This window comes from Mesocricetus auratus, unplaced genomic scaffold, assembly GCF_017639785.1.
Source record: "Mesocricetus auratus isolate SY011 unplaced genomic scaffold, BCM_Maur_2.0 Super-Scaffold_100007, whole genome shotgun sequence".
Lineage (NCBI taxonomy): Eukaryota > Metazoa > Chordata > Mammalia > Rodentia > Cricetidae > Mesocricetus > Mesocricetus auratus.
The window spans coordinates 35,984,240-36,056,328 of record NW_024429191.1 but is presented as its reverse complement, the minus strand read 5'-3'; the positions used below and the strand labels follow the sequence as shown (position 1 = coordinate 36,056,328).

Genomic DNA, 72,089 nt, shown 5'->3' with positions numbered 1-72,089 from the left:
TGATCCTAGTTGTCTTCTCTGCTAGGTCTCCACTGTCCATATTTCTCTGAGCCTTGTTTTAAAGTGAGACAGAGGCAAGTGTGGCTGCCTAAATCTTCCTATAAATTGGTGGAGAAAGGGTGATGTTCTCAGTATTTCTGACATGTTTTAAACTACTTGATAAGATAAAAAAAACTGAACTTGATCTCTCCCTTGCATATTCTACACCCCTCTGATGTTCTATTTTATAGCCCAGGCTATCTGGCCTTGAGCTCACTATATAGCCGAGGGTAGACTTAAACACTTGATCCTTTTGTCTCTACCTTGCAAGTAATGGGATTTATGGGATTGCGGATGTGAGCCACCATGCCCAGCTCCATCTCTATTTCTGGTTATATGTAAATGACATTTTCAGATGGATCATATCTAAATGTCAGAGTCAATTCAAAAGAACTTTTATAAACCATGGAGAGAAATGTATTCATATTTTTGTCTTTGCTACATTTTTTATTAAAAAGGCCAACAGTACATACTATTCCAAAGAAAAAGCCTGAAATTTGATTGCATAAAATTTAGGACATTCTATGCATCATATGAGAACATTAAGAGCATGTAAAGGCTCTTCTAAACATGGGAACTGGTGAAGGACTTTCCAGAGACAGGAGTGATCCTAGCTATATGCAGCAAAAGAGTACAAACCCCAACAGAAAATGACAAGGGCCTTGAACAGATGTGACAACTATGCATGAGCATAGTAAGGCACACCTACCCTCAGCAGTAGTCTGGGAAATGAAAATGAAAAGCATAATGGAATTCCAGCAACTTCTGCTGAATCCTTTCAAATGAATGGTTCTGACCATATCAGGTGTTGCTTGGAACACAGATCACTGAGGACACTTCTCTACTTTTGGACAGGGAATGAGCCAGATAAAATGCTGGGGAGTGACTTTAATGATCTTTCAAGACCCACATGAGTGCCTATAGTCTTTTTGGCTCTATTAGCGATTTTATTGTTGTGTTTTGTCACCTGACAAACCACCAAGGAAGGGTTTATTCTGGCTCACAGTTTATCATGGCAAGACTGACCGTATGGTGGATGTGCTGTGAATCAGCTGGTCATATTATATTCACAGTCAGGGAAAAGGGAGAGGTGAGTGGGACTTGTCAGTTCACATTCTCCTGTGTGTGTTGGTCATGACCCCAGCTGTGAGATGGTGCCACCTACATTTAAGGGTAAGTCTTTCCACCTCATTTAACCTCATCTAGATACTCTCCCAAAAGCTTCCTCAGAGGCTCACATCCTGTGCAATGTGATAGTCAGCATTAACTCTCATATTAGCCATATGAGAGCAGATAACATGTACAGTGATCTTAAACTTAGGAAAGTGATCTGGAAATTTCAGATACTTCCCTGAAATCATCCACTGAGGAAGTAGCCCAGGAGCCATTGAGGATCACAGGTCTTCAGAGCCCACCTCCCTCTCAACCTCTGCCTTCTCTGTGAGTAACAATTTGTCTACTTTAAAAAAAGTAGATAATTCTTTATTTATCTTATAATATACTTGCTTTTAATGAAGTGTGTGTGAGTGTCTGTGTGTGTGTGTACGCACACTGTGTATGCATGTCCACATACACTGCTGGAACCACGAGAGACCAAGCTTCTAGCCTCAATAGCCCCAGAAGTTAACACCCTGTGTGTGACACAGGGATGTAAAGTGCAGCCTTCCCACCAGCCTGGGTCCAGAGCTGTATCAGTCCCAAATGAACACACAGGAGGCTATATTAATTATGGAGCTGTTGGCCGTTTGCTTGGTTTCTTACTGGCTATCTCTGACTTAAGTATTTACCCCATAATTGTAAATCTAAGTATTTCTCTTACTGGAGAAAGGATCCAGATCTCTTACTTCGATGGCAGTTACATGATGTCTGCCTGTGGCTCTCTTTCCCAGAATCCTCCTCAACTCCTAGTCCCACCTATCTTGCTTCCCTGTTGGCCAACAGTGCTTTATTGACATATACACAGGACTTCCCCATCACATGGACTTTAGTTCCAGTGGTCTCAATGGTCAGGGTGAGACTAATGTTTGACTTCAGAGGTCCCAGTTGCTACTCTGAGCCTTGTATTTCTAAACACTCTCCTAGCAAGTGCTCAGAATGCTCAGGATTTTATGGGCCTGGCATTTGGAAACCCACCTTCAGTGGTTTCATTGGATCCAAAAAATTACCAGAGTCTTGACTTCATCTGGTTGCTTTAGTCTGTAGTGTGCAAACCCATCCCAAGTCCACTTGATTCTGTTTGATTACCCAATCAGGTCCTGTGAGACCCCACATCTGAACCTCATGTGACAGTCTAACATTGTGGACCATTTGTTTCCCACCTGCTTAAACCTCCAAACTGCTGAAATTCTTTGTTTGCCATTTTATAGCATTTTGAATCCATTATCTGCTGGCTTTCTGGGGTCATGATGCCATACATTCGATTTATGTATCCAGCCTTTGGCATCCGAGGAGGCCAATGCTGTCAGATAGGGACCAACAGTGTGATGGCCTATGTGAGCACGTCTTTGCTTCCTTTGAGTCCCTAAGCACATGTTAAAGGTCCTTTAGTGCATTCAGAACAGGTGAGCAAGGAAAGCCCCTTCCAAGTTTTTAATTAAGCAAATGTTGACCTTCAAAACTCTAAGTGCTCTTGAAAGTGAACTTATTGCTTAATTAAAACAGGATGAGATATGAGACCTCGATTCTGAAAAAAAAATGTGGGAAGTTGTGGTTATTTCTGTGTTATTATGAAAGTCTCTCCATTGTCTGGAAGAGGCAGGCTGAGCCAATCCTGGAATCACATCCCATCTTGGGGAGGAAGGATCCAGCAAGCACCAACCTAGGCTGAGTCATTATCCTTGAGACATCTCAAGCTTGGGAAATTGTCAGGCAGGGAGAGGAAAACAGAATGAAGTCATTTTGCTGAATTATGTCAGAAGAAGAAACAATAAAAAATTAAGAATGATGGCATTTCTGTGAGCAACTGAATAGAAATAATTATTTTTCCCATTGAAAAACAAATACAAAATGATACCAATTTTCTTTCTTTATATGCTTTTTTTCTCCTTGGCTTTTTAAGTGCCTCTGCGTCTGCAGGGAAAAGGATCTGAGGGGGCCTTTTTCTTGACAAAGTCATTGAGTGTTTTCAATGATAATGTATTTTTTGAAAGGCCAATGTATTTTCTTCTCTCCATTTTTTTTTCAGAAAGAGCCTTGTAAAATAGAAATTATGGTAACAGGAAAAGCAAACAGAGAATGAATATGGAAGTTGGAAAAGGCTCACTGCATAAGCATGAGGACTAAGCAAAGTCTACCAATATCCATGTAAAGGCTGGGCATGGCAGCACACACCTATCACTCCTGGCCTTGGAGGAGGTGGAGATAGGCGGCTCCCTAGTGCTCACTAACCAGCCAATCTAGGTGACTCAGAAAGATTCAGGTTTAGTTAGAGACCCTATCTCTAAAACTAAGGTGGAATTGCCATTGAGGAAGATTCAACATTGACCTCTGGCCTGCATTGACATCTGTACACATGTGCACACATATAATCCCCCCAACACAGCCCCCATGCTAAAAATTACATGTGGTTTAAATGAGAAATGTCTCCCATGAGCTCATGTGTTTGGACCCGTACTCCCCTAGTTGTTGGTGCTATTTGGAGAAGTTATATTACTTTTGGTTAGGTGGAACCTTGTTGGGGGAAGTATATTGTTGACAGTGTGGAGCTTGAGGCTTTTGGCCTGACTCTACTTCCTGTTATCTCTCCTTAATTCTTGTGTGCAGTGAAATATAATCTCTCTGCTTTCTGATGGCCAGACTAGCTTCATGTTCTTGGTACAAGGCCTGCCTTTCTCACCATGATTGAGTATATCTCTTGGAAATGTAAGCCAAATTAAACCCTCTCTTCCAGAACAATTTCCCCCATGTCATTTTATCACAACAGGAAAGTAACTAATACTGACAATTTCTTTAGACTATTCTTCTAATTTGGAAAGTATTTAGTGTACACACATCACATCACTATGTCATCTATACCTGGGTGACTTATCTAGGGAACATCACTAAACCCCAATATGCTAATTTATCAGTATCTCAGTCCTACCTCTGAGATGACTCGGCTTGAACATGTCAGTGGAAAGGGGGATCAGAAAGCATTGGTCCAAAGAGTTCTGTTCAGAGGCATTGAAGCTGACACCTGGGAACGACACAGCTAGAACAACTGTGGCAAGGGGTTGGGACCAGATCAGCCCAGCCCTGCTGGCTCCCTACCAAGGAGACATGTTCTCCAGTGCCCACTATTGTTTCCTCCACAACAGAAAGAGAAAAATAAGACCAAGTTGTTCCTGGAAGATTAACACATGTATTTAAGATGCCTTCATTTTTTGGGTTATAGCCTTTCCTTTTAAAATACATTTACTTATTCTTCAGATAATATCTGTGCCTCTTTTATGGAGCACATTATGGAAATTTAATACATGCACGCAATACATAATATTTAAATCAGGATAACAAGTCTTTTGTTTAATCAGTAACAAATCTCTTTATGTTGGGGGAAATTTTTATTGTTTAGTCATTTTGAAATATATCATAGGCAATTTTGACCAATATTGTGCTAAAGGCGAAATGGAACCTTTTTCTGTGTTTTAGCTGGTTCAGCTGCCCCTTGCTGGACTTCTGTCCTGACTTCTCCCTGCTTCCAGTCCCTAATGATAACTGCTGCAGTCTGTTATTCCCCAAGGTTGACTTAGTTTCCAGGAAGGACTGAGGACTGAAGTGCAGAGGACTCTTGTGAATCCTGCTACAATGAACATGAACATATATGAATCTTTTTGGAGGTCATTTCATTCCTTCACAATGCCCCCTTTCCTCCTTTGTATTTCTTTTGTAATGTGATGCTCTCCTGAACTGACTGGAGCCATGTGATTGTCCCTCTTTTACATTTGCAAAACTAAAATCAGTCAAGAGTATAATCTATTAGGGCATTTGGCTCTGGCAGATCAAGGCCACTCCCTCTGTTGTGGTGATGACATCAAGTTGGGTATCAATGAGGATCTTATGGACAGGCTATAGTACATGTTCAGATGCTCTGTGGCACTAAAGGTCTGCCTACTCTGCATCTCAGTGCTTGCTTTGCATTCAGGTTATTTATCAATCATGCTCTTTGATTATAGATCCATGAACACACTCTAAAGCATATTGGGTACAACCCCAGGTTGAACCTTTGTTTCTCCCAGAAATGGTTTTAAACTATAGGCAGTTCAAATCTATGATGCCAGAATTGGATTCCAGACCTGTTAAAAATTTTATGAGAGAAATAAAAAGTATTCTACTATTTGGTTATTTGTTTTGAGTGCCTTTTTTCCTTAAGCTTAAAGGAATCTTATTACATAAAAATGATCCATTTGTTTGTTTTCTGAGTTTCTTCTTGTCTCTTTATAGCCTCTTCAAATATCACCAAATGCCTTTGGAGAGATAGCATGTAAATTTCTGTTTTCCTTTTAATCTTTTCATCTATTCTCATCCTCAGTGTACTCACTAGTTACAGAAGCATCACCTTTTTCCCCCTATTTTGATAACACTTTGATACCACTTCTCTGTATCCATCAGCAATGAGGAACAGGGAGGCTGACTACCATCTGTTTGAAAACATAAATGGCACTCTTTGGGACAGTTTGAAAGACCCAAGATACTGTAGTTGAACATTGGTCGAGCCACCAGCATTGAACTTGTCTGTGAAATATTTTGCATAAAAGTTTACCAGTTTAGCTTTTGCCATTTTGATCATTTTTTCCAGAGAAATCTTTTTAATTTCTCTCTACATTTATTTATTGATGATTCATGCCCACTGGGCAAACATGTGGAAGCCAAAGACAACTTGTTAATGATTGGTTCTCTCCTTTCCTTACATGGGTGATAGAAACTGAACAAAGATCATCAGGCTTGGGAGCAATCAAACTTATTCCCAAGTCACATGCCCTCGGAGAATACTTAATAAGGCAATGGTTGTCCACTGAGGACAGCGGTGGGGAATATTTCTATCAACATATGTTGTGGACTCAACTTCCTTCTCCGTCACAGAGCCATGTTAGGATGGTCAGCATCGACCCCAGCATCAGAGACACTTAACACAATAGATGCTCTGCTTTGGCTTTAGAGACCTTTCTTATCCAATAGGGTTTTCTTGTGAGGTTCCATGACTTCAAGTTATACAGGTCATGCTTTCCTTCATTCAACTTTGTTCCACGGGAACCTCCCAGTATGAAGAATCTTGGCAAAAAGGGAATGCTTTGTGTATTCAGGCAGTTAACTGATCACGAAGGAACACTCTCAGTGGGTTCTATAGTTCAGGTCAAAGATAGAAGGAGAAATTACAGGAACTATCAGGCCACAGCTGTGAGTAGCTGTGGGTACCAGATGCAGAAGGTTCAGAAAGCGTGACTCTCATAAACGCTAAATGAAGCAGAAATAACTGTGTTTCATTTTTTACTGTTTTCATTAACACTGGTGAATTGTGCATTTGGTGGGTTTCCTTCTGATTTCTCCATACACAGACAAATGTGTGCTGCTCGTTTTCACCCTTGTTCACCCTGCTCATAGGCCCTCTGCCTCTCACATCCCTCTGAGATAACATAGTTTCCTTTGATAGGTTTGGGGGTCTGAGCAGAAGTGGCCAACAGAAAAAGCAGGGGCTGGATTGATATTTCGTATCTATTCCATCAAAGCAGTTTAGAGCTTATGAAATTGATCTATTTCAAGATAAATTGTTCACGCCTAATAGCATTATTTGGTGAGTCCCTAATAATTGCTATTCTGCATCCAGGTAAACATTTTCCATAGTTCCTATAAGAGAAACTATCTGACCAATCTTTTCGTGTCTGGCTTATTTCACAGAAGACAACCAACTTAATTCCACCTATTTTCCTGTAAATGACAAAATTTCAGTGTTCTTCTTGGCTCAATAACACTTCCATGTGTATGCATGATATTTTCTTGGCTTGTCTATCCATTTATGGGCACCCTGCATTATTCTACAGCTAATGTGATTGTTGTAAATAGCACTCTGATAAACATGGTTATGCGGGGTTCTCTATTGTGAATCCACTTTGATTCCATTATGTACACACATAAGAAGGGTATTGCTGGATCATACAGTAGTTCTATTTCTACTTTTGTGACTAAACTAATTTATCTTTCTACCAATGGTATTCTTATTCTCCAACATCTCGGCCAGTGCTTGTTATTGTTTGTTTCCTTGATGTCAGCTACAACTTTTAACTGTCAATGTAACACATTCTAGAATCACCTGGTAATGGGCCTTTGGGAAAAGCTGTGGAAAATCACCTTGATTAAGTTAATTAGGATGGGAAACCCCACCCTGAACTTGCATCACTATCCCTTCACTGGATATGGACAGGATGAATGGAGAAATCAAGCCAAGAACTATGATCCACTGCACTCTGTTCCTGATTATAGATGCCATGTGACTGCCTGCCACCCTGACTTCCCAAACAAGATGGCATATATCCTGAACCATGAAGCAGAACAACACTCCCCCTCTTGAGTTACTTTGTTCAGGGCATTTTATCACAGTAACAGAAAAGTGACTAAGACATTAGCTCTTCTGCCTGAAGTGAGATGGAATTTTGACATAAGTTTAACTTGTATTTCTCTGGTGGCTAAAAACAGTGCTTGTTGGCCATTTGTATTTCTTATTTTGAAAAAAATTAGTCTATTTTCTCATTTATAAACTATGGTAGTTTGTATGAAAATGACTTTCATATCATAGACTCATACTTGATAACTGGGTCTCTAACTGGCCTCCCCAAATGTTAGAAGGCCCAGTTACTGAACCAGCTATGAATGATGATGTAAACATGTTGTCTTTGCCTTGCGGATCCATGATAGCTTGCCTATCATTGATAGACAAGGAAAGCATTGGAAGTCATCATGTTGGGCAATGTAAGAAACTTGGGGTATCAGTGAGGAGGCCTAGGTAATCTATTGAGCCTTGGCCAGTAGATCAGTATTTATCCCGAGTATACAAATGGACTTTCGACTCCCGTCCAACAATGTGAGATACACTCTCCCCCTGAACTCTTGGGGGAGGGTCTATGCCCTGCCCTGGATGAAATAACAGACTATGGACACCCCCAAGGAGGGCCTCACCCTCCCTGGGGAAATGAGGGGATATTAGGGGGCTAGGGGGAGGGCATGGGAGGAGGAGAAGGAAATGGAGAGGGACCTGGAACTGACTTGTGAAGCAACCTTGTTTCTAATTTAAATTTAAATTTAAAAATAAATAAGAACAAAAAAGAAACTTGGGAAGATGAGTGCCTTGTTTTTGTCCTCTTAGATGTAGAGTATAGAAAAAAACATGTGGGAGTAAAAGGGAGCTGCAAGGTAGGTAAAAACCTATTATGAGGAGAGGGTCTGTGATAAGAGAGGTCACAGAGGTGGACATGATCAAAAACCATGACATATGTATATGAGAACATTAAAATGAAATCTGTTTCTCTGTCCAATTAACATATGCTAATTAAAATGTTAAAAATGATAAAGTAACAGGAGATATGCAAATCAACAAATATACAATGTTTCTCCTGTAAATATGTCATCTTCCAGTAAATATAATAAGATCAGATTGTGTTCTGTGATTGGTAAGTATGAAATGCTATTTTTCAGATAAATTTTACAAAATACATGGTGTGTTTTTTGAAAATTATTATCTTAAATAGGTTACTGGCTAAGATAGGCATGTTAATCTGCATCCTTGGGGAAGTCAGCACCAAGATGGAGCATATATTGCCCAAATAATTTTATTTGGAAAAATTTCCATGAAAAAGGAAAGGAGGAGGGATTTGTGCTATGAACATCAGGATACAGTGAGTCATTCTGAAAGAAACATGGAGAAGTTACAGAGGACTCTTTAATACTGATTACCTATAGACAGTTCAGCAAAATCACCAAATAGCCTCAGAAGTGTCAGAACAGTCTGTGTCTCCCATGACAGCTGTGTCTTATGTGGCCAGTGGCTGGCAGTCAGAAAGGGCACTCTCTATACATGCCTGCAGCTGGGTCCCAAGATGCATAAGTACATGCTCATGGGGGCATGGTGTTTCTGGCTTCAGGCTGTCAGCACAGAGTATTTTCATGATGGTGGTCCCAAGTACACACAAATATATTCCAGATCCTGCTTTAGAAACACAATGGCATTGTGTTACCATGTCACAGAAACAGAGAAATGGGTCCCATACTCATTTTATGACAGGGACTGAGGATGTCAGAGAGTGTGCTATCTTTCTAGTTCTCAAAGAGACGTTTTCTCAAAGTTGAGCCTGCTTCTCAACTTCTAGAATAGGCTTTAAGAATTGTTTCATATTGTTTTACTGTGACCCACTGGAGGTCACAATGGGGCCTGAGAACAACAGAGCTGTATTCCTAGTATAGTCTTAGGAAATACTGGGTGATGGGGGAAAGGAAATTTGAGAACCACTGCAGCATTTCTGTGGCCTTTCAATTGTGTGTGTGTGTGTGTGTGTGTGTGTGTGTGTGTGTGTATGTGAGTGTGTACAATTAGACAATGGCAGGGAGAGGGAGAGGGAGAAAAATATCTTCCTTATCTTATAATCTCCTTCCAATACCCCAAGCACTAAGCCTGAATCATGTTAGGTACATAATAAATAGATTAAAAATTCAATTTGTTTTACTCTGGGAAAAATTTATGAAATATTCAACATAGTTAAAATGGGTCTGTATTTCTGAAGGACAAACACCGAAGTCATCTCCCATTCTTGCCAGAAAGGATCTCTGCAGAAAAATTGCTTTTATCTGTCTGCCTTAGCTCTGGCATTTAACATGTCTTCTATTCCAACCACATCACTCACTCACCAAAGTCAGGGAATGGATGAGAGCAGGGATTAGATGGCAGATCCAGTGTGATTCCATTTGGAGATTCTGTGACTTTTAAATCTGTTCTCATTGTTTGGATTTGGGCAACAAACACAAAAGGAATGTGCTGGCTGCTGGTTTTCACGTCTTATGGTAACTCAGAGAGTTCACTTACTGCAAACAGGCTGTGGCTTTTGTTTTTGTGTGTAATCAGAGGAGTTAAAAGGTATCTAAAGACTTCATCTTGGCCACATACTGGGGAAACAATCACAGAGTCCAGTCTGTAGCAACCACTACAGGATATCAAAGTGGACCTGATGTTGAGCCAAAAGCTCAACATTTTACTTCATGCTCACAAGAGCCATATGACATTGATTTTTTTAGTTGTATTTCAGTGATAGAAGGAATCAACAAGTGACATGAAATAGCTTGGCTGATTTATGTAATTATATTTAACCATGATATCTTTATTGTCAAAACACAAGTCATTTGAAAACTGTATGCACAAAGGTGCCAGGCTGTGGAGCTGAGTTGTGTAATCTACCTGCCATGTGCAGCAAAGAGACAAAGGAAACCAAAAGAAGGCAAGTGCTTCTCCCAATGTCATTCCGGGTTAATAATGGAGCCAAAGTTGGGATGTGTGTTTACAAGTATGAGAGTATTTTTGCCTTCAGAGGCCAAAAGAAGTCATGAGATTTTCCTGGATCTAGAATCACAGGCAATTGTGAGCTGCCCAACATAGGATCTGGGAACCCAACTTGGGCCCTCTGCAAGATCAATCTGTGATTTTAACTGCTGAGTCATCTCTCCAGTCCCTATGTTATTTTATTTAAACATCTTTATCACACTTTCTATTCTTTTTGATTGCAGAAGATTCTCTTCTAGCCATCCCTCTATCAACTCAGTGAGAGCATTTGGATTCTACTCCTGTTTCCTTATTCTCCCACTCTACTGACATTATTCCTCTTGGACATTAGGTCTGATTCTGAAAAAAAACATCAAAAAGGTATAAATCAACAGATCTGTATTTCCTATCTTACAGTTAAGGCAGGAGTGCTATGGGAATCATGATATTTAATCATTTATCTTCCCTGTAAATAATTATCAAAGACTTTCCCAGATGAGTGTACCAGGATTTCTATTGCATGACCAAACAAATACCAATTTGAGTGAGATACTGCTACCACAGAACAGAACATACAGGTATTGTGCTAGCTATTTTTTTATGTCAACTTGACATAGGCTAGCGTCATTTGGGATTGGACTGTGAGCAAGCCCGTGGGGAATTTTCTTGATTAATTATTGATGTGGGTGGGCACATCCCAAGAAGTGTGCTGTCAATTCTGAGTGGATTGTCCTGAATTGCATAAGAAACAAGGCTGAGAAAATAATAGGGAAGCAAACCAGCAAGCAGCATTCCTCCATGAATTCCACATCAAGTTTTGACTCTAGGTTCCTGCCCTTCTCTCAGTGATGGAATGTGTGATAAAAATCTATAAGCTGAAATAAAGCCTTTCTTCCCCCCAAGTTACTTTTGGTCATGGTCATTTATCACAAAAACAAAAACCCTGAGATAGTAGTCTTGGATATACCTGCATCAAACCCGAACAAGTAGGTCCAGAAAGTTTTACTGTCATGTCTTTGAAAACAAAGAAACTATTGATGGGATTTCAATGCTATAGCCCATTGTAAACATTGTAACATTCCTTTCTACAGTATTACACAGTATTAGCATGCTGTTCCTATTCTGGATTACTAAGGAAAGTACTGCAAATATTATGATGTTGATAGCCAGTGATTTCTTGAGTGCTTTGGTCAATACATATGGAATGAATTTCATGTCAGGGTGATGGTTTTATAAAAACTCACTTTTTAAAAAATCTCATCTCCCTTTATACTCTTTTGTTTAAATATTAGAAAATTATTTCTATGAACATTGACCCTTACTTTTTCACAATAATTTTTATTTATTTGTTTGTTTGTTTATTCATTTTGAGACAGGTTTCCCTAGCTCTTTCAGAACTCACCTTGGTGAACAGGCTGGCACTAAACTCTTAGATATCCACATGCCTCTGTCTCCTGAGTGCTGGGATTAAAGTTGTGCACCACCATGCCCAGTGCAATCACTTACTTTTTTTCAGTTCATTGAGAATTTTTATAATGTATTTTGATCATATCCATCTCTCACCCATCCACCCCTTCCCTGTCCACCAACCTAACGTCTTCTTTTCTTAATATATCAACTACAGTCTGTGCTGCCCATATACTCTTGGATGTTGGTAGTGAACAAGAGCACAATGGACCCACCAATGGCCACAATTCTTAAAGAGAACTGATTCTTCCTCTCCTAGAAGCTGTCAATTGCCAGTAGCTCCTCAACTAGGGGTGGGACTTCATGACCACCTCCTCTGTCCATGATAGCATTTTGTCCAGCGTGAGCTTGCATGGTCATGTGTATGACATCACAGCTGTTGTGAGCTGACATATGCAGTTTTCCTGTTGTGTGTGTAAGACACTCTTCCCATGTAGTCATCCAGCCTCTGTTACTTAAAATCTTTCCTCCGCATAATCACCAAGTCTTGAGAGGAGAGGTGAGATAATATTTTTATTTGTGGGGAGCACTTGCTACAGTACATGTGCGGAAGTCAATGGACAACTTTCAGGGTCCTTTTCTCTTCATAGTGGACACGAAAGTCTTGGATGTTACACTCAGGCCATCCCTCTGGGTGGCAAGTGCTTTTACATGCTGAGCCATCTCCCAGCCTTCCTTTTTATTCTATAATCATAATTAGAGGTTGATCATGTAGCCATTGCACTTTTTACTAAGCATTATGGCTTCTGAAATAATTTTTAAGTTATTTGAGAACTTGTCTTGAGCTCCCTATTGGCAAGGCGTCAGTGAGCTGGTGATGCCCACAGTTCTGACCTCCTGCCTTGGTACTGAGACTCATTGCCTTTGGGTAGAAATAAGGAGTACCTGACCCATCACAACTAATGATCATGATGTCACACATGAGATGAGACAAGGAAAAGAGTCACATAGACTGGCATGCAAATCAAGTAAAAACATGTCATCTACCCAGTCCCAGAGAGGGCCGGTCATTGATTCACAACACACTGGTCTCTTCATGAAGAGAACAGAGAACATGTTTCACCTTAGGCTTGAGTTCCATGAGTAAGTCTTAGATGATTGTTCATGCTCACTTGGCAACCATCCACAAAACAAACGACCTAGGAAGCTAAATGTTTTCTGTCTGTCATGGAACACATGGCAATAAAAGAAAGGAATACAGTTTTATAGGTAAACCACAAATAAACCATCTGCAGATAAGCACTGAATGAAACAAGCTTTAATGAAGATTCAATGAAAATTACACAAGACTTGTTTAAAATATTATAATTTATTTTATCTGGGCATTTTCTGTAGATATCTAACAAGAAGGTACAAACCTCTCTTTAGCTATTTTGTTATGCTTTTTGCTGTTTTCAACTTTAACTTATTAATAATTTTTTATAAAATGCTAATTAGTAATGAAGTGGAAATCTCTTTTTTACACTAATTGGCCACATGACTTACTATGCAAAAACTGACCTGATGATTCTTCTGACATATGATTCTACAATTATATTTGTTTTGTATCAGATTTTGATTGTCATTTTTACATAATATTGTCTTATTTCTTCTGAAAAAAGTGGTATTTGCTGTATGTTAAACAGTAGTAAAATATGGAAAGTTTCTTCTCTGTCTGCATTTAAAAAAGATTTATTTTATGTGTGTTTGTGAGTGCAGTGCCTATGGAGGCCAGAAGAGGGCATTGAATCTCCTGGAGCTGGAGTTACAGTCACTCATGAGCCACAGATGTGGGTGCTGGGAACCAAACTCAGTTCCTCTGCAAGAGCAGTATATGCCTTTGACTGCTAAACCATCAGCCATACCTCCCCTTTTGCTTTTATATGTTTTTATGAGTTTATGTGCCGGTATGTACTGATACTGTAATTTAAAATTACATAAGGAAATAGAGCCCCAATTGTATAAAAAACAAACAAACATGTTCTTATACATACGGCCTCATTCTCCATCACTTCATATCAATCGGGGTAATCAAAATAAATAAAACATGATTAAATTTGGAGATATTTAACTGAAAATTTTTATTATTGATATAATTGGTATGAATATAGCCTTGAATATTGGCATGAGATGGATAATTGAGAAGGAGCCAGCATGGAAAGTTGGTTTCTTCTGTCATGCCCATACGCCAACAGGGTGGGGAGTGGGTGATCTGGGCCTGGCAGCTCAGAGGAAACATACTTGGTACCACTGTTCTCATCAGACACTTGGCTGTGAGCCCTTGGATGTCACTTGCTTTCCTCCTACTGAAAGATGTCAGCTGAGGAGAGCCTGTTCTTAATAATGAGAAGAAAGAGGCAACAGAGGGAGGAGTGATGCTTCTAAAAGTGCCTCCGTGCTTCGGTTTCTCTCCCTGCAGTGGCTTCAAGACAAGCAGTCATCCAGCCAGGCTGATGTCATCTGGGGGACATAGCACCCCAGGCCAACTCTGCTTACCAGGGAGCATGAAAGGAGAATGACAGAATCCCCATGGATCAAATAACTTCAGTGCAGCCCCACCCCCTGTTTACTTTGTTCTCTGGTTTTGTTGGAGGACTGGTATGGTTTTATAGCCACACTGAAATGCATGTGTGCCTGTGTGCCTGTGTATGTGTGTGCGCATGTACCCACCAGTGAATGCTCACGAGTATGTGTATGCATGTCTATGTATCTTTGTGGGTATACTTGCATGCTTCTCTGTGTGTGTGCATGCCTCAGTGTGTGTATGTGCATACCTCAGTGTGTGTTTTTGTATGTGTACTTGTATACAAATAAATGTTCATGTGTGTGATTGTGCATGTCTCTGTATCCATGTGTGTACATTTGCATGCCTGTGTGTGTGCATGCCCCTGTGTGTGCATATGTGTGTGTGCATACTTCTGTGGGTGCTTGTGTGTGTGTGTGTGTGTATACATGTCTTTTTGTGTGTGCATGAATGTGTGTTGGTGGCTAACCTTAGGAAATTTGTCCAAAGAAGGCAAGGCCAGGGTAAGCATCACTGGGGACTTAAGGTTGGGACTTTAAAAAGTGTTCCATTTACCTCCTAACATATCTGCACAACCCATTCCCATTATAAGGTCCTTTTACATTGTTCTCTATAGTGTATCCTCACTATATAAAGTTGCTAAGGTGGGACAAATTATTTCCCATTTTAAAACAAGATAGCTGACAAGTGATGAAGCACCACTTGCTTGGATGCCCTAGCTGTTAGACAGCACTGCCAGTCAGCAGAGTGAACTCTTAACTACAAGCACAGTGCTCACGCCCTAGTCCCAGATTCCCTGACTGATACTGTCTGTTTGCCTTTATCTTAACTTTATATTTTGAATGCATCAAATAGCTGTGACATCTGGCTTATCTTGGAGTGAAAAGAAAATGTTCCCATGAAGTTACACTAACAATACTGCTGGCATTCAGATTGTCATCCCAGATGATCTCCTTTGAATTGCAGAGTTAGTCTAGAAGAAAAACAGGCATGGCTGAGTTCTGGTGGCTCATTTCTCATGTAAAGGGATGGTCTTGTTAGCATATCAAATTTACATTCAGCCTTGAGAAGTTTTTTCTGACCTTTTACATTTATTAATTTCTATGTGCATTCATGATTGTGTGTGCGTTGGCATGTGTGAGTGTGGGAACACACATGCCATGGCTCGTGTGGAAGTCAGGATAATCCTGAATGTTTATCTTCTCCTTTCACCTTCTTTGAGGCAGGGTCTCTCATCTGTGGTTCACTGTTGCCTTGTTCTGGGGCCTTCTCCTGTCTCCATCATCCAGCAGAGGTGCTCTTGGGTCACAGGCTGTTCCACTACTCAAGTCTATATCCAAGTCATTGGATACAGACTTGAATAGTAAAGTCTGTATCCACTGAAGCATGTCCCCAGCTTCCTCAGACCTTTGATAGCATCATTTATCTTCTTTGATTCTGACTTTCTCCCTGTATGTTTTTCAATTCTACCCCTTTCTCCTTAGTTAACACTGTCAGTCTGATTCCCAGCCCTTGGTCTCCAGTACTCCAGGCTTGACAGTTGGTGGCACATGGGTACTAACTTGTGAATAGAGATGGTTAAATACATTTGACAGATATAAAAACTGAGGCTCACTAATTAGATATTGGAATTTTACTACTGTGGATCTCCTGCTTATCATGAAGTATCACACTGGAGTTGGTGTCTAAGAAAAGGATATTATCTATAGTTCTCTGATTTATTATTTCTGTATCAACTGAAGAGTTATTCCTGTAGCGTGTTCACTGTCATGTTTCCCTAATGTGTGAGGCAGGCAATGTGTGTCTGGAATACCCCACTTGCTAAACATTTCTAGTTATTTCTTGCATTGTTTCTGGGTAATAGCTTGAGAGAAAGAACAGGATAAGAGGGAGATTTTACTCTGTGAGTGTGTGTGTGTGTGTGTGTTTCAATATTAGTGATGTGATACATTTCAAGGCAAAAATTTTACCTGCATCTTATTCTTTATTCTTCATAAAAATTTCCTGTGATGCATAATGTAATCAGGAGAGGAAATTACTTATGGAGATGGAATAATTGATTACCTACATTGATAGAAGTGATGTGTTTTGAGACCATGAAGGTTAAAACAGAGTTTTGCTTGTTTATTTAGTACCAAAACATAATAACAACAACAATAACAATCCCACTGCCTTCCTACAACACTCCTTTGCCTCGGGCATGACATTCTCAAGAAGTCTTAACAAGCTGGCTTATATTTTTAATGGGAAGCAACTATAGAGAGCACTGCTGTTCTGAGGGGAGGACAGAAAGATTTGATCTGTCCCTTTAGCAGGCACCTCCCTGCTCCTCCACAACATCTAAGGACCTGGATCTTCTATATGCTGCTTTCCAGTTGTGCTAGGTTGAATTCAGGGCTGTAGAACTCAAACCTACTAAGCAGGAAGAGGCAGAAAAGATACTTTTCTAATGGAGCCCCAGTTGCAGAAGCACTGAGCAATGACACTGAAGCCCAGATCAATTATTTCAGCAAACCATTCTGCCCACACCTTCTTTTGGACAGGTCTCAGTCAGTGTTGAGGGAAATGAGTCAGAAGCAAGTCTTTGGCTTTTCCAGGATCTGTCATCGTTCCATTTACCCCCTTTTAGGAATAATCTACTCATGTTTCCTTGGAGGCCTACAGAGCTCACTGCATTCTGTACATTTTGACCATTTTTGGCATAGTTATACAAACAACTATGAAGTTCCTTCCAGAAATTGACACATAGCACAGCTCATGTTGGAGAGGGTGTTTATGGACCTTTGAAGGTTCTCAAGGAAGACAGTATGGTGATGGAAAGAACTTGGAGCTAGGAATAGGGGCACTGGGTTCTATATGACCACTAACAGTCACATCAATGCATTTCATAGATCATTAACATCACAGTCTGTCTGAGGTTTCCTATCCAGAGTGCTCCACTCACATCTGTAAATAATAATAGTTAACTGTGATGATTTAATAAGTAATAGAATATTCTAAGGGAGGTAAAACATTCCATCCTCCAGGGTAGCTCTTTAAACTCAGGAAGTAAACAACCCAACAGCCTCAGGATGTCCCGGAAACTTACTAGATTCACCATATGAGCAATAAGGACAGCTAAGAGACACTTTCAGATGAGCCGAGCCACTGATGAGTCAGAGATCAGCTGAGCTGCCTGGATGAGTATCTGACCACATGAGCTGCTTGTCAAGTTGCCTGCAGACCATGCAGGGTTGCTCTCCAGGTTTCCAGCTTTGATGGGCTGCTATCCATGTGAGGAGTGGCTTCTATGATGCAGTGGTCTCTGAGTCATTTCTGCTCCTGTAAGTAACCTCTCACCCATATTCGTGTGAGCAACTCCAGAAATCATTGGTTCACCAAATTGGAGTTTGGTGATACCTGTGCTTTGGTCTATTGTTCTCTATCCAGGGTGGGTATATATTTGTTCACATACACCTAGTAATAGTGTCACACAACAGTAAAATACAGAGGTGAACCCATGTAGGGTCTTTGTGGAGAAACAGACAAACAGAAATGGCAGGTGACATGTGGGATTTTACTCCCTGATTACTCAGCCAATGGAGAAGGGAGTAGAGGGACCTGTACTCAGGTATGTATAACATGGTATTGTAGCAGTACACCAGCCATTTTTATCTGTTGGCTATAGCCAACTTAGAAAGATCATAAGATAAAGTGTACACTGAAGTTTCTGTACCATCCAATCCTGCAGCTATTTAGTCCCAAATAAATACACAGAGGCTTATATTAATTATAAACTGTTTGGCCAGTGGCTCAGGATTCTTATTGGCCTGCTGTCTTAATTGCTAATGCATTTCTATTAATCTATGTATCTCTATGTGGTCTTGGCTTACTGTGATGCCTGGGTCTCTTGCTTCCTCAGAAGCTCCATGGTGTTTCTGTCACTCTGCCTACTACCTTTCTCTATCCCTGTTTGGATTTCTTGCCTGGCTAAATCCTGCCTGGCCATTGGCCATAACATATTTATTCATTAACCAATAAGAGAAATATATATTCACAGCACACAGAAGGACATCCCCCATCAATAAACTTCTTAGCTCTTGCTATACTGTGTGTTCATTGTTCTTATTATGGAGCGTGTGGGGGGGTTCTTTATTCCCAACACAGACAAAATTCCTTCCTCTGCCACCAAGAATAATTATTCAGTCTTTAGGAGTAGGTTATATGGCCTCCAGTTCCATTTGGAAACACCAGTGTTGCTTTGAAAGAATCCCATAGATCTCCATCTTAGGGTGAGCAAGCCAATCTAGGCTAATTCCTCTGCATGTGCTAAACAGGTCCCTGAGATTCTTGAACGTGAGGGGGACCTCAAAAAGTAAGAGCAGGAAGAGAGCTTCTAGAAGGAGGGAACACATCTAAATAAGATGTTGCAAAGCATGATGACTGAACAGAAGGTGTGGCCAAAGACAAAGAAAGGGGGTGAAAGTCAGAGCTCAAGGTGGCAATGGTATGGGTATCATGGTTGACATTTAAGGGAAAGCTGAGGCAAGAGAATTGTGAGTTCAAGGATGGCCTGGACTGTTTAAAACAAAACAAAACAAAACAAAACTAAACTAAACTAAACCAAAGGAACACATATGTACACACGAGTGTGCTCACACAGACACACAAACACACACACACACACACACACACACACCACGAACATGGTTTTGTCTCATACAGAAGCTAAAATTGTGAAAGAAATGTTGCCCTGGATAAAAAGGAATCTCCATTTGAATTCTTGGAAATGATTTACTCTCCAGCTGCCTGTGCTTATAAATGTCCCCAGTTAGGGGGGTATGAAAGAGAGAAAATGGCTTGAAAGGAGGAAAGAGCAGTGGTGTGGTGGAGTCCAAACTTCCCAAAGATCCCAATTGACTAGACTGCTGTTGGCTGACTAAGCCAGGAGAAGGTGCAGACAACACTTACAGGGTGGGGCTGGGGGGTGGCTCCTTGGTTGCTCCTCACAGTCACACCAGGGATGTGGGCCTTCTTATGCTCCACTGGAAAGAACTGCTCTGTCATGGGGCCTCCTAGGAGTTACAGCCTACGAGAGAGCTCAGCCCATTCTGTATGAAAAAAAAAACACAAAACCTCTGCCTTGGGATCTCTGGCATTCAATGACGAATTTCCTAACAAGTTATTAAGCCATGTTCAATATAAGCTAAAATATTATTTTAACATCTAAGTACCTAGAGAGAGCTCTGAACAGAATATTTTCAGAGGGTTTTTCTAATAAAGGTTGACATTGTGATTTGTCCGTAGATTGTTACTGCTTCCTCTACAAAATTGAAAAAAAATAACAACAAAAACAACTCTAAGGCTATTGAGAAGTCCACATTACATGAATTGATTTATAATAGACCAAACCATACACAATAAACAGGTAATTGAATCTATCACATCCTGAGTATCCGTTTTCACTCTGCCTCCAGGCTGAGCATATGATGTTGCCTTAAAGTTTTAAATGATTGATAAAATGCTTTAAGTGGCCTAACATAATAACGGGGCCATAACAGGAACAAGCTCACCTCTCTAGCATCTTCTATTCTCTGTTGGGGTTATTTATTTTTGTTATTAATGGTATTTGGGGTCAATAACACAGCTATCACCAGGAAATTTTTTCCATAGAAGTTACTCTTTGCTCTCTGAATTCCAGAAACCTGAGCCTTGTAGCTCCTACTCTGTACATCATAGACTATGTTTACCTAACCAGGCTCTCACTCTCTAAGCTGTTGCTTTCCAATTTAAAACATTGAGTTAAAAGGGGACATGAATTTCAGTCAGTACTAAGGCATATTGCTCAAAAGCATCTATACTCTAATATGGCTCAGTCACAACACTCCTCTGTGTGCCTCACGGACTCTCATTGAGCATCTCACCAGATGCTTGCACAGCCGTGTTCATACCAGAACTCACCACAATGTTTAAGTTGTGGAACCAGCCTAGGTATCCATCAACAGATGAGTGGATAAGGAGAAGGTACATGCACAGTGGAGTTTCATTCGGTCACAATGAAGAACAAGATTGTATTGTTTTCAGGAAAAGTGAAAGTATTGGGAAGCCATCATATTGCATAGTATAAGCCAGATGTAGAAAGACAAATACCATGTTTTCTCTCATATCTGAATCCTAGATTTTAGGTAAACACACACACATACACACACACACACACACACACACACACGGGCACACACACACAAGGGCACACATACACGGGCACATACTTACGAATCTATGGTGTCTTCAATAGCAATGTTCACCATAGACTCATGTGTTTTGAGGTTTTGGCCCATAGGGAGTGGCACTGTGAGGAGGTGTAGCCTTGTGGGGGTAGGTATGACCTTGTTGGAAGAAGCATTTTTCTGTGTGAACTTTGAGGTCTCGGATGCTCAAGTTTAGGCTCAGTGGTCCACAGTTCTGTTCCTGCTGCCTGTGGATGAAGATGTAGAACTCTCATCTCTTTCTCCAGCACCATGTCTGCCTGCACACTGCCATGCTTCCCACCATGATGATAATGGACTAAACCTCTGAAAATGTAAGCAAGCCCCCAATTAAATGTTTGTAAGACTTACCATGGTCATGGTTGCGGTGTCTCTTTATAACAATAAAACCCTAAGACAGGATCTAATATGAAAGCAGAACTGAGACTGACTGGGGTGTGAGTGGGAATAGGGAGAAGACCACAGGGACCTTGGGAATGAATGAACTCAAGGTACATCATACACTTTAAGGAAAGTACTGGAAAATCTACCACTGTGATCCATGACTACACACCAATAAAACTATATTGAAATTTATAATGCTTTGAGAATAGCTACACTAATTTTTAAAGGTTAGCATGTAATGCATTGGCCTTCGGATGGTCTTTTCACACTTTGCTTTGGCTAAGGCTCGCACCTCCCTGCCCCCACCTCTTCCTTCTGGTCCACTTCCTCCCACATGCATTTTATTACCTTCCTTTCCATCCTTTAAGCTATCTTTTTTTTGCCTCTCATGATCTCATACTCCTTCCCGCAAAGCCCACATATATACAGATTAAAACCTAGGCTTAGTATGTAAGAAAGTTCAGTAGTCTTTCTGACACAGGCTGACTTCACGTTACATAATAATTTTCAGCTCCACACATTTCCCTGAAAATGTCCTGAATTTATTCTTCCTTATAGTGGAACTAATTCCCATTGTGGATATGTACCACATTTTTCCTTTGTATTTTTGAGACAGGGCTTTTCTATATATCCCTAGATGGCCTGTAACTTGTCCTGTATAAGGATGCCCTCAAACTCACAGAGATCCAACTTCTGAGTGCTGGGACAAGGCATCTGCCTCCACACTTGGCTCCTCCTCATAATCCTCTCCTTCCTCTTCCTCCTCTTCTTCTTTCTCTTTTTGTTCTTCTTGTTCTTCTTCTAAAGCCATTCACCTAGAAGTAGATGTAGGCTAGAGTACCAATCAACAAGGATGAACAAAAAGTCTCTCCAGTAGGATCTAGAATACTTTGGGTAAAAGAAAAAACTCTGAGAATGCCTTTATCAAATCAGCTCACTGTTTGGGTGCCTTGTCTCTCAAATGTGCACATCCCTGCCTTTGAACTGTATTTTGAAGTCATGTCAATGATCTAAAACTCAAGTTTTTCTTTAAGAGAATTGAAAGAGCGGGTAAAAGGTGTAATAACACCTCTATACCAGAGAGGCTTTTCAGTGCAATGAAATGTTGCATGGGATGATATTTAAATGCTTACATGTTTCTTAATGGAATCATAACAATAATTAGTGATTTAATTTAATTCACTGTGATTCCTGCAAGAAGAATTTCTAGCACACTGTGAGCATTCACCTTACACACTCCTGTTTCATCCCCTGATAGTCCTCTTTCTAACTTCACTGTTTGATGGTGAGGGTGACAGCTTCATGCAGCCAGCTACCGATCAATGGCAGTATTAAAATAATGGTGTTAACATTCAACCCTTTGGCAATCTGTGCCCAGTGTATCAGCTCTGACTCATTTACTCTTTTAGTATGAATACATATAGATTTATATGTAGTTTTAACTCTCAGCAGGACCCTGTTCGAAATCATGATGCCCACCAGTAATACTCCCTTCCTGGAAACAAAAACAAATCTGTAAATACAGGGAACATTACCCACAGCCTCAAGAGTCCCACATGACTTCTAATATACAGAAAAAAATAATAAATAACTGGACTCAAAGTTAGATCTAGTTTTCTCTTTGGCACTTACCTGTGTGGCTTTTGGCAGAGATGATCTCTCCTCTCATTCATAAGCTGTTATGTTTGTGTGCATATATGTGCAGAATCAAAGGTAAAAATTGCCTGGTCTATCATGTCGTATAAAAAGCAAATAATGTCAGAAAGGTGGCAAGGTAGATAGGATCATTACTGGTGATTCAACAGCACAGTGGTGACAATAGGATTGAACCCTCAGATTTTCTTGATTAGGACTTCAGCAGGTGTCTGCTCAGTATTAATCTGTGCATACAAATGCTAGCGCTATAGAACACCCTGGAACAAAACCGTAGGAAGGAGCTCTCACATAATCAGCGAGCGTGGAAAATACAGGAGTGTGTGTTTCTTTTGAAATGAATAGGCATAAATTTAACTGGTTAAAAAAATAGATGGCCAGGCCTCTGTTGTAATCATCCCATATTTGTATTCATGAAGCAGAACTTCATGCTTTTTCATCTTAAATTTGAGATTTCTGTGGAAAGAGAGGGGGTATGATGGGCTGCTTTGCAGTGTGTGGTTTGCATTGTGAGGTTTGCTCATTCCCTTCCAGACAGTAATCTTAATGTTTCATATTTTGAAGATGCTGCAAAGGACAAAATGAGACAGAGTTTGGAATATCAGATGAACACAAACGCTGGAGTTCTGTAAGGGACATAGGAATCTTAAATTCCATGTCAAGAGCAGAGAGTTAGACATTTACATCTGATTTAAAGAAGTTTAAGTTTATGTGTGGATAGGATGAACAAAAGGGGTGTCTATGGATTCAGGGGGCTTATCAGTAAAGGCTTACCAGCCCTCCTTTAGACTGATTTATTCATTGCATTAATTTAGGGCACAATATGGAAAACGTGTTTTTAAAAGCAGAACTCAAGCTGGACATGGTGGTGGTGGTGGTGGTAGCACATGACTATAATTTTAGAACTTAACTGGGGCAAAAGGACTGCCATGAATTCCAGGCTAAGTGGGAGGTCTGCAACTAATGGATGGATGGACAATGGATGGGTTGATGGGTGAATGGATGGATGGATGGATGAAATAATGAATGGATGGGTAGATGGATGGATAGATGGACACAAGGATAGATAGATACATGAATGGATGAATGGATGTGTAGATGGATGGGTTCATGGATAGACAGACAGATAGATAGATAGATAGATAGATAGATGAATTAGATGAATACATGCATGGATAGATAAATGGATAGACTGATGGATGAATATAAGGATGCATGTGTGTATCAGTGAACCATTGGTCTGTTTCCTCTGACTGACAGTAAAGCAACTCAGGCAAAGATAGCTCTGAGGTCCTGCTCCCCCCTCCCACTTCCTGGATATTTCCCTTTCTGCTCAGTAAGTACATGCTGTTTGTTGTCATGGTTTTTACCCCTTGTCCTCTGAGATCACTCATCAAACTCAGTTTACTTTGTTTTTCCTTCTGTTCATGTGTTTGCACATATGGCATTGCCATCATGTGTATATGCATGCTCATGCATGGACTCACATGCATGTGTGCAACCATTTAGAGAGCATACATTGCCAAGAAACTTTCTAAACTCCCATTTTACCTCCTTCGTTTTCTCTTAATCAAAGCCAGAAATTGCCAGTCAACTAGTCTCATTAGCCAGCTTGCTTCAGGGAATCTCCTGACTCTACTTTTTCTGGAGTCACCATGTGGCACTGTTTTAATAAATTTTAAGAAAGCAAAATACAAAAAAAGGCATAGATATTTCTAAAAAGATTTATGTTTATTGTTTTTAGTTTTGTGTGTATGTCTGCATGTGCAACATGAGAGAGAGTAAGTGTTTGTAGAGGTCATAGGTGTTGGATCCCTAGAAGCTGGAATTACAGACAGTTAGTTGTGTCTTCTGTAAGAGCAAGCTCTTAACTGCTGAGTCACCACTTCAGACACAGTTCTCTAGTGAACAGGATACTGATTTTGTGCAAGATAGCAAATACTCATGAAAGCAGTACTCATCTCACATTTTAGCACAGGACTAGGTGTCCCCAAGGATCCTTAAGTCCATCTCAGCCACTACCCTTATCCTTAACCATGCATTTAATCTTCAAAGGTTTCAGTTTTATCTATTTTGCGCTTTGTACACACAAAGAAGCACATGGTGTACTCTTCTGTGTCTGGCTTATTTTACTCAATATTGTGTTTGTGCAACTCATCCCGAGGTGAAGTAGGATAGTAGCTAGTTCATTCTCCCTTTTGGACACAATCCATTGTACAAATACATCTGATGTGTTTATCCATTCTACTCCTAAGAAGCACTGCGTGTTTGCTTTCATTGTCATTTCTATCTGATGGGATTAGTGTTATTTTGAATACACTTGTGCACCCTTTGGTGTGCATTGCTAAGCATTTTGTTGAATAAATATATAAATAAATATATGTATATATGGCCTTGGTCCTTTGAAGTACCTTTGTGTAGACAGAGTATGTATATATATGGCAGTGTATCGCATGTACTTTTCACTTTAATTATATATTACCAAAGAGTTCTCTTAAGCAGTTGAATCAGCAGCATGCAAGAGCTCCAACTGCTCCCCAGCACTGCCAACACTTACTATTTTCGTTTTAGCTTTCCTGGTAGATATGCAACGGGATCTCATTTGTGTTTCCAATTTGCATCTTTTCATCAGATAATGAAGCTGAGATCCTTTCCATATGCTTATTGGTCACTTGAATATAGTCCTCGATGAAGAAGTTTCTTTGGCCTATTTTCTGCTTTTCTCTGGAGTTTGGGGAATTTTAAAATGTTCTGGTTGTGAGTCCTAGTTAGACAAGCATATTACAAACACATTCTACCACATACTGCTTCATGCTTGTTATGCCATTATGGGTTTGTTTTTATTTTTATGTGTTTTTTTAAAGAATGATTTATTTTCATTGTGTTGCCTAGTTTTATGTCAACTCCATAAAAGCTAGAGTTATTTGAAAAGAGAGAACCTCAATTGAGAAAATGCTTCGATGCAATCTGACTGTAGGGAATTTTCTTAATTAGTGATTGATGTGGTCGGGCCCAGACCATTGTGAGTGTGGCCACTCCTGGATTGGTGGTCCTTGGTTCTATAAGAAAGCAGGCTGAGCAAGCTGTGGAGATCAATCCAGTAAGCAGCACCTTCTATGGCATCTGTATCAAGTTACTGCCTCCAAGTTCCTGCCCTGCTTGAGTTTCTGTTCTTACTTCCTTCAGTGACAAATAGTGATTTGGAAGCATGAGACAAACACTTTCCTCGCCAAGTTGCTTTGGTCATGGTGTTTCAACACAGAGATAGAAATCATAACTGGAACATTTATTTCATGCATGTGAGTGTTTTGCCTGCATATATGAATATGCACCTTGGACATGTAGTATCAATGATAGGTAGATCCCCTCGGATGGTTGTGAGTGGCCATGGCCATGTTGGCACCAAGCCTTTACTCCAGCCTCCTGATCTTATGAGTGTGAGGAGGAAACTTCTGGGATATTTCCTAGGTTCACTCCTTGGTCCTTTGAAGTACCTTTGTGTAGACAGAGTTTGCTCACTGCTCTGCAGTGAATTAATGATGCAGAATAAGCCTTCTAACCAAGTTTTGTAAAAAGACAGTTCTGGCTGCTTTTATGCTTTCAAATTTCCATACTGTCTGGAAGCAGCCTGTAATTTGCCTTTCTTTCAAACATACGTGTACAAATAGGCAAACACCCACATGTGTCAGCACAGCTGATTAAACGTTTGAAAATTAGTAATTCAAGGTACCACTCTACCAAAGAAAGAGAAAATACCAATATTTCAGTACCACAAACATTTTGAATGTCATGATCTATTACAGTATTTTAATTATTTTTATGATTATAATATTCTCAGCTATTCTTGCTACTTTCTATCTTATTATTTTGTGCATGACTTTCCTTACCTCTGATACCATATTTTATTCTGGATGAGAAATTCACATCTATCCATGTCTGTCTACGGGAGTTCATATATATTCACAGAGATGGTCTTACTTGGCTTGAACACTTGGCCATGGTGCCCATAGGATGCCATCTTCTTTTCCAGTGGTTCTATGCCTTCATTTCCACGTCTCAGGATTCCTTCATGTCCTTGCTTTTTCTCTGTGCTCTGCATGGGCCTTTTGTACTGATTCCTCTTAAGTCCCACTTTCACAGTCCTCACCATGCTGGGTGTCAGCCAGAAGAGCAAACCAACTCCCTAGACACAAAAATCCAGATGAGGGAGAGTTGGCTGTGTAGCTCCCAACATTATCAAATGGAGAAATATGTTCAATGAAAGTCAACAATCCACACAACCTCTTGCTGGAAAAGGGGTGAGGCTCATACTGCTTTCCACCAGTTAGAACGCTGACCCCCTAAACTTCTGTGACTTCATAAATCTCTCAGTAGAGTTTCATAACTACACATCTGCAAGTCAAGTGGATGGCCTCCTCCACACATCATGAGAATCACCCTCACCAGGTCTGTAACTGGCAGCCTGTCTCTAGCCTACCTTGTGTAATAGTGCATCTCTGGAGATCAAAGTATCCTTGTCAATACCCTGTACAGCTGTCAAGACCTTTCAGTAGCCTCACCCCAGCTTTGTCTTCCCCCCTCTATTCTCTGTCTCCCCCTTACCTCTCTGTGGCATAGCATGTTATACTGAAGATCATGATACTTTTTATTATACTTTGACAATTTAATAAGGTGTGCATGTAAATGCCTAGGAAAGTGCCTGGCACACAGTAATTACTCAGCAAGCTCAGTAAATGTAAATCTTTGTTATGGTTTGTTGTAATCTCTCCCCAAATCCATGTGTTGAAGGCTGGGTCCCATGTTTGTATTCCTGGGAAATGGCAGAGTCCTTGGGAGGCAGGTCCTTCTACAGAGAGCATGCCCCAGAAGGATAGTAGAACTCTTCTCTCTCTCTCTCTCTCTCTCTCTCTCTCTCTCTCTCTCTCTCTCTCTCTCTCTCTCTCTCTCTCTCTCTCTATCTCTCTCTCTCTCTCTCTCTTTGCTTTTTGATTACCCTATTAACAGCTTCCCCTTTTGCACATCCTTACGCTGCCACATTGGAGGGCCAGAACAATAGGCTCCCCTAATCTTGGACTAGAACATATAGAACTGTGGACCTGGATAGCTTTCCCTTTCTATGTTAATCATTTCAGGTCATTTGTTTCACTAATGGAAAGTGAATGACAATGTTAATATTCATGACAACTTGATTTTCAGCATGAAGAAACATTCGATTCCCAGAGCTCATGCAGTGCCCTCCCAATTTAGTTTAAATTTTGAACTATAAAAACAAGACTTAATCTATATATGTAGAGCAGAGGGATCATGCAGCCAGCATCTGAGATGAGGGAACCTCAATTGAGAAAAATGCTTCCATAAGATTGAGCTATGGGACATTTTCTTAATTAGTGATTAATGTGGGAGTACACAGCCCATTGTGAGTGGTGTCATCCCTGGGCTGGTGATCCTGGGTTCCATAAGAAAACATGCAGCTGCACCTGTCAATGGTTTCTGCAACAGTTCCTGCCTCCAGATTCCTGCCCTGTTTGAGTTCCTGTACTAAGACTCTTCAATGATTGTGGAAATGTAAGCCAATAGGCTTTTTCCTCCCCAACTTGTATTTTGATCATGGAGTTTTGTTGCAGCAATAGAAACCCAAACTAAGATATAGCATACTTTCATTTAAACTGTATATATGTGTCTTCACAAGTTCTTATATGTTGTATGTGTATTTTTAAAGAAATATAAGATAATGTGTGACTACAGTAAGCCTCAAGCACTGCCTTTAGAGATTTACCCCACAACTAGAGAAATTAGGGCTGATTTTCCATGAGTGAACTTCACCCTCTACCTCAGTTTTCTAGAATACACACAGTTTCTAATGAGCTAATGTAAATGTTATTATAGCGCCTTTTCATTTACTTCATTTTAGTTTAGACACTAACCTTTAGAAGTTATCTTTGGAGTGGATAGATAGATGCTTAATTAATTGCAAGTCCCCTTCTCCATCTTGCCTAGAATATCTGTGAAATATTGAATTACCAGATCCCAGAAGTCCAGTGAAAAGATGATAATGAATTTTCATCAGCCTCAGCCACACACTGACTTGGTTTAGGAGCTGGCAATGTAGGTCTTTTATTCTCTTGGATCTCCTCAGCTTGTTTTCTGGACTCTAGTCAGGAGGCGGGCTTGTGATGCTTCTATATGCTTGTTAATTAGCACATATGAAGGCTATCTTTGCTGGAAAGGCACAATCAAGTCAGAACAAATCATGTCCCAATAAAATAAATAAAAGCCGAAAGCTGTGCTTCCTCATAGCCCTAAAGGTTTCCACATACCTTCCTTTTCCTGCATTGCAGATCCCTAGCTCTATCCTCTGCAGAACTGGGTGGGACTAGACCCCTTCCATCTCCAGCCAGCTTCCTCCCTTCCTGACCTATAATGAACCATCATCCACAGCCCCACTGGAAGTGCATTTTTCTTTCTTTTGTTGTAAACCCCTTTTAGCTCATTGAGTTCACCTACTGAGCTTCAGAAAGGGCCTTTGGAAAGAACCAGGGCCTAATTACAAGTAGGTTCCTTCCTGTCTTTTCTCTCCTGCACTAGTACCCCAGGTAGGGTGGCAGAGTGAAGTGTGGGTTGCCACATTCTAACCCCACCCTCCAAATACTTGGGGGATAATCAAAGTGGAGCAGCTGTGGCCAGTGCTTCCCACAGGACTCACAGTCCTCTGTCTCTGGGAAGATGACTTGGTTCTCGTCACCCCCTGTCCTTTTTGTCTTCTGATCACATCTTGCTTTTGCATTGAAGTGTGCAATAGAATTCCCCTTCTCTTTGTTTTCACATGTAAAAGGCGTCTTTCTAAAGGCAGACACTAAGCACTTGATACCAGGAATAGAATAGATTTTGTTAGCAGATCTCATAATCCCAGAATGGCACTGGGCCTAGGGTATTTAATTTTATGTTTCCAGGGAGGCAGTCAAACAAACTGCTCTTCTTTGAATTCTCCTCTTGGCCCCAGGGTTTCTTGGAGCCTTGCCTCAGTTTCCTAGTCATTAGAGTGAGGCCAATGATAACACCTATCTCAGAGTTTTTACAATAAGAATTGACTTCATTCATGTAAACCTCTTAGCACATTGTCTAACATAGACTAAATGCCCACTAAAGATTGTATGTATTATATAAAGATACATGTAAGAGAGGGTGAGCATGCAGCTCTAACCAGGCTAGCCTAACATAAGTGAAGTATCCTCTCATAGATCTCTAGCACAAACGAGGTGTGGCAGCACATGCCAATGACCCCAACTTTAGGGAGGTGAAAGCAGGAAGATTGGAAGTTCAAGGTCACCATTCACTCTGTAAAGTTTAGACCAGTCTGTGCTGCAGACCCTGTCTCAAAAAGAAATAACAAAGTCTTAATACATGAAAGCAAGTGGAATATATTGTGATTCCCCAGGAAGTCAAGTTGTGATGTCATTCTCAGGCAAATTATCCAACGTCCAACTGTGATGGCAAAGTAAGGACTAAAGACCAGCGTCATGATTAATATACAAAAGAAACCAATTTGAAGAGAAAACCTGAATGTCCTTTCACACATGGGTATCATGTGAGATATAGGGCATGACCCAGAAAAGCCAATGTTGTACTAGTGCAGGGGTGTGTGCTGCGTAAATGTTCTATGAAGGGCCATGCCTCTAATGGCCCAGGGATCTGAGGGCCTTTTCTCTACTTCCTCATCCTCTCTCATTCTGAGGAGTGCTTCCTAACTATATCTATCTTAACTATGTGTCCCTGGTCTACTTCAACAGATCCCAGGACTCAGATCCATGTCTACACACAATAACTGTGCACTTTCATTTCCTCTTCATCTAGAATAAAAACTCTTTTCTGTTGTTGCTTTCAAGTAGTTCAGCTAGAACTAACATCACAGCTTGACTGTAGCAAGCATTGTGTTCTAAGGTGCTGGGCTATTACAGGACTCAACTCTAGAGTCATTGTGCTCCAATCTGGAAAGTTCTACTTGCCTTTTATTGACCTCTATCCAGAATTTTTTTTAAAAAATATGGTTTAGTTCTCTGGAGAGAAAGTGAGAAATGCATCAATCTGAGAAAGTGTCAGCTTTGCTATTTTTTTGTAGATGAAACTAAATAAATAGATAAATCAAAGCAGGCATGAAAGATGAAGTAGAGATAATACCAATGTGAAGCAAAAGTCTCCATGGCAGGGTTTCAAAGGTTTAAATATTGGGGGTTTGGAATTCTGAGCAGTGACACTGAGTAGGAATCAGAAATGCAGGATTCTGAAGCAGGATGGGACACGATGTGGTGTGTGACAGTATAGATTACTCTTCTCATCTAAAACTAGGTATGATGAGCCATCTCCCCAACAGAATTTTGGAGGCAGTATAATGAATTGAGGTGTGGGAATTCTCTCCAAACTTCAAATGCTCAGCGACACAGTCATTTAGCTGTCATTAGTCTAGAACACATGATGCCACCCCTCATCACTGTGGTATGTTATTTAGAAGAATCTTGAAGCAAAATGCTCAATTTATTAGAACATCACCCAAAAGCTCAAACAAATTTGGACAAAGAGCTCATACTAGAAGATGCTGCCCAGTTTTTTGTTGTTCTTGTGCCTTTTTTTCTTTTAAATCTTCTTCTCATTCTTAGTAAAAGCAACTAGAACTCCCTTTGTATGCATCTTAGTCTGTCTTCTAGTATATCAATATATCAGTGATATACATATATATACATTATAAAGAAAAAGGTTTATTGTAAATCATGTCTCTGAAGACTGAAAGGGGCCATATCTGGTGATAGCCTTCTTGCCAGCAAACTCAATAGGTACAGGAAACCATGTGACAGAAGATGACAACAGTGTATGCATGTGTCTCTTCTAGTCTCTATCATCTTACAGTGACGGGAACTCCATCTTTCTGAGTTTATTTAACCCAGATCTCTCCCTGGAGGTTCTACTTCAAAATACCACAATTAGATTGTGTTTCTATCTACCATTGTATCCTGGGGATGAGATTTCAGGATGTGAACATCCAACCACAGCGGTATACAGATATTTTTCTGATATAGACATAGAGCGCTGAACACACTTAAAACTGAATTGTTTGTTCAGCACTGACAACAAATAATGACTAAAACAACAGTGAAGTTTGACCATGATAGAGAAAATGCCAGTGTGTGTGTGTGTGTGTGTGTGTGTGTGTGTGTGTGTGTGTGTGTGTGCGTGCACACGTGGTTTTTCAAGACAGGGTTTCTCTGTGTAGTTTTGAAGCCTGTCCTGGAACTTGCTCTGTAGACCAGGCTGGCTCTTGGCTTTTGATATGTAAGCTTGAATCAAGCTTCTCAACTTTGAGGTCTGAATAGCAGTAGCTTGTGGAGTGGTTAAGAATACAGAGGTTAGCTCAGATGAGATCTCTCTTGGCATCAGTGACCTTATCCGTACAATGGAATACTAGTTCCTGAGAAGTATAAGAAGAAAACACATCTACAATATAGTTATGGATTACTTACTGTTCCTATAACAAAGTACTTGAGGCAGGCTAACTTTCAATAGAAAGCAGAATTGTGTGTGTGTGTGTGTGTGTGTGTGTGTGTGTGTGTGTGTGGTGTGTGCTCATGCATGTGCTCCTTTGTGTTCATGCACACGTTTGCACACTAATGAAGAAACAAGTGGGGAATGTGGAGTGTTATGTATCTTTCTGCTTCTTCTCTTGAATCAGAGTCTTTCAATGAACGTGGGGCTGGTGGCCATTAGGTCCCATCAAGTTTCCGGTCTCTGCACTGTCCTCCTCAGCACTGGAGTTAAAGGCTTTTGTGGCCATGCCTGACTTTTTACCGAAGTGCTGAAGATCTTAATTCAAGTCCCCTTATTGTACATTTACCACTCCACTCACTGAGCAACTTCCATAGCAAGAAAGGAAGATTTTTATTTTATTTCATAGTTTAACATATTCAAGGGCATGACACCAGGACCTCGTGTGCCATGCATAAGCACATGTGTAAAGAACAATAGGTCATATTACCCACCAGAAAGCCAGAAAGAAACCTGGGTCCTCCTGACCCCCTGTTACTTCCCAGTCCCTACTTCTCACCTCCCAACATTACCACACTAAAGACCAAGTTTCTAACACATGATCTCTTGAGGGACACATACACTACCAAGTCAGAGTACTGTCTGGAGATAATGTCCAGAGTTGATGAAACATCTAATTTGTTTCCAGTAATGTTTTCCTTACTGTTAAACCTAGGATATTACTCTACCAGTACTTGCTGGGTAAGCAATTATGTATCAATTATACCTGCTTGAGTTCTAAAGATTCCCACAATACAACATCTGTCCATAAAAAACACCAATCTCTCAGTTCTAAACTATTTGTGTTGGTCAGTTTTGTTGCTGTAACATAATACCAGAGACTAGATGCTTCATAAAGGAAGCAGGTTTGTTTAGATTACAGTGTGGGGGCAAGGCCATTTAAGGTCAGGCATCCATATCTAGTGATGACTTCCTGATGCTTCACATAGAAGAACTGGAAGGAAGGAGAGAATGTACAAGTATAAAAGAAAGGAAGGTCACATTCCCACAAAGGACCCCATTCATGTGGGAAAAGCAATAATCTATTTTTCATAAATGTTCTTACCCAACTGACTGTGTATCTCCTACAATGTTTCACTTTTCAGCCCTGCAACACTGAAAAATGAAAGTTGCAGCACATAGATATTGGGGAGTGTATCCAGAAGGGCTCTTGGTGTTCTAGTAGCCAGCATGTAATCTAGACCATCATTCTGTAACCCTGACCTCTATGGCCCCTGCAACTGATGCTCTAGACTTCCCACTTTCCTGAGGGCCATCTGGAAACATCACTGATATCAACGGTCATAGACACATGGCAAAGCTGAAATCTGATAGTAGGAACTTCAGCCTGTTAGGAAGCTAACCTAGAAAAATTTATACTTAAGTCAAAGAAGAAGAAGAAGAAGAAGAAGAAGAAGAAGAAGAAGAAGAAGAAGAAGAAGAAGAAGAAGAAGAAGAAGAAGAAGAAATAAAACATGCCCCTGAACTCTTTCAAATATGCCTATAGCCAAAGGCAATCACTCACATCTAGAGGGAATGTTGAGTTAAATGAATTAAAAGCTGTGCGTGCCAAAGCAGAATAACTGTTAGCAGTGAGAGACCCATTTAATGACTGCCAGCTAAGGTGGATTTATGCACAATAAAATTCTGCATCTGACAGGTTTTTTTTACCACTCTGCATTTCAAGTTTGTACAAAAAGCTCATAATTTTTCTCAATGGGCTATTCCTTCAAATTGTATTTAATCACAGATAAGAACAATGAAGGATTCTGTTCAATGCCTCAGCTCATATAGCTCCGAAGTAGCTTTATTCTATTCAAAACAAAAGTGTTTTGTGTTGGGGGGATGGGTAGGGGAAGGAATGGGCTTTGCAAACCAATAGACTCAGAAAACCTGTGAACTTGTTTCAATATTTGGTAAAGTCAGATCTAAAAGTGTCCGTGGACATCTCACTAGGGGTCACTTCCAACACAGGAAGCCTAGACACCAGGGGGATTTATAGCTGGAATCTTGGTTATCTCGAAATGCTTTCTAGGTTATGATCTCAGAACATCTCATGTTTAGGGCACAAAATAGATGCTCATTCATTTGCCATGACTGAGCCATCTCATACCCAAAGTGTGGGGTTGTGATATGTGAGCCTGCACTGTCCTTCGTGTCAGGAATGAATTTGTCATGTAAGGAGATTGTAATCACCTTGCATTAGCATCAAGGAGTACAGAAATACTACAGGTTTTCCTGGGAATACTGTTAATTAGATGGAAGGAATGCAATCTTATAAACTCTTTCCCTTGGATTAGACCTGGCATAGTTCTTCCAAAGATATCATGGGTAACATTTTCAAGGAGAGGCTTTGCTTATGGCTATAAATATACATGATAGAGGAGACAGGGAACATGCTTTCTCAATAGTACAGTCATGCAGGCTTATTCTGTACCACAGCCTACTCACCCCAGCCTTCAGTAACTTCCCATTGTCCATTTGGTGCTGCCTATGGTGACAGTATTTATACTTCAGACCTGACAAATAATATTGACTAGGGACCTAGTTTTGAGAATCGGTTTATTAACATGTATTGAATCTCCAGAGGGATGGAGGTGGGACTGGGACTATAGCTTAGTTGGCAGTATGTTTGTCTAGTGTGTCTAGTGTCTAGTGTGCCTGGAGCATTGGATTTAATTCCCAGTATCACATAAAGTGGGTGTAATGGTTCACACCAATAGTATCAGCATTCAGAAGGTAGTGGCAGGAGGATTAGGCTACAAGGTCATTCTTAATCACATATCAAGTTTGAGCCCTTTCTGGGATAGCTATCAGACAAGGATTGAGCTCATTTCTGTATAGTTTGGGGACCTCACAAAGACATCCAGTTTTATCTGCATTTCTTTTGCATCTTCTGATATATCACACTCAAAGGAAACAGTAAGCAGATACTCCTTGAAGATCTTATTGTAGCAGTGCTTATCCTGAAAGCTCCAGCTAGCACAATTTTTGAGCATAAGATAAAGAATCCCAGTGGGAGGTCCTAGTGTCCAGTGGACTACAGAAATTGGAAGCCTTGAATATTCAAGGAAGAATGTCCATTACTCATTCAGCCCTACCCCAAGGTGTATGGAGCGGTGTAGAGAGGAAATATCTATATACAGAGGAGGAGAGCATGAACAAAGTGTATGGCTGCATCACAGATCTCAATACCCTGCCTGCTCCATGTACTTCCCCTCCAATATGACCCCATGGACTTAGACCTCAGGTTGTTGCTGCAAACACAGGCTCAAGGCATGCTTCCATGGTCCAAGGCTTTAGCCCAGCCCTCATCAAACCCATTTCTAGTCTTGTGCTAAAATCACTATGCAACAGATTAGCCGTATGATGATCCTAGCAGCCAACCTGCCCATGAGACCCACCAACTAACTAACTCACCTGTCCTTTATTTCCAAGAAGAGTCTCTAGAAAAGGAATGAAGTGACATGCATCTAGTTTCAAAGGCATAGACTTGGAAGTAAGTTCACAGGGGCATAAATAGTGCGAGAAATAAGATGCAACCAACAGGCAAAATCTAAAACACTGCCTTTAAAGGCTTGGCTATCCCTGTCCTGACTGGACGAACAGCTCCAAATAACCACTCCAAAGAAGTGTGGTGAGCTGCAAGAGGACTCAGTTAAACATCTGAACAACACCAGGAAAACAAAATGAAATTTACAAAGGTATGGACACCATAGAAAAGAATAAAATCAAACTCTGGAAGAAACAGAGTGATGACTGAACTGAAAATTCAAAAAGAAGATTAGCAGTGGACTTGACTAAGCAGGGAAAAATGAGAAGGATTAAAAGAATAAAACTGAGTGGAAGAGAAGACAGCTTCTTTGATATGCTGTCAATCAAATGGATTGGTGAATTATAGGTATCCTCCAGAAACAAAGATAAAGGAAGCACAGTTATTTAACGAAATGATGAAGGAAACTGCAAATTTAGAGAATTATGAACATTCAGATCCCCAAGAACCCCAAGGCAAGTCATCAGGAAGTTGTATTCACAGTGTCTATTACAATCAAATCTTTTAAACTCATGAATGTGCCAGGGCAATGGCTCAGTGGGTAAAGAGTTTGTTGTAGGAACCTGGTAATTTGATTTCAGATCCTAAGAATCCATGTAAAATATGGACACTAAATTGCAACCATTGTTATCTCACCATTCCAACAGGGAGATGGGAGGTAGAGACAGAGGAAACCTTGGAAATCTGGAAGCCAGCTAGCTACCTGAGTTATAGCAATATATAATAAGAGAAACCCTGTCTCATATAAGGTGGACAAAAGGACCAACACACACACAAGGTTGCCATCTGACTTCTGCATGCTGAGCATGGTATGTGTGTGTCTATACCCATACCCCCCCCACACACCCCAAAGACAAATAATATTAAAATTGTCATAATAAAAGAATTTGTCAAACTCTGATGACTGGAGAAGAGTGGGGTGATACATTAAAAGTGCTGAAAAAATCAAAACACAATAAATAATTAAAAAGAAAACCCTAGAAATCAATAACATTATGCCACAATCACAAGAGTCCATCACCAAAAACATTTGAGCAGTACTAAATGGACTCAGAAGAGTATATTTATAAACACAAGTGTGTAACCATTATAATTAAATAATAAGAAGCCATGAGATTGAGAAGGAGTGAGAGGACCATGTGATGAATTGGAGAGAGGAAAGGGAGGGAAACAATGGTATCAATGCCGTTCTCATACATAAAATTCTCAGAAATGAATTAAGAAGAAAAACATTGTGTTGGGCAGAGTAATTCTCAGCACTGAGGAGAAGATAACAATTTTTTTCCAGGGAAGCAGGAGTTGAGGAGTTCAGCACCACCAATAGCAGCTCATCAAGCTGAATAGAGCTCTTCAAGTAGGAAGGAAAGGCATTAAGCAGTTTTCATGGAGACACACAGAAATCTAAAACCCCTTGTGGTGAGACTACAGTGGAATTCAGAGGACACTAAGGTGTGATGGTATGACCACTAACTCCAGTAAGACAAGTTAAAAGGCAAAAGAATCCAAATAGCTAAATGTAAAGTTATTTGTTAATGAGTGCAGGATATGAATGCTAATTGTGACTTCAGTAACATAAAAATTGTAGGAAGGTTGAAGTGATTAGGTGTTTAAATTAGCCTGCTACAACTAGGAAATACTTTGTGTGAACCAGGTTGTAATAAATTAGCAAAACTTTCTGCTTAGCAAGTGTGAGGACAGGAGTTCAAATCCCCAGAGCCCATGTGAATGCCCAATTAAATAGTGCATTAAAGTAACTATTTGCCATATCAAAAGATACTGGACAGGATGATTCAATATCTGGGGAGTCAATAATCATGAAATATCCTATTTACAGGATAGAGGTTGGAACATGCAACCATCTCAAAAGATGTGGGAAAAAACCATGTCATGAAGCTCATCATCCTCTCATTATAAGATAAAGCAACAAAACACAACGATACAGGAATGTGCTTCACGCAAAATAAGCCACACTCCACAACTAACATGTACTCAATTACAATAGTCAGCTTTCCCTGCAAGATCAGGCACAAGGCCAGTGTGCACTCCTGCTACCTCTAGAGGAAAGCCTAGCCCAAGCCCTTGGGTAAGAAAAATAAACTAAAGAATTCAAATTGGAGAGAAATGAAATTATTTCTGTTTGTAGATGATAAGGTTTGTAATTAGAAAGTCCGAAGGGCATCACAGAAAAAAATTATCAAAACTAATAAGCCAGGAAAATTGCAGAATACAAAATGAACATGAAATGAGCTGTGTGTTTATATAATAATAATAAAACCATGTAAAACTGACACTAAGAAAATAATCCCACTTACAGGAGTTTCAAACAGTACTTAGAAATAAACATCAATGAGTTGGAAAAAACTTATAAATAGAAAATTGCAGACTGTTGATTAAATAAGTTGAAGATACAAATAAATGACAGCTCCACCATAGATGGAACTTCCCTGCGATTCCAGAAGTTAAAAGGCTGAGGCAGGAGAATTGCAAATTTACAGCCAACCTGGACTATACAGTTTATTTCAGTGTGGACTGAATTACCCAGTGAAATCTTGTCTCACATAACATAGTGTTGATGGACTGGAAGAATTCAAAATGTTCACTTACTCATTCTATCCAAAAGATAAGCCCTGTCAGAATTCCAGCAAATTTTTGTTCAGAATCAGAACAAAACAATCTTTAAGTTGTGTGAAATCATGACAGAAGCCAACCGACCTCTGGAGGTGCTTCTGTTGTATAAAACAGCTAGCTGAGCATAATCCTGTACATCTAGGCTGTTGAGTGCATGCTCTGCTCAGAGGTATTGCAGAACTGAATAGCAAGAAGGCCTGCCTTCAGGTTCCTGCCTTGGGTTCTTTTCCTGACTTCCTTCAACCATGGACCTGCGACCTGGAAGCTTAAGTCAAATAAACTCTTTACCCCACAAAGGCTCTTTTTGGTCACGCACTATTTCAAAGCAACGACAGAAAGGAAGAATTTGCCAGCCATTAAGCTGATAAGAAGTTGCTACTCAGTATACATGAGAGGTTTGACTACAGAAGGAATATGATAACCTCAAATAGAAAAAAAGTGGACAAAGGCCCTGAAAAACATTTCTTCCAGCCAAGTATGAATGTAGTCAACAGATATATGGGAAAACACTGAATGCAACTAATCCCCACGGAAATATAGATCAAAACCACAATGAGACGTCAGCACACCTGTTTGGTTGGCAATGAAGGTTTCTATTAAAAAGCCAAATGTTAACCAATTTTGGGAAAAATGTGGGGGAAGTAAAGGCTTTTATGTGGTTGGTGGGAGTGTATATTAATGGAGCCATTTATGGAGAATAGTTATAGGGATCCTCAAAACCTTGAATATAGAACTAAGTATGATCAGTTTGTCAGCCACTTACTTCTGGATGCAGATCCAAATGAAATAACACTACTGTTTTTAAGAGCTATTTTACCTTCTCATGTATATTATGAAATTGTTTACAATAGCCAAAATATGGAGCCAACATAAATGTTCCATAATACAAGAATAAGCTAATGGAATATCTCTCCCACTGTCCCTCTACATTTATAATGAAGTATTATTCAGTCATAAGAAAGCACAGAAGCTTGTCATTTACAGCAGTGCCTATGAACCTGGAGGGTATTTGGCTGAAATAAGTCAGACAGAGGAAGAAAAAGTTGTCATGATTTCATTTATACATGGAATCTAAAAATACTGAAGTTGAAGAAACCGAGAAGGATGATACTTTTCAGAGGGGATAACCAAGGTCACATCTTTGCTGGCTGAATACATACTCTAGTTCTAAGGTCCAACACTGTCACTGAAGATAATGACTCTGCCTGTGTATTTACAATTTGTGCCAAGTAGATTTTGTAGATTTTGAATGTCCTCACAGTACACATGGTAGCTCTGGAGGTGACAGTTTTAGAACGGGATGAGATATGTGGGACCTTAACATATCAGGGGATGGGATGGAGGCAAAACAAAGTTTGTTGTATCGTAGACCTAAAGTTTTTGTGTCTGAAGTTGTTCTGTAAATTGCTTTGAAAAGTGGCAGAAGGGAGACACTAAGCTTCAGGGCAGTCTCGAGCTTGGGACACCTTTCAAGTCTGTGAAAAATGCTGAGATGAATGCACACTTACTCAGCAAATCTTTTCTAGTGTTTGTCATTAATTAATTAAGTTCTTTCTGTTTCCTATGTGCTGAGTGTGTAAAAGTGACAGAGATGGATGTGCTCATTGACTTTAACTGCTTCCTTCACCAACACTGAGACAGTGCTACCCCAGAGCCTGAACTTCTTTCCTGTTCCCCAGAGCATTGTTTAGGACATGTCTGGTACTCCTCCATCGGGAATGGGTACACTTACCTTTTCCACAGCCTCTTGGCCTCAGCTCTACACCTGCTTCTATTATCCTCAGTAAAGTAGCTGCAGCAGCACCCCAGTGCCCTGAATAGACTATAGTTTCTCTTCTCTTTGGCCCTCAACCTTCCTCTCCTACCAAGTCCCCTCTAAAACTTGAAGTTGATGAAATCGCTGTATTCATCTGAGGATTGGTTATCGTCCCACATTTGGGGTGGGTCTGTGTAAGGGAGCCATATTGATGTCACTTCAGCATTTCATGTTTAGTCATTCTGCTTTTTTCATCCTCCATACTATACACACACACACACACACAATGTACATGCATACACACATGTATCCAAACACACACAGATAATGCACACATGCGTGTATATACATACAAATGTACATACACACATTCATGTACACACAAAAAATCCACATATATAGACATATGCATATACACATGTAAACCTACAGACATAAATACATTTATACATGCACACATGTAAACATACATATATGCATACACATATAGAAAGGACTCAATCAGATACACATACATATGTACCCACATATTTATATGCATGTATATGTACCTATATGTAGAAATACACACATACATACACCTACATATACATATACACATATACATTCATAGACACATATACATTCATAGACATATATGCATGCATACATAATACACAGGTATGTGAACATACAGAGAGATACATATCTACACACATACATACAAACATACACACATTTGTACATATGCAAATATACATATGGACACACATGCACACTTACATATAAAAAGAAAGAATAAAACAAGAATTGCTGCAACACTTAGCATTTCTACGTATATTGGGTGCTCTGTGTTAGCAAAGACCACAGGTACCCAGGAGTGTCCTTGGTGAGGAACTTTCTTTCATCATGTCAGAAATGCTCATCCTTTCCTAAGCCACATGCAATTTCCTCTTCACATATTTTCACACTTAGTTGATGACTGAAAACCACCTAGATTAAGAGACAGTCAGTCACTATACTGAGGAAACCACCAAACTGGTGTCCCTCAGGGAATAAGCCTTTTTAAAGCAGTTGGTCTTTAGCCTGGGAAATGCACTTTTGAAATCCTCCTTGGAACCCTGCTCTGAAGAGGCTCTTTTGAGATGTGATGCTTTTCCCTCAGCTATGAGGTGCTGCTTTGTGTATGTCATTGGGGTCTGCAAGGAGAGTTTGTCCATGTCCTTCTTCTTAGGCTGCTATCTGGGAGGAAAACAGACCATCTGGATTTAGAGAGTAGGACCCATCTATGCCTTATGGTAAAAATCCTCCAAGGGAACCAAATTTATTTTTAATTAATTTTTATTAAATTAAAAATAATCTGATTTTACATTCCAATCCCAGTTCCCTCTCCTTCCAGACCTCCCATTCCCCCCACCAATTCCCCATGTACTCCTCAGGGAGGGTGAGGCTTCCCATGGGGGAATCATCAAAGTCTGTCCCATCATTTGGGGCATGAGCTAGGCCCTCCCCAATGTATCTAGACTGAAAGATTATCCCTCCATAGGGAATGGGCTCCCAAAGCCCATTCATGAACTAGGGATAAATACTGGTTTCATTGCAAGAGGCACCATAGACTGTCCAAGCCCCCCAACTGAAACCCACATTCAGGGGGCCTGATTCGGTCTTATGCTGGTTTCCCAACTGTCAGACTGGGGTGTGTGAGTTCCTACTTGCTCAGGTCAGCTGTTTCTGTGGGTTTCCCCAGCATGGCCTTGACCCCTTTGTTCATCACTCCTCCTTATCTACAACTGGATTCCAGGAGTTCAGCTCAGTGCTTAGCTGTGAATTTCTGCTTCTGCTTCCATCAGCTACTAGATGAAGGCTCTATGATGTCATTTAAATTAGTCATCAATCTCATTATAGGGGAAGAGCATTTAAGGTAGCTTCACTATTGCATAGGTTCTTAGTTGAAGTCATCCTTGTGGATCCCTGGACATTCCCCAAGTGCCAGATTTCTCATTAAGCCCATAATGGCTCCCTCTATTGAGGTATTTCTTTCCTTGCTGTCTTTCTCTGTTCTTCCCCCAACTCTACCTTCCTGATTCCTCATGTTCTCTTCTGAATTTAATTTGATGACTGATTCTCATTCAGCTGAGGCACCAGGAACTTCCAGATTGGCATGCTGATGGAATCCAAGGGTGGAGACCATGGATGGGTTTTGCACTCAAGGCCCCCTCACCACGGATTAATACTGCTCATTTTGTAGAGCTCCTGGCTCTCAGCCCTTCTTTCACACCCAGCCCATTAACTCACACTCTAGCTCTCCACAGCTTCATTAATGAGAGAAGGGTAATTGAGTGATATCCATTAAGTTTCAAAGCAAACATCTGGTTTGCAAAATCTGTAATGTTTTTCTTTTCTACTTTTTCTGGCTTCTAAGAAGAACCTCACATTCAGTACCACGATGGGAGGTGTAATTGAGCTGTTCCCCAATGACAGCATAACTGCCTTGCTTTGTGACAGCACAAATAATTATTTATAAAGCAGGTGGTCTGCCTAAAAGTCCAAATAAATGTCCCAGGTATTCTTAGACATGCTTTGTGGTGGATTGCTCTCCTCTCTGGATGGAGTGAGCACTTCCCAGATCTCTGTTAATGTGATGGATGCCCTAACAGCTGTTTCTATGGACGTCTTTACCTTCGTGTCTTCTTTCTGCTTTTCAACTTGTAGAAGATCGATCCTGTCCCTGCTTCCAATGCACCGTACATCAAGGCACACCGAGTTCTGCATTCTGTTGATAATACTGTGTCCAAGGAGACCAGTGTGAACTTGGCTTATTGTCCTTGCTTTTTCCCACCAGAAAAGAGGGCAGAAGACCTGCCAGCGCTGTTGGCTGGGAGAAAAGATGGAGATGAAAATCCTGCACATCAAGTTGTGCATAAACATGCACCCAAATTCTCATGGGGGTCTCTGAATTAATTTATGCGTACATTGTATCTGCCTCTGTTTCAGTATGTGTTTTTGTTTTGTCTTCTCAAAATTACCCACACATTTCCAAATGCCTGGATTTTACTCCTGTGAGAGTAACAGATTTTATGCAAAAGAAACCTAACTGGATCAATTTAAGCTCAATAAATTTAAGTAGCCATATTACAGATATTTCATGTATTTCATGGGCATAGTGGTTATCCAATCCCAAGCGGACAGACCAAAAAATGTATGTACAAACAACACTTTAACAAATTCAGGTGATTGCTGAGTATATGTGTGTGTATGTGTGTGTAAAAATAATAATTAAAGAATAAAAGTTTATTAATTTGAAAAGGGAATTGGGAATAAGGGAGGGGGTAGAGGGAGGTGGGTATGATGTAATTATTTAATTTAAATAATTAAAGAAATTAATTTTATGAGACAAAATTAATGGAGAATTTCACATTTACAATAGCTTTCAGTTTTTCCAAGGTTTCCCACTATGTTTCTAATGCACATATCATTTCTTTTGTAAAGCAGGGCACATTTATTTCTTGGTAATTATTTGTAGGTATTTTTCAGTGTTTTTGAGACAGGGTCATGCTGCATTGTCTAAGATGGTCACAAACTGGAAGTCCTCTTGTTTCAGTCTCTGGAAACAGAAATTATCAGAGAAAGAACTACCTGGGAGTTAAATGTGGCTACAGAGGCCAACTGTATAATGAGGCATTTTAAATTAGTAAAGGTACTAATAAGATGAGTGATTAGATATAAGCCAAAGTCATTTTATGGAATAACTCGGGAATCCTGTTCATAATCAGGAAAACTGGAACATCCTTGAAATCCACACTGCTTAGAAGGCTGAATAAATCTGCTTAAGGAACAGTACTAACAGACAGAGGAAAAGTGAGCAGTCATGAGAAAGTTTAAGAACAAGTATAACAGTCCTGCGTGTGTAAAAGAATAGGTTCAGTCCACCTGTATTCATAGAGAAACTATTTACTTAAATTTCAACCATATACTGGGTATGAGTTCTAGTTGCATGGTAAGCATTGGCATAGCAGGAGTCACCCCTGTACTGGACAGCTGCATGTTTCTAGCAGGGTTTACACATCTGGAGAGCACAGCACACAAAGTAACTTAGTGGCAATATTTTCTGCTTTGTCCAAGGAGACCTGATCTTCTCCATACACCTCCAGAAGGAAATAAGCTCTGATACTGTCAGGATTCTCCAATTAGCTAATCTGTCTCTAGGGGTTCATCTCACCAACTGTTACTATTATTCAATTGCAGCGAAAACTGAGACCCTTAACATGAGGCCTGTTATGTATTTTTTATCTTTCCTTTCTTGATCATTTCCCTGTTTTCCTATGTCCTTACACATGGGTACCCATTAAGGATGGGCAAATGGCTTAACTCGGAGGGTTTGTTGCTTGCCTCCTCCCCCACTCTGCTTAAAAGTCTTCGCTGTACATAATGATTTAGAGACCTTTATCAACTCTTATCTTTCACCTTTAGCTGTGAACCTTGCCCCATTGGTTGAGAGAATAGCCCCTGAAAGCAGGAAGTTATCACAACTAGTAGAAAACTTGGAAATAATCATATGAAGCATGAAGACACATCACACAACAGTTTTGAAGTTTTAGACCATAACACAATCTCCAGGGTCTTGGTAAGAGAGACACATCTGGGTCCTGCTTGCAGAGTCAGTCTGGACCATGGGAAGAAAATTTGTCCTCTACCATGCTTCCAGGTGATACTGATGTTGAAATAAAATAAGACCATGGGCATCTAGGATGCTGTCACTCACATATTCCTATCTATTCCTTGAGTTGTTCTAGACAATTTGCTTGTTTTCCAACAAGCCTAGTGTCAGCCAGGCAGTGGTGGCACACACCTTTAATCCCAGCACTTGGGAGGCAGATACAGGTAGATCTCTGTGAGTTCAAGGCCAGCCTGGTCTACAGAGCAAGTTCCAGGACAGGCCCCAAAAGCTAGAGAGAAACCCTGTCCCGAAAAACCAAAAAGAAAAAGAAAAAAAAAAAGGAAGAAAGCCTACTGTCTCTTGTGCAGTGCTATAAGCCCTGCATGGAAAAATGCAATAAATCTTAGATTGCTGTTGCTGCCCATGTTCATCCAATATATAGTATAGGAAAGTTGCAGTTGATAGAATTAGCAGGAGTCTAGAGTGATGGCTAGAGCCTGAAACTAGCTGCATCTGTGTAGCATAACTGGTAAGTATTTGGTGCCAGGGTGGCTCTCAAAGATGACTTTCTATCTTTATCTGTAGAAACTCCATTTGTGTGTGTGTGTGTGTGTGTGTGTGTGTGTGTCCGTCTGTCCATCCATCCATCCATCTGTCTGTCTATGTGTGGTACATATATTCCACAGTAAGCATGAGAACAGCCTAGAGTTTCAGACCTGAACTTTGATACTGTCTGAGGCAGGGTTGCTTACATCAGGCTATCTGGTCCTGGAGTCTCAGGGATTGCCCTGTTTCCACCTCCTATCATTCTGGAAGAGTGTGGGGATTACAGGAGCTCACTGTCATGTCAGTTTTGTGGGATCTGGGAATCTGAACTCACATCCTCATGCTTGTACACCAGGTGCTTATCTACTGAGAGTCTCCCCAGCATTAGGTCTCTGTTTCCAGAGAATGAGAAATAGACTCTTTTTTTTAAAATACATTGGTCAACTGTATCTTGCCTCTCTGGCAATGACTCAAAGTGAAATATAGTGATGCTATTTGAGCTCTTTTTCACCCAAGTTATAGAGAATTATAAGTTCATAAAATCTTTGTCAGATATCAAAGTTATTGATATGGTCAGAAACATGGTACTTAGGATCAAAACTTTAAATCAGTTCTCCAGAGTATTAAGACATTTCAAAACAAGACGCCATTACTCTGTTGAAATTTATTCTGATAATAAATAATAGCAATTTAAATCTTGTTTTAATTATTATTTTATAACCAATTAAATAATATTTAATGATCTAAAGCACCAAAATATTTTTATACTACATATTAAAATAGTGAAATTCATATATAACTTATAGGATAGTTTTTCCATGGTAGGTTATTCAATAAATAATTAATAAGTCTCCTGGGGGCATTATCTGAAATGGAAATTCTTTTATGTGTATGAACTAATCTTTCCAGAGTATAACGGGTAACACATCAGTCCTAGATTCCATAAGATGACATTACAGCACCTCCATATGTTGTAAATAAGACTGTTTTCTATTATATTACTGCCAAATCCTAAAATATTGATCTGTTTTTAGTGAGGAGACTGATTCAACCCAGACCAACAAGCTGGATCTCAACCCATGAAGCCCATGATCCCTGAAGAGCTCTTATCACAACCTCCACTAGCTGGGACATCCATGTGATACACGGGCAATCCTCACCTACCAGTCATGCTTGCTGCAGGAAGCTACTGACCATCTCCTTTGCCAAAGTACACAGCTCTGAATAAAAGTGATGTCTAAAATAGAGCACAAATGGCAAGAAGGGAGGCTTGTTCACTTAGTGGAATGAACACAATTCCCAAAGCCCATTTACATTGCAGTTCCACCATGTAAAATACCAGAGCAAAGCTTTCAGATAATCACAGTACACTTTTCTAGCATCCTTTCTTGAATCTAGTAGTTCAAATACTGTTGTTACTTTTCCCATGTCTTGGCAAAGAACCTAAGACAGTAAGCATAGAAATTGTTGGCCCCCGAATGGGGAAGGGATGGAGAGGGAAAGCAAAGAAAGAGATTTCTTAATAGAGGAAGTCATTATGGGTTTAAGGAGAAACCTGGTGCTAGGGAAATTCCCAAGAATCCACAAGGATGACTCCAGCTAAGACTCCTAGCTGTAGTGAAGATAGTACCTGAACTGGCCTTCCCCTGTAATCAGATTAGTAACTACCCTAATCATCATCAGAGAATCTTCATTCACTAACTGATGGAAGCAAATGCAGTGACCCACAGGCACGCACTAGGCCGAGCTCCTGGACTTCAGTTGAAGAGAGGGAGGAGGAATCATATGAACAAAGGGGATGGAGAGCAGGATGGGGAAAACCACAGAAACAACTGACTCCAGCTAGTGGGAGCTCACAGACTATGGACTGGTATCTGGGGAAACTGCATGGGACTGAACTAGGCCATCTAAATATGGGTGACAATTATGTTGCTTGATCTTATTGGGGGATCCCTGGCAGTAGGACCAGGACTTATCCTGGGTGCATGAACTGGCTTTGTAGAGCCCATTCCCTAGGGTGGGATACTTTGCTCAACCTTGATGCAGGGGTGAGAGGGGCACTTGGCCTTGTCTCAACTTGGTATGCCAAACTTGGTTGACTCCCCAAGTTAGGTTTGCTTTTCAGTTTGAGTTCCACTAGAAAACTGTAAGCATTGGGTAAATATTGCTGACAAAATATACATCTTTCATAACCAGAGAAAGGGTTGTACCCAGAGATCTTTCAGGCTGTCAACAAAACCTTGGTTCTTCATCTTTTCCATTCATGGATTTTTCATCACCACCTTATCTCTGTCACCTTTTGAAGTTCTGGAGTAAACTGAAGGTGGTATCGATTTTTTTTACATAAAGTTACAAGCCCTGTAAATAGTGGAATTTCCCCCACTGAACACTACATCACAGAAGCATGGGGTTCATAGAAGGACATGTGAGGAGGGACAGGTCACTGTTGGTTGCATTTATCATCAAGGCATGGGGGAAAATAATCCTTTTGGTCCTTCTCAGAGGTTAAGCTTGGCTTAACACTGAGCTCAGCTATTTTAATAGTCTTTCTAACAGAGGGAAAATATTATTAGCTATTCTGACGTTTGATTTTTAATTATTAATTTGACACAGACTAGGGCCACCTGGGAAGACAATACCAATGCAGGACTGTATGAATCAGATTGGGCTGTGGCAATGCGTGTGTGGGAGCTTCTTCATTACGTTAATTGATGTGGGAAGATCCAGTCTACTGTGGGTAGCATCATTCCCAGTGTTTGAGTCCCGGCCTGTTTAAGAGTGGAGGTCGGCTGAATAGTAAGCACGCATGCATTCATTTTCTCTGCTCTTGGCTATGGGTGTGATTAATTGCTTTATGTTTCTCCCTTGAATTCCCTGCAGTGATGGGCTGAAGGAATTTGTGAGATAAAATTCCCTTTCTTCAGTAAGTGGCTTTTCTCAGGGTATTTTATCAGAGAAAGGAAACTGGGTCAGTTATCAAATTAGGAAAATGTTGGTCATGAATAAAGGATATCTGAAATTTAATTTGGATAAAATCTGTTCCACATTAAGTTAGTTATGACAAAAAAGAGGCTGATGTTAGGTCATGAATGGCTGTAAGTGCCAACATAAAGCATATGAAATATACCTATAAACTGGATTTTGTTTAGGCTCCAGAAAGAAAACAATCAAATGACAACACTGTGCTCTGAGAACTTACAAACCAGACAGGCTTCCGTGGGAAAGAAATCACAGAAGGAGAAGCCAGTCAGGAGGCTGTTGCCATAGAAGCTGAAGTATGGGGGAATGGGGAGGGCATGAAATCTGCCTGCCAGTCTTTCCCTTATTAATACTTAGCACCAGTTTGCGACAGAATGAGGAGTTCCTGAGTTATCAAAGGCAGCAGCCTGTGCATTCTTTTGAAGCCTTAAAACTGGCTTCTCCTTCAAGGGAAACATTTGGAGCCCATGAGAAAATCACGCCTCCACCAGGAACCACAGAATTCCCCTGGCAACTCCCCAGGGCCTTGAGAGGTGAGGAAGTGGACTTAAGTAAATGGCACCATTGAATCTTCCCAATCTTCTCTAGTTTCCAGTCTAGTGTTTCATGTAGGTTATGCATTGCTTACCTGGTTTAGAGTGAGTTTAAATACATGGAGTCCATGTTGGCCAGGACCGACGTGATTTTTAGGGGACGCCAGTAAAACTGCAACATTGCAGTGGGAAAGGAAAGGGTCTAGGACACTTCATCAAAGGGAGAAGTCACTTACAGGAGAACTGGGAAGTGCTCTATGGTCTCCGAACTGCAGCCAGGATCCAAGAGAGAGATTTACTTTCCATTTTCCCTTTTATCTCTCACCTGTCCCACGTCCCTTGAGGCGTGGACAGTATCTGGGTACATGAGCTCTCCCCTACACTCCAGATAGAAATTTCTCAAGCTCATCATCTCTAAACCCCATGCTGTTCTTATTCCCATGGTCCTCTTTCTTACCATTGCATCCCTAATGCTGACCTCAGACATGATTCTGCCCTACGGTTTCCTCCAGACTCTCCTGGTGCTTTCCTTTGATGTCCCCACTGTCCTGCTTTTCTCATAGATACTGCACTAATTTGTCCCTCTATTCTCTCTTCCTTCTTAAAACGTGTCCTGAATGAAGTCTACATAATTCTAATACACAGGTTTAGTCCTCTTTCATTGGTCCTCACAATGACACTTTTGATTTCTCTCTGTGTAGGTTTCCTCAGGGATCTCAAACTCCACCCTGCCTTATACCCTATGTCACTGTTACTTCACCTGAGACCACTCTCCTGATTTGATAACCCGACATATTGAACATCTCCATCTGGCTAAATATAACCCACGACTCTTACTTCCAGTGTTTTGTTTGAAGCTGCTGGTTGATATTGGTTCTGAGGTTCAGGACACTATTCCCCAGACTCCTTAATCATTGGCATGGATCTCTCAGATCTAACCAGTTAGAGTCATTAGAGGAAGGGGAAGGAGAAGCTAGCACAGCTTTTGTGTGCCTCACCTCACATGCCCTTGAGTAGCTTCTGAATTGTAACATGGTACCCCAAGTCAAATGGCCCTTGTTGAGGACAGCTATCTGTCAGCTTTCTCCATTTTCTCATCTATATCTATCTATCTATCTATCTATCTATCTATCTATCTTGTATCTATATCTATCATCTAATCTCTTCCTTCTGTTTTGTAGATGTGTGGATACTATGCTGTGTGGTTTACACGTGTGGTGTATGTGTGAATGGTATATATGCAGCCAGCAAGTCCCATCGATCTTCTGGTCTTCTTCCCTCCCATAGCTCCACAGGCACAAGTATACATGGTCATGCCTGGATTTTATGTAGGTGTTGAGGATTTGAACTCAGGTCCTTGTGCATGCATACCAAGTGTTGTAATCCACTGAGCCATTTCTCAGCATCTGTCTTTCATCTTTGGTGCTTTGGGTCTTTGACAAGTCATAAGAGCCACTAATTTTGACTTAACTCATGTTCAGGAGTAAGACAGAAATTAACATGAGTGTGATCACTGAAGACCTCACCCTCATCCGTGGAAACATGAAGCTCCCTAAAACTGTGGCCTCTGGATGCTCCATGCTGGGAAATAAGGCAGGAAGTAGTTGCCTTCCTGAAGCCTCTAGTTTGGGTTTCCTCCTCCTTCTCCTCCTCCTCCTCCTCCTCCTCCTCCTCCTCCTTCTCCTTCATGCCCTTCCCATGTACTTGTTCCTGCATCCTGGGATCGCTTATCAAATAGACTCTCTGTGTTCATTCACATCCATGTCCTGCCTGCTTTCAGGGGAGTGGTGACTACAGGCACCTCTCAGCCCTTCTCCCAGACCCTCAAGTTCATTCCATAGGAGCAGCATTCACTGTACTGCTAGACTCTTCTCTTTCCGTGTACCCTTTAACCCATTTTTCTTTCACTTTTAAAGTAGGATTTATCATCTTTCAATATGTTACTTGAGCTACTTATTTGTTGTATGTATGGTTTACCTGTCCTTACTCTAACATAAACTCTTTAAAGGCATTTGGTCTTATTTATTCTGTTCCCAGGTGCATCCAATCAAATGCCAAACAAGAATCAACTAAAGGAAGCAAGAGTTTATTCTGACTTAAAGTATGCTGTGGTGAAGAAGAAATGGTGGCCGATGCATAAGGCAGCTGGTCACATTGCATACACACTCATGAAGCAGAGGACAGGAAATGGGGCCAGTCCACAGTCCCTAAAGCTCCAGTTCCCACCCTGCAGTGACCCACTTCCTCCAGTGAGGCTCTGCCTTCTAAAGCTACAACCTTCCCAAACAGTGCCACCATCTGCGAACCAGCTCTTCAAATACGGAAGCCTGTGGAGGGCACTTCACATTCAAAAACACAACATCGACATGGTCCAAGTACCTAAGTAAGTATCTGTTGGATAGCAGGATCCCAATGTTACTCAGCTGGACAATTAATTTTCATACCAATATTTCAGTCTCCTCACCTTCAATGTGAGAAAAATAATCTTACATTTAAAAATTAAGCAGAGATTAAATGAGCCAGTTAAAAGCAAAGGCTTCACAGCACAGTGCGGTGTAAAAGCACAGGCTAAGCATTGGCTCTGCCTGATTCCTGCGTGTGTCAGCGCAGCACCAGAGTCTATAAAGTGACTAAGCAGGAAGGAGATATGTGTGCCCTCAGGTCAATGTGTAACTGCAAACATGCATTGTTTCATCCTAGACAAAGCTTGGGTGCACAGGGCTGTCCAGCTCAGCTGCTCGTCTTTCTTCATCATGAGCATGTGCTGCGAAAAGAGACATGCTGCCTCCTGTGGAAAGTGGGCATATATCATCAAAAATCTGGGTTTTTATGATTAAAATTGAACCTCCACACACTTTACCTTTAGTAGAAACAAAAGAGTTCATAAAGAAAGTTTGTGTGCCAGAGAGACAGATAAGAAGTTAATTAATAGAATGTGTCCTGAGCACCATGACCAGAAATTCATTGTTTCATAGAATTTACTTCTCACATTTTGATCTACCCTCCCCTCACCACACACACCTCCAATAGCCTGTTCCCTTCCTCGGCAAAACCACATCATTGCTTACTCTCATAGGTTGGCTTGAGAGAGCCTCCTGATCAGGGTCTTCTGCATGTATGGGGAGGAGGGACCAATGGTGGCCAGGCTCAGCAGCATATGTGGGATGGGAAAACCAATGATGAATTAGACAAAAACCCATTTCTGCTCCCAGTCACAGGACAACCAGATACAAAATAAGTAGGCAAACCAGGCTTGCGGGGCACTTTGTAGTGCTAGGTACATATTAGACTGAGGCAGGAAAATTGCTTGAGCCTCGGAAATCACAGCCAACCTGAGTCCCATAGCAAACATCCTGGTGGAGTGGAAGGACAGATGACAAGGGCTCCAAAATGTAAGTGGATGGGTGGCAGGGCCCAAGATTGGAATCCTATTTACCTGACCACTAACAGACAGAGGGCACCAGCCTCTCCACTCATCTTTATGGAAAATGCAAAGCCACACAGAGGGGAAAGCTCCTTTGTCCTGTTTTAGTGAGCCTTCAGGTCTCTGGACTGTTATCCAGGAAGGTTGAATCTTTTTCCTCCTCCTCCTCCTCCTCTTACTCCTCCTCCTCCTCCACTTTCAACCTGTTCTCTTTTACATTTTCCAAAGGCTGTGTATACAGAACAGAAGACAAAAAAAATTCCCCAAATGGACCTCACGCTGGCAAGCTCCTGGTGCTATCAAATGGAGCTTGTGCATTCTGTTTCAAATTTTCCTGAATGAGAACCCTGTGGTCCACAATAGTGCTTTCAACCTGGGGGACTGGGTGTTCTCTGGGAAAGGATGTTGGGCCATAGGAGCAAAGCAATGCTGGCCAAATGGAATTAGCCAAAAATCAAGAGTCCCTCTTCAGGCAGTGGTGTCTTGTCTAACCTGGATATGTAGAAATCAGAGTCCACTTTACAAGTATTTGGAAACACAGTTCTTTGCACCCCAGCCCATCAGGACACAAAGAGGATTCTACCAGGCACCAGCAGATGGAACCCAGCTGGAACTCGAGTCCTATCAGCTGTTCTCGTCTGACTATGCCTCTCTCCACTTAACTACAAAGAGCGTATCAAGCTCTCAATTTCGTATTTAAGTTCAATATCAAACTGTGTTTCCTTATTTTCTCTTACAAGGCCCATATATGGTATTTTTTTTCTTTGCTTCCATAGGGCAGATTCTCTCTCTGCACCCGTGTCTGCAGCAGGGGCTGGGTTCCTGCTGTCTGGAACGTGGGCCCCTTCCTCCCACCTACTGCCTCCCTGTCTGATGCCTGGAGATGTTCTCTCATCTCATTATGCAGAAAATAGAGAAATGGCTGCATCTCCTTGAATTTCCCATGAGCACATTGTAAGACTGAGGCAGGAAGTCGATGAAGAATCAGTCAGTGCAGAGCACCTAGGACCCTGACTGCTTCTCGGTGAGCACTGGATAAATATCCGCGTAGTCATCATTACCGCTAAAAAGCACTTGAGCTTTGGAGTCCTGTCACACTCAAAGTAAATCTAATTTGAATGCTGCCTTGGCCACTTGCTGTTTATGCCGAGTGAGTTAGTGATGCTTTCTCAGCTATGAAATGAGCAGCATCGTGCATCATCCATTTCATAAAAATTTCTAAAAAAAAAATCTACAAATTTTCAATCTGCATGCCCAAACAGAAAGCACACACTAGTGTTTTTAATTTGTCTTCTCCTTTTAAATCTCAGCTCTTCTACTGTTTTCTTTGTATTGAGACATTGTGAGTAGACTTCAGTGGGTCTGAGATGGTTATGCAATACACAGCGGGCAGCTATCAAAGCAGGATGAAATGTATCCACTGTTAACTCCCAATCACTTCTCTGTTGGGAAGCTGACACTTTAAGCCCTGATGTTTGGGCTCCTATAGTTCTGTAGTATGACTTGATTAGATGCCAAGATGACTCTAGTACTGTCGTTTCTATTTGTTTGTTGTTTCCATCAATGCCTCTTCGCTTTATTTTTTTAAACAGGATCCCACACTAAACCTGGAGATGACCATCCCATCTACACCAGCTGGCCAGTGAGCCCCAGGGGTCCACTGTTCTAACTCCTGGATCTGAAATTAGAAGTGTGATCCACTACACCCAGCCTTTTCATGTGGGTGCAGGGATCCCACTAGGGTCCTCATGCTTTCTGGCATGCACTTCGCTAAGCTGTCTCCCTAGCTCTGAAGATACGTTTTAAGAAATATTTCCCTGGCTCTCTAGATCTGGATACAGCACCTTTTGATTTACTTTCATGACACAGGAAACCTACTGTCCCCGTGAGTTCCCTCCGTTTTTTGTTGTCTTGTCTATTCAATGTCTTAGACTTTACTCTTGTAAGAATTTTCCGGGATTCATGGCAGCCCCAGTTAAAAGGTAGGTTTAAGAAAGAAATGGAAACCTTTGTTTATTCACTCTGTTCTCATCCATATGTATTTCCTGAAGGAATATACCAGCCATTAGCAGGAGGTGGGATTGTGTGGCCTTTTTATTATGCAGTACAGGGTTTAAACACTTCATTTGCATGTCAGTCACCTAAAAATCTGAGCTGTTAACAATCAATTCGTATTTACATTTGTTCGTGAAGAAAATAAATCCCCTAGAAAATGTGATAAGGCAGAGGTTCAAGTACCAGCACTCTGAGATGCCCACCCAGCGGAACAGCTTCCCCCTTTCAGGAGTGTTTACCAGGGCTCTCAGCCTGGTGCCCCCACCCAATTCCTGTGCCTGTCCCAGCTTTATCTTCACTTGACTTTGAAATCCCCTGCTGCCAGACCAGGTGCCCTTTGGCTAAGATGAGTAAACTGACTGAAAATTGGAAGGGAAACAAAAATTTATACAATATAATCTCATGGTCAAAAGTGTTTTTTAATCACACAAACTGTTTTTTATGGTTTTTTTAATGTATTTACTGAGCCAGTATGCTCTCAGGAAGGAAGACAGCCTTCTATGAAGTAGCTGAAAACTAACATTTTTCCCTCCCCATCCCACCCCGTAATACCCAGTAATGTGGTGTGAATGATTTGGATTTTACAGGCTAGTCTAACCATCCAAAGAGGAGGCTAAATGTTGGTGTCACCACAGTGAGCCCACTGCCATTTAGTTCACATAACTCAGCTTAGTGTAAATGTTAGGAGAGCTGACTGTAGAAACCAGTAGCTCGGACTTTGGATTGCTTCTCAGGATCACCACCGCCTTTAGAAAATAATTAAATGTGGGTTCATTTAAGTTCCTGGCTGAACACTGTTGTGTTGGTAATGGTGTTCCTGCCACATCAGAGAGCAGTGTATGGGATGATTCATTGGAAGACCTAGTAGCCGTTACAGGACTAGGAAGTACTACTGACTGAAGCAGAGGGGTTGAATAAAACAAGCTTGTGAAGTAACAAGAGTCCTCGGATACCAAGTGCTTCCCAGAGGCATTGCTTTCTGAAGTGTGTGCACAGTGTCTTGGGATTTTTGTTTTGTCTTGTTTTTCCTCTTGCTGCCATAAATTACTCTGGCAGAAACAACCCAAGGGTAAACTGGTTTGTTCTGAATCTCCTATCAAGGTAGAGTCCGTTGTGGCAGGGAAGTCAGCTTGGTGGAATTTGAATCAGGTGTCCTACATGACATCATCAGCCAGAAAGCAGCATGAGGAATGCATGCTGACCCTCAACTTACCTTCTGTGTTTACACACCCCAGGGTCCCAGCCAGGGACTGACACCACCCATAGTGGACAAGTCTTCCCACTTCAGATGACCCCTCAGACCATGCTGTGCCCAGGGTTCATCTCCCAGATGATTGCAGATTCTATTAAGTTGACAGTTACCACCAAACATCCCAGACAGAAATCTGATGACATTCTCCCTTAACAAAACCTTTCTGTTACTCCCTGAGACCTAAGGAACTAAAAGAGCATTACTTGTACCAAGAATATTCCAGGATCACAGCTAGGTAATGACTGGAAGGCATGTCAGAACAATTTAGAAATAGAAGACACTGGAGTATTTTTGTATCCCCTAATTTACTAGTAAGAATGTGGAATTGATGTAAGCTTTGAGGGGACCAAAATGCAATGAGATGCAAGAATGCCTCATCTTGGCCAGGCTTTGGTGTCGCACACCTTTAATCGCAGCACTTGGGAGGCAGAGGCAGGTGGATCTCTGTGAGTTCAACAAGAGCTAGTTCCAGGACAGGCTCCAAAGCTACAGAGAAACCCTGTCTGGAAAAACCAAAAAGAAATAAAAAGAATGCCTCATCTTGAGCAATTGAAGCACTCTCCCAGAAATAAGCTAATTTACTTACTGAATGGGTGGATTCCAAATTAAACAGAACAGGTATGGTAGGAAAGGAAGCAAAACCCAGATGACACAGGTGTAAGTATGGGAAGGCGACATTGTTGTCTGAAAGGAGACATGCACGCACACACACACACACACACACACACACACACACACACACACACAGAGAGAGAGAGAGAGAATATGTGTGTGTGTGTGTGTGTGTGTGTGTGTGTGTGTGATCTTTGTCTATGAGGGTGCCTTATTTGTAGGAAAGCTGAGTAGTTCTTCCATCTGTGACCCAGCTCCCAGGAACCTGAGGTAAGAGGATGCTATTATGAGTTTGAGGATGGCACAGTGATGTCAAGGCCAGCTTAGGCTACAGAAAGGCTGTTTAAAATGAAGAAACACATGAACAACAGAAAAGAACAGGATTCAAATGTCGCACCTGCTGTGCAGCCTGCATCCGAGAATGTAGCGAGGTGGTCGGGATAGATGACACAGAGACCGGTCGGTTGCTTTAAGAAAACTTTATGCTCCCCAAGTCGGCTTAGGAGAGCTCCCCAAGAAAAAAAACGCTTCCCTTTTTAAGGACTTCTGCCATCCATCTACATACAATTCTCCAACCGAGCTCTCACACACCTCTCACAGCTCTCCCAGACTGGCTGGTGGTTTAATCTCCAGCCCCAGAATCAGGGAGAAACCGAAGGGAGCAGGAAGGAACATCTAGCCGTAGGGGGGATCAAAGTCATGGTGTTTCAGTGAGCAAGCCCTTATCGGAGCCCTAACAAGAGCTTTATGGCACTGAATTGTTTTCAGTAAACATGTTTTCAGTAAACATTATCTCACAGCTGCCTGCTCCCAGGCCAAAGGGGAAGTGGGTTTCTGCTCAAGGTCTGGTGTCCCCACACTCAAATCTATATCCCATTCAAAGTTGTTAGAAGGCTGTTGCAGAAGAACTAACCAAAGACAATGCAAGAAATTTGAGAACCAGATTTAAAGTTAAAATTCTAAATAGGATGAAACAACATGGAGATATTTGTAAGTAAAAGAAAATCCATGTCATGAACAAAGAATGAACTAGCGTGTAGGGATAAATTAAATACCATATATAGCAAAGTTGGGTACACAGAGATTAGGTGCTAGCCCTCAAAAGCAATGGAAGGACAAAAAACAAAGATGCATGTGAAGAAAACTTTCTTAAAGCCAAGAGTAGAATTACTGATCAAAAAGAAACACTTTCGAGTGTGGAATTCAACAGAACAAGGAAGAAAAAGACAAATTCTTGTATCTCTGCTGAACTTGAAAGAAAAATGTTCCAGGTTCAGCGACAGGCCCACCACCTAGCTGCTTGGAAGTAGAGGAAGGAGGAGTGCTCATAGCCAAGAGTTGAAGGTCACCTAAGCAACATAGCAAGACTGGCTGTAAAAGAATATGGTTTTTAAAAAAGTAAAATGGGATACAACCAAGTTTCTTTCTATATGTTCCAAGTTTTTTTTAAATGCTACCATACAATGAAGTTAGATTTTCAGTTTCAAAGAAAATTTAAATTGTGTTTTCATTGTTGTTTTGTTTTTAAATATAGTCAAACTGACTCCTGAGTATAAAAACAGTCATTCTGAGTGAGCCTGTAAGAGCTTAGGGGAGGGTTACAGAGATAGCTTAGTAGGTCTCAGTGTTTTCACAGAACCTGATAACCTTAGTTACAGCTCCAGGTCTCACATGGCAGTAGGAAAGTGGTGACTCCTGAAAGCTGTCCCATGTCCTCTACATCCATGCCATGCTGTGTGTGCCCACATTGCCATAAGGAATGCAATTGTAAAGGTATGTTTTAGATGTGTTTTGTATGTATCAGTGTTCTGCCTATATATACCTATGTACATGTGCATTGCATTTGTGCAGGGTGTGGAAGTCAGAAGAGGGCACTGGATGCACTGCAACAGAGTTAAGGATGTTGTTAGCCACCAGGTGGGTTCTGGTGTCTGAATCCTAGGTCCCCTGCAAGGGCAGCGAATCTCTTAACTGCTGAGCCATCCCTCTAGTCAAGAATGAGTACATGGTGGGTGAAAGATCATGAGGCCCCAGTTCCAGACAAAGAACCATAGCCAACCAAGGAATTCTGAGAATAGGAGAAATAGTTTTCCTCAGGGAAGAGCATACATGTAACATTATACAGACAAAGCAGATTGTATTTATGTATTTTAGGAATATATATATATAAAGGAATATATATATAAAGATATATATCTTTAATTGTTGTTCTACACACACACACACATACACACCCTTGTATGCAGCACATGTAACACCAATTAAAGAAGGAATTTGAAGGAGAGCAAGGGGAGGGTGTATATGGGAAGGTTTGGAGGGAGGAGAGGGTGGGCTAGAAATGATATCAAAAAGAATACAAGGGATATGTCTTCTTTGCATCTTCCTGAGGAATGTACTGGGAAATGAGTTATACTGACTGATGGATATTGACATGAGAACTAACAGTGATCATTTTATGTGTATTGTGAAGTTAATAATAAATGATGTTTATTACGGAAGAATATTGTTGTGATTTGTGTTTGCTCTTTACTCTTTGGGGGCCCACCACCCAGCTCCCATATGAATCACATACAAAGACTTATTATTACTTATGAATGGCTGGCCTTAGCTTAGCTTATTTCTTGTCAGCTTCTCTTAATCTAAATTATCCCATCTATCTTTTGCTTCTGGGCTTTTCCCTTTTCTTGCTTTCACACTTACTCCATGGCTGGCTGAGTAGGTAGGTGGTGGCCCCTGATGTTCTCCTCTACTTGTCCTCTTGCTGCTCTCCTTTTTCCTCTTCCTCATTTCTCCTATTTATCCTCTCTCCTGCCTTGGTATTGACCATTCACCTCTTTGTTCCGAATGTCAGGTGTTATAGATAGGCAAAGAATCACAGCTTCAACAAGCAAAACAAATGCAGCATAAAAAGTCACATATTTATAATAATATTCTACTATGAAATATAGTATGAGTATGAGATACTGTTCTGAAAAGTGGAAGGAGAATGTACTTGACCCAGGAAGAGCAGCTGAGAGTTACCTTGTCATCACTAATTAGGAATAAAAGAATCTTTACTTAGATGCTAGAAGAACACAAGGTGAAGCTAAAATTTTTAGTGTATATACTTGTGGGGGGTTGTTGCTGAGAAACAACAGAAAATAACCCTTATAAATAAATAAGGTCTAAGAGCATTACATAAAGCAGGGTAGGAAAACCCGAAAGTAATAATAAAATAGGAATAAGCATTTTCATTAGTATGTAAATTAAGAATGCAGAAAAATAACTTCAATAAATCATAGTTTCAAGCCTACATCTATGAAACACTTCTACAAAACAGAATGGCAGAAAAAAAACACACTCATGTGCACAAACCCATAGACAGACACATGCATGCACATACCATATTTTTTTTAATCTAAAAAAATGAGATTGGCATTTTAGAATCTAGGGAGACGGCTTAGTGATCAAGAGCTCTTGTTTCTCTTGCAGAGGACCCAGGTTCAGTTCCCAGGACTCACATGGAACAGCTCACAAATGTCTGTAATTCCAGCTCTAGAAGACTGACAAGCATTTCTGGACTTAGCAACACCTACATCTACATGCACAAACCCACACACAGACACACATGAACATATATATAATTTTTATAAGGAAAAATCTATTTTAAAAAGAACATGACAGAAAAGGGACAATAATCAATCATATGAATAAATTTAACTGCATTTATCAACTAATAGGAGCCAAAGCAAAAACTCAAACTCCTGTTTGAGTAGTTAAATAAAAGAGAGAAGAAAGTGCTGTTGGCTTCAGTAAGACATCTCTGAAAAAGAGTCATGGGATAGAGGAAGGAAGGAAGGACAAGGCAGATGAACTAAAAGAAAGATGTTGTGAGTAGCATTTGGAAAATACAAGTATAAAGTTTTTGTCGAAAGTGGAGGCTGTGCCAGAGGCTCCAGTTTTTGGCAAAGGTATGTCCATTATTCACATCCTCACCCTCAGAACAGTGCTGACCTTGAGAAACAGAAGTCAGAAACACTGCAAGGAGGGGCTGCCACAAAGCCAGCCAAAGCAAAATCAAGTGAATGACAAGCAAGCTGCAATTCAGAAGACAGCAAGTAAACCTAATAGTCACAGATAATGAATTATGGACTCTAATAACAGACAGGGTGTGTACTTTGGATGAATGTGAACTGTTCATAAACTGACCATAGCACAGTCTACAAAAAAGGTCTCATGTGTGTTCTAGAGACAGGGGCATGGCCCAGAATGTAATATTTTGCTATAGCAAAGTCAAACACGGAAGGAAATAATATCCAGTATTAAACAGTTCTTGGAGGCTGGGGAGATGTCTCTGTGGGTAAAGTACTTGCCTAGCAAGTGAAAGGACCCGAGTTTGAATCCTAGCACTGACATAAAAGCACGACAGGGTGGCACATGTCTGAAAACCCAGTATGGAGTGGGAGTGGAGAGACAGATCCCTGGGTCCCTGGCCAGCCAGATTATGGGACAGTGAGAGTCCCTGCCTCCAAATATAAGAGTGAAAAGGATGCTTGGTGTTAAGCTGGTGTTTGCACACATACTTGCATGTCTCTCAACTTTCTCAGATAACTCTTGGGTTACAGAACTGATTAGAAAATAATAGTAGGGGAGCAGAGCCATGGCTCCACCGTTAAGAGCAGTGTTGGCTGCTCTTGAAGAAGTCTTGGGTTAGATTCCCAGCACCTACATGATGATTTACAAATATCTATAGCTCCAGTCCCAGAAGATCCACCACCTTCTTCATGACTCTATGAGAACTCATAATACATGTGATGCATAGAACTTCCTGTGGTCAAACATTTATACAAGTAGAATAAAATAAATACATCTAAAAAATTGACGAAATTGTTTACTGTCTTTTAAATATGGGAAAAAATGAGTAATAGTGATAAAAATACAAAAATTCAAAAATGATGGCATATAACATAAGCTTTACTTGGGGAAAAATTAAGTAATAATAATAAATTGAAGTCCTGAACGTAAATGAATTAAGAATTCAAGATCTAGAGAAAGAAAACAAAGCAAGAGAACACAGAAGGACATCATGAAAGCTGGGTTCAGTTAGAAAATGGGGAAAGACTAGGAGCAACAAATAGGTGGGAACCGGCTTCTTTCAAACAGGAATGTGCAAACTACTGACCTATCTAGATGAGATAAAAGGCAAGCACATACAGAATTAGAAAAAGAAAAAAACGTGTGTGGATGCTTTTCAAAATAGAGGCCATTTAAAGCCACCAGAGACCATTTTACATAATTTTAAGCAATTAAATTCAAAGTCTTGGATGAAATGGGCATTTATTTCCAGAGAGTAAAATTTTCCCAATTTGACCTCAATTGACATAGTATAGAACTCTCTCTTTCCCTTCCCCCTTCCCCCTCCCTTCCTCCCCCTCCCACAGTTAAAGAGAAATCCTAGTTCCTCCCACACACAGGAGAAGACTGGACAGGAGTTCAGGGCAAAAATGAAGAGACTATCATTGGCCAAATATGAGCTGTTTCCATATCAGCAGAGCAAAGAACACAGAAGATAACAAAGGCAGAAAATGTTACAGCACCCAGCAGGCCTAAGTGCTCCTCTTGGGAGAAGCTGATCAAGTGACCCATAGCTTTTAAAATTGTTCAGCAGCAAAGAAAATTTCCCTTATCCAGTCTTCTGTGAATCACACTGCTTAGTGGGTAGGTAAGAGGAGAAGGTAAATTTTCCTTATAGTAGGATCAAGAGAACACTTGAATACTATTTTGTAACCTGTAATGAATTAATCCTTCAAGGGGTCTATCATAAATGTCTGCCAGCATCAGGGAAAAGACGCAACCAGATCTTTATTCTTTATGTCTCTTTACAAAATAATTTTTAAAAAATCATGCTGGTTAGTTATTCACCAAAAGATCATTTCTCTATCTGATCAAGTTTAGTATTTATTTTATTTGTGTGTGTGTGTGTGTGTGTGTGTGTGAGAGAGAGAGAGAGAGAGAGAGAGAGAGAGAGAGAGAGAGAGAGAGAGATGCTGTATGTGTGCAGGTGCAGGTAGCTGTAGAGGCCCCCAGAAGCCCTGGAACAAGGGTAACAGACTTGGTTGTAAGGGGGTCATTGTGGGTGCTGGGGACCAAACTCAGTGTTCTGGATGAGCAGATAGCACTTTTAACCTCTGAACCTTCTTCCTGGCTCCTCCAAGTTTTTAGATCTGGATTATTTGGAAAGAAATAAATAAAACACTCCAAAATGCTTTAATTCTGATTCCATGAGGCTTTACACAACATAGTACACAGCATCTGGTCTTTGATTACATCTCAAGACAGCTGTTAACCTTTGGTTTGGTGCAACAACATAATCGTATCTTATTTTTACAAAGTCCTTCATTCCTAAGACCAGCACAGACATATTTATACATTAAATGATAAATGTTAGATACATCTTTGTTCTCAACAGGGATAAAGTAAGAGAAATAGATAAAACAAGATGGGCCATGTATTGAAAACTGTCAAAGCTTCACAATGGAGTTAAAGTTCATTATACTATTCTATTTTCAGATGTATTTAAAGATTTTCATTACATAAAAAAATTTGATAAAAACTTTATGTGGCTAAAACCAGGACCCAACTCCCAAAGTTGTTAGCCGATGAAAGAGCTGGCCGTCTCTGTTCCATGTTGGAGGCCACCGTATCTCTCCTAACAAAGACAGCATGCTACCAAGGCCCTGCATTTCCCCCTTTGGTTCTTTCTGCATTTCTAGACATCCATTCAGCTCCAAGTCACACAGCTGCTGATATTGTAAAAATGTTGCTTAGCAACATGTTAATGGGGGAAAAACATTCCTTAAAACATTAGGGGTTTTGTCTTTTGAAAGGTACCAGTTCAGCACATCGTACCTCCCACAGCTCAATTTAACAGGAGGAAAAATACCAACTCTCTGAATGTAATTCCTTTTCTTCCGTCTTCCTGGCTGGTTCCAAATTTAGTAAGAATAAGAAATGCAGTACAGTGATGACCTGAAGCCATCTACAGTTCTGTTGGTCTCTTGGTGGTTTGCATGTAGAACATCAGAATTCCCTAGGACCTAAGACCTAGGATGGGACCTGGTGAGGACAATGAGACCAGGAAGGGATGTGAGGGGAGTGCTGCCTTTATGACCTTCCCAATGCTATTGTCCAATGAGTGTAAGAGCCTGCTCTAGCTTTCAAGGGTCTAGAAGTTAGATGGGTTGAGTACCTCAGTCTCTTTTCCAGGGTCTCAGGACACTTGACTGAGCATTCCTGAAAAAGTATATGTGTACATGTTATCATGTTCATGTACATCACTGTGCATTGGTACATACATTTGGGTGTATATGAGTATGGTAGCCAGAGGTCTACCTTGGGTGTCACTCCTCAGGAGTTGTCCCCCTTGTTTTGTGAGACAGGGTCTCTCACTTTCCTGGAACTTGGTGGTTGAGCTGAATTACCTAGGCAGGAAACCTCAGAGACCCAGCTGCCTCCACTGCCCCAACGCTGGGTTGAAGAGTATATTACTAATCCCATCTTCTTCACATAAGGTCTGGATATGGAATTCAGATTCTCATGTTTGCATATCAAGGTCCTTACCAACTGAGCCCTCTCCCCTGAAAGCCATTCCTAATTTCAGGAACCATGCTTCTGAGGAATACCCCCCCCAGGCCAGAGCTTCCTTGTATGTCCTTCTTGGGGGAAGCTTGGGGAAGGTGTCTGAGTTCTGCATCCCTGACAGGCTCCCAGGTGCTGTTTTGATGTTCAGGAGTAAGTAACACACAGGTCCAAGGGCCTCACAAGGTTCTCACTAACCCATGAGCAGAGCAACTGCAGAATGTGGCCAAGGATCCTGACACTGCAGACATGCAGAAGCAAGTTTCAGTGGCAGGCAGATGGGATTCTGGGCTCAGATCTCAGCTCTGTGCATTCAGCGTGAAGTACTGGGTATGAGGCTTTCGACTCTCACCTGTGAGAGTGAAGTGTGGGCATTTTTGGGGAAGACTGAATGAGATTATGCAATGATCGCTTCTAGGGAAGTGTGAGCTTAACTTAGAACCTGGGTCAGTGGATTCTGGATAAATATTAATTACTGCAGGGAAAGGAGCAAAGGAGTGTGTATAGGGAATGTGCACTACCATGTAGATCATCTTTCTTCCTTCTTTCCAAAACCACAGGCTGAGCTAAGACTCTGCCTGTAGGCTTCTATTACTACTGCAAGTTTTGTAAAATCATGAAGTTTTCTGGGTGTTTCTCTGTGGACAAGCTTGTCCAATGCAAAGGTTGACCCATTCCATGCTGGCATAAGCTTCTTGGTGATACGATTTGGCTTCTGGCATGACTCAGTGTTGCTGCCTGCACCAGTGAGTTTCAAAGAACCAGCTCACAGACTGCAGTGAACAGAGAGGCGAGAGGAGCAGTGGGTAGCAAGGAGCTTATCAGACCAGATGAAAAGCCCAGACACACAAGATTCTGCCAGGCAGGGCATCTATTTTAAAACCTGGTCCTTTTTAGCAACAGAGAGTCAGGGCCATGATTTAATTAGTGATGGTTTACATCAGAGGCAAATGAGAGCCAGCAGGCCAGATCAAGGATGGGGAGATTAGCCAGCTGGCTTGAAAACTTGCATCAGCTAACCCCCACCCCGGTTGTTCCTGTTCGGGCCTTTTCCTGAGCTTCTTCTGAAGTGCAAAGCTTTTAGTTTGCCAACAAGTGCACTTTGGACCCTGCAATGTTGCCCATTTTCTTTCTTTCTTTCTTTCTTTCTCTCTTTCTTTCTTTCTTTCTTTCTTTCCTTCTTTCCTTCCTTCCTTCCTTGCTTCCTTCCTCCCTCCCTCCCTTTTCCTCCTCTCTCACTTCTTTCTTCTACTTATTTATTTCCTTGAAACAGGACCTCACTATGTAGCGTTAGTTGTCTGTCTTGGAACTCACTCTGTAGACCAGGCCTTGGATTCACAGAGACCCACCTGCCTCTGCCTCATCAGTGTCGGTATTCAAGGCATGTGTCTTTAATCCAGCCTAATGTTGCCCATTTTTGAAGGATTTTCTAGCTTCCGTCTGAGTCGTGTACAAACCTGTGTATGAAGCACTTCCTCTTGATTTCAGACTGTGTTCCTCACTGCCATCCTTCAATCAGTCACTTTGCCTCTCTCCCCCTCAGCTGATATCATGATCATTATACCAAAAACATCCTTCATTTGCTACCTCAAATGTCCAGAATTACTTGGTGACCCTTCCCCAAGAACCATGCTAGATTCTTAAAGATTCTCTGCCTAGAGAAGATCTCTTTGCAGAGATCATCCTAGCATTCCTCTGCCACTTTGACCTAGAAGTGGAACTAGAGAATTCCATGAGGACCAGCATGGTGAATCTGGGTCCCTAGCATCAGGAATCCTATCCTCCAAATTATTTAATAAGACCTAAATGCTTTAGTAGAGTGCCAGCTTTGGGAGATAGTAACTTGGTCTGATTTCTGCTTCCTTTCTCAAGAATGAGTAACTTTTTACCCGAATAACTCTCAACTCTGCACTCATCCTGCCTGTTTCCTGTGATGGAAAAACAGTAATGAGCTGTGATTTAAGGTCTTTAAGAAGAAGGCCTGGGTAAAATATTTACGACATTGACTGGAGTATCATCTTACAGTTTTTGTATCATGGCCCACATTTCTTGGCAAGCCAGGGATGGCAAATTGTAAACCACATCCCTGTGTAACAGTCTCCTGCTGGAGGTAAGTAGGAGCTGCCCAGGCCATCCCTCTCTACTCTGCTGTGGTCCCCAGCACTCCCTGCTATCATCAATTCTCTGCTGCTCTAGTTCATATGCACTGTCCTGTGTATTAGAGCCATCCTTGTCATGATGATCAACATGTCACATCATGCCTTATCCTGTGTAATATTTTTTGAGACAGGATCTTGCTGTGTATCCTTATCTGAACTGGAACTTACTATGTAGGAAAGGTGTCTGGAAATCCACCTGTCTCAGCCTCTCAAATGCTGGCATTAAAGATATGTATCATAATGCCTGGCGACAGCTGTTGCTCATTTGGGGTGCTTGCCCATATCTTACTATGTTCTTCAAAATCATACTCTTCTTCCATCTCTGTGCTGAAGGAAGAGGCACTGGATACACACACACACACACACACACACACACACACAGACATACACACACACACAGAGAGAGAGAGAGAGAGAGAGAGAGAGAGAGAGAGAGAGAGAGAGAGAGAGAGAGAGAGAGAGAGAGAGAGAGAGAGAGAGAGAGAGAGAGAGAGAGAGAAACACTGGAGGCCACTTTCACCCAGTTCAGTGAGTGGACCAGAATTTCATTCCTATTCTGGGGAAAGCCAATCATATTCTCTGCCTGGTCTTCTGAACTATGGTAGAGAGAAGCTGCAATTGGCTAATGACAGAGCAGGGACTTGAGCTCCTGCAGAGTTGGAACTGCAAGTGCAGGACTCCTTGAGGAACACGTGGGGAAAGGGATGCAGGAGCCACTAGAGGAGGAGACTTTGCAAAGCAGAGTCACCACCATAGGCCTTCCATAGAGACCAAGGTGTTGACTGCTCTCATCCCCTCTGCTGCAGGCAGGCAGCTTGGCTGCACCTGCTTTACTAGCCTCAGTCAGCCACGCCTCCGTCCTCCCCTTCTATTCCTGGACATCCTGTTAATCTGCCCTCTAGAACATTCCTGTCTTCCTCCTGTGCCAACCTCTACCCTGAATCTCAACATGTGACACCTTGACCTTCATCCATTGTAGGCTGTGTTCTCTCCCCATTCATGTTTTACTCTTAAGAAGAGATTTCATCTGAATAGTGTCACATGCTGAAAATAGTTTTGCATATATTTTTTATACATACATCAATCTTAAAGCGTAGGTATATAACCGAACACAACCTGTTTTTTCGGGACATGCTGGCGCTCAGCAGTACCTGAGAGGCACGGAAGCTCAATAAATGCATGGTTAAGTGCATATGTGAAGGAGTGGTGTGCACCGCAAGCAAGCTGCCCCCGTGCTGTGGACCAGCCCCCGACCTAGTGCTGAATTCATTTCAATGTGGATGGGCGCCACTCTTTCCTGCCTTTACGACTTGGCACCAGGCATTCCCTTTACCTAGGGCATTTTCACAGGGCTCCTTAGAACCTGACAAAAGCTTTCCACCCTGTGGCCCCCACCTATGGCAGTTCTTTCTGTAGTCACACCTCCATCATTACAGGCAGACGGCTGAACACGTGTACCTATCTGTTTGGCACATACTTGCCTACATCACACCTACTTCATTTTTTTAAAACACTTTCCACAATGAAAGATAAGGTAAAGGCTTTGAAGACAGCCCCTTTCAAATCCCAGCCTTTCCTCATAGCTAAAGTTCCCCCTCTTAGTCACCAGGTTTTCTTAATTTTAAAAACTATAATAATTTACAGAAATTTACATTTAATTAATCACAATTATATAATTTCCTTATTTTTTTCTCTCCAATTCCTCCCATGGGTCTGCCAGGTCCTCTCAAATTTATGGCATGTTTTTCTTTGAGTATCTTGTTCACATGTAAGCATAAATATTTAAGTGTAATTTATGCATGTTAGTTGAATGAATGTGTTTCAGGCCTGATAACTTGGTATTGGATAACCAATTTTGGGCTGCCTCTCTGGGAGAGGTTATTTCTGCCTCTCTCAGCAGTCATTAGTGGCCTGTAGTTCTTTGTCTATGGGTGGAACCCTGTGAGATTTCTCCCTTTCATTTCAGTCTCTCTCCCAGTGTTGTCCTTGTTCAGGTCTCATTTAGGCATCTCTGTTTTAATGGCTATTCTTGGTTGTTGACTTGACTACATCTGGAATAAAACCCCTCTATGAGAGTTTTTTTTTCCAAATTAAATCATCGAAGTGGTAAGACTCACTTCTAATCCAAATATTTTAGGTGGGAATATCCACCTTTTTTTTTTTAATTTTATTTTCCAGTTTAAATTTAGATAAGAATCAAGGTTGCTTCACAAGTCAGTTCCAGGTCCCTCTTCCATTCCCTCCCTTCCTCCCGTGCCCCCCCCGCACCCCCCCCCCCGGTTATCCCCTCATTTCTCCAGGGAGGGTGAGGCCCTCCATGGGGGTGTCCATAGTGTGTCATTTCATATAGGGCAGGGCCTAGACCCTTTCCCAAGAGTTCAGGGTGAGAGTGCACCTCACATTGTTCTATTGGAGTCCAAAGTCCGTGTGTATACTTGGGATGGGTACTGATCTGCTGCCCAAGGCTCAATAGATTCCCTAGGCCTCCTCACTGACACCCAGATTCAGGGGGTCTTGATCAGTCCCATGCTGGATTCCCAGGCTGATGCCTGGGATTCAAGAGTTAACCTTTGTCTGGTCAGCTGTTTCTGGGGGTTAAACCAGCCCAGTCTTAATCTCTTTGATCATCAGTCCTCCCTCTCTGTTACTGGCTTTCTTGAGTTCAGCTCAGTACTTAACCAAGGGAGTCTGCCTCTTCTTCCATCAGCCACTAAATGAAGTTTCTGTTTCCCAGACTCTCTGGCCATAGGATTGTAGGCTGGCACTCCCCAGATCTATGTCTAAAATCCACATATGAGAGAGTACATGCCATGTTTCTCTTTTTGTGACTGGGTTACCTCACTCAGGATGGTTTCTTCTAGTGTCATCCATTTGCCTGCGAATCTCATGATTCCATTATTTTTTTCTGCTGAATAGTACTCCATTGTGTAGATGTACCACATTTTCTCTATCCACTCTTCAGGTGAGGGACATCTAGGTTGCTTCCACGTTCTGGCAATTACAAATAAAGCTGCTATGAACATAGTGGAACAGACATCTTTGTTGTATGAATGGGCATCTTTTGGATATATGCCTAAGAGTGGAGTTGCTGGGTCTTGTGGTAGGTTTATTCCCATTTTTCTGAGGAATCTCCACACTGATTTCCAAAGTGGCTGAACCAGTTGGCACTCCCACCAGCAATGGAGGAGTGTCCCCCTTTCACCACATCCTCTCCAGCATAAATTGTCATTGGTGTTTTTGATTTTAGCCATTCTGACAGGGGTGAGATGGTATCTGAGAGTTGTTTTGATTTGCATTTCCCGGATGGCTAAGGATGTTGAGCACTTTCTCAAGTGCCTCTCAGCCATTTTAGACTCCTCTATTGAAAACTCTCTATTTAGTTCTGCAGCCCACTTTTTAATAGGGTCCTTTGGTGTTTTGGAGACTTGCTTCTTGAGTTCTTTGTAAATTTTGGAGATCAACCCTCTGTCAGATGTGGGATTAGTGAATATTTTTTCCCATTCTGTGGGCTGCCTTTTTGTCTTGCTAACTGTGTCCTTTGCCTTACAGAAGCTTCTCAGTTTCAGTAGGTCCCATTTATTAATTGTTGATCTCACTGTCTGTGCTACTGGTGTTATGTTCAGGAAGCTGTCTCCTGTACCAATTCGTTCAAGGGTACCACCCACTTTCTCTTCTAAGAGGTTCAGTGTGGCTGGATTTATGTTGAGGTCTTTGATCCATTTGGACTTAAGTTTTGTGCATGGCGGTAGACATGGATCGATCTGCATTCTTCTACATGCCAGTCTCCAATTATGCCAGCACCATTTGTTGAAGATACTTTCTTTATTCCATTGTATATTTTTAGCTTCTTTGTCAAAGATCAGATGTTCGTACGTGTGTGGGTTAATACCCGGGTTTTCAATCGATTCCATTGGTCTACCTGTCTATTTTTGTGCCAATACCAAGCTGTTTTCAGGACTATAGCTCTATAATAGAGCTTGAGGTCAGGGATGGTGATGCCTCCGGACGTTGCCTTGTTGAACAGGGTTGTTTTGGCTATCCTGGGTCTTTTGTTTTTCCATACAAAATTGATTATTGTTCTTTCAAGGTCTGTGAAGAACTGTGCTGGGATTTTAATGGGGATTGCATTGAATCTGTAGATTGCTTTTGGCAGGATTGCCATTTTTACTACATTGATCCTACCTATCCAAGAGCATGGGAGATCTTTCCATTTTCTGAGGGCTTCTTTAATTTCTTTCTTTAAAGATTCAAAGTTCTTACGATACAGGTCTTTCACTTGTTTGGTTAGCATTACCCCAAGGTATTTTATGTTGTTTGTGGCAATTGTAAAGGGTGATGTTTCTCTGATTTCTCTTTCAGCCCTTTTATCATCTGTATATAGTAGGGCTACTGATTTTCTTGAGTTGATCTTGTAGCCTGCCACTTTGCTGAAGGTGTTAATCAGCTGTAAGAGTTCCCTGGTAGAGTTCTTTGGGTCATTGATGTAAACTATCATATCGTCTGCAAACAGTGAAAGTTTGACCTCTTCCTTCCCAATTTGTATCCCCTTGATCCCCCTTTGTTGTCGTATGGCAATAGCTAGAACTTCAAGTACCATGTTGAAAAGGTATGGAGAGAGTGGACAGCCTTGTTTTGTTCCTGATTTTAGAGGAATTGCGTTGAGTTTCTGTCCATTTAGTTTGATGTTGGCTGTTGGTTTACTGTATATAGCTTTTATTATGTATAAGTATGTTCCTGTTATCCCAGATCTCTCCAAGACCTTTATCATGAAGAGTGTTGGATTTTGTCAAAGGCTTTTTCAGCATCTAGTGAGCTGATCATGTGATTGTTGTCTTTCAGGTTGTTTATATGGTGGATTACGTTGATGGATTTTCATATGTTGAACCATCCCTGCATCCCTGGGATGAAACCTACTTGATCGTGGTGAATGATTGTTTTGATGTGTTCTTGGATCCGATTTGCCAGTATTTTATTGAGTATTTTTGCATCAATGTTCATGAGGGATATTGGTCTGAAGTTCTCTTTCTTAGTTGTATCTTTGTGTGGCTTGGGGATCAAGGTTATTGAAGCCTCATAGAAAGAGTTTGGCAAAGACCCTTCTGCTTCTATTGTGTGGAACACTTTGAGAAGAATTGGTATAAGCTGTTCTTTGAATTTCTGGTAGAATTCTGCAGTGAGGCCGTCTGGACCTGGGCTTTTTTTGGTTGGGAGACTTTTGATGACAGCTTCTATTTCCATAGGGTTTATAGGTCTATTTAAATTGCTTATCTGTTCTTGATTTAGTTTTGGCAATTGATAGCTGTCCAGGAAGTCATCCATTTCCTTTAAATTTTCGAATTTTGTGGAGTACAGGTTTCCAAAGTATGACCTAATGATTCTCTGGATTTCCTCAGAGTCTGTTGTTATGTCCCCCTTTTCATTTCTAATTTTGTTAATTTGCGTGTTCACTCTCTGCTGTTTGGTAAGTTTGGACAAAGGTTTGTCTATCTTGTTGATTTTCTCAAAGAACCAACTCTTCGTTGCGTTGATTCTTTGTATTGTTTTCCTGGTTTCTACTTTATTGATTTCAGCCCTCAATTTGATTATTTCCTGGCGTCTACTCCTCCTGGGGGAGTGTGCTTCTTTGCGTTCTAGAGCTTTCAGCTGTGATGTTAATTCTCTGGTATAACTGTTCTCCTGTTTCTTCATGTGAGCATTTAGCGCTATGAACTTCCCCCGTAGCACTGCTTTCAAAGTGTCCCATAGGATTGGGTATGTTGTGTCTTCATTCTCATTGAATTCGAGGAAGTCTTTAATTTCTTTTTTTATTTCCTCTTTGACCCAGGGATGGTGCAGTTGAGCATTATTCAATTTCCATGAGTTTGTAGGTTTTCTGCAATTTGTGTTGTTGTTGAATTCTAATTTTAAAGCATGGTGGTCTGATAAGATGCATGGAGTTATTCCAATTTTTTTGTAGCTGCTGAGGTTTGATATGTTGCCAAGTATG

The 72,089-nt window shown here is 41.0% G+C and overlaps 1 long non-coding RNA gene across 1 annotated transcript; it reads left to right on the top strand.

Moving 5' to 3' along the window:
- Window positions 1-27,164: 27,164 nt before the first annotated feature.
- LOC121141138 lies at window positions 27,165-54,389 on the top strand. The gene is made up of 5 exons (XR_005878042.1): window positions 27,165-27,229; window positions 46,507-46,682; window positions 51,022-51,367; window positions 53,185-53,432; window positions 54,001-54,389. It is a non-coding gene; the product is annotated as an uncharacterized LOC121141138 (long non-coding RNA).
- The last annotated feature ends 17,700 nt before the right edge of the window (window positions 54,390-72,089 follow it).